Below are 72,089 nucleotides of genomic sequence, written 5' to 3' on the forward strand. Positions count from 1 at the left end.
ACGATATGAACCAGAAAGGGTGCAAATTTGCACCTGAATTTTTGTTCACCCTATGGGGTGCAGAAAGGGAACCCAATGGAGGGGTGCAAATATGCACCCCAAAAAATAGAACCCTAAATGGAGCCGCTGGTGTTACAACGATATGAACCCCATTGGGTGCAGAAAGGGAACCCAATGGAGGGGTGCAAATATGCACCATATATGGTGTTAAATTTAGGGTGCTAAATAAGCACCCCCAAAAATAGAACCCTAAATGGAGCCGCTGGTGTTACAACGATATGCACCCTCTAGGGTGCAAATTAGAACCGTAATTTCTCTGTGTGTGTGATACAATACTCAAGTCTGTGACTTACAGACCTTGGAATTAACTAGGTGTTATATAATAACTGCGGAGCAGTAGTGAAACGTGGGCAGAGAAAAAAAAACACACAGATAATTAAAATTATCAGTGAAGACGATTTATATCCCTGTCCCGAGTGTTGCTTTAGAGTAGGTGATATCATGAGGGCAATGACGTTAATACCAAATACACCGAATTTAACCTTCATACCTTAAATGGTCTATTTAAATACATAGGTGAGTGGTTACCATGGCAACACATTTTCCTTATACTAACACATTGGTGTCTTGCAAAACTACACTTCTAAATCAAAATACATGCTAAATTTGACTTGAATTGCTTGAATGCTGTAGGTGACACATTATACAGACAGTCATCCTGCTGTATTTACGTATTCAATGTCATGCCTTATGATGAAGAGTAGCAATATACATGTACAATATGATGACATACGAATTGGCTTTAGCTTGTACGATGGATGTGAAACAATACTTTTCAATTATTCATAACTCTCATTAGGCAGTTAATTAAAGAGGGTGGAGAAGATAAAGAACCCAGTTGGTTACCTGCATTTCGCCTCAAACTATCTGAATCACAGAAATTAACTGAGTGATGTATATTATCTGCAATATTGGAATGTGGGTAGAAAGTTAAAAAAAGCAACTATCTCTACACACAGACACCGGTAAATAAAGGTACTGTAGCTGTAACTGCGGAATGCCATCTTGGAGGAAGTATAGTTCAATCACAAGCATTTGGAGTAATAAAAAATGAAAATAAAAAAATCGGTTATAGCCCTAACAATATAACAAGCTCACAGGTATGAAACAAATAGGCCTAATGTTTATACGATGTGCTTTAAAAAGACAGTTCCTAGGGAAATTGTCGCAGTGACAGTGCGCCAGGAAAGAAGACTACCCAGTGAATCAGTCAATCAGATTATTTCGGTATAATACCAAAATACCAAAACATGAATTAGCAAGGAAAACACAACAACAAAAGAAAAGTAACTGTCCTTTATACCACAAGGTGTAAAAGAGGATAACATTGGGCGATGTAGTACAGGTCATAGATGAAAACAAGACGACATTTAAAACCTTAAAGACTTGCACGGAAAAAAAGATGTCCAATTTACGAATGGTGATGTTCGATCGATGCATAAGCTGATCGTCGGGCATATAAGAGAAAAACACGTGGTACAAATGTAGTGCATATCCCCTCAAGCTGGCCGGTATGGCAGGGGAATACACCGAATAATGAAAAAAAAATCTGATATTCGACACGTTGTTCGAAACTGTTATTGCGATGCAGATGAAATTTGGAAACAACTCGTATGGTTTTAGCATTTGTTTCCGTATGTACATCAGTGGTAAATAAAGAGTTGTTCATAATAATTGCAGCTGCACTAATTACTGTCTAAGAAATGGATCGACTCAGGAAACGAATTACAGACAGGTGCTTACTGAAGATCTACATGCATGCATATTGTATGTCTACACGCATACAATATGATATGTAACAGAAAGCATGCATCCGTGTTATCAATCCAAATTTCACAGCTTCAAATTTTATGTCAAAATATAATCAGGAAAAACTTTACTTCCAAATAAAACATTATATCCTGAACTTCATACTCAGGCGATCGATTACAGTGTGGTCAAATTATGCCATAGAAAAAAAAACGATTGTGTTAATGTATGATGTTCCAGAACGCGTGAGCATGAATGTACAGTCAACAGCGTTCAAGTACTTTGCTTTGGATGGTGGTACTGCAGCCAGAAATGAAATTGCTCGTGACATTCACCTGGGGGGCGTTTCATCAACGAGTTCGTCGGAGTTTTCACCGACAAATTTGCTATCAGCCAATCAGACCAAGGATTTCATTAGCTTTTGACAGTTGTCAGTATAAATCCTTGCGTCTGATTGGCTGATAGCAAATTCGTCGGTGAAAACTCCGACGAACTCGTTGATGAAACGCCCCCCTGGTGTTTACCGCATAGGGTGGTTAAAAAAAAAAAACAAACAAACAAAATAGCGAAACCCAGGTGGATACCTGCATGCCGACTTGTTGTAAACAGTAATCATGGGCCAGTCGATCAATACCAATGCGTTAAAATTAAACAATAGAAAAAAGAAAAAGAAAAAGTGCTTGCGTTCGTGTAGAATTTCACGGAGCTTCATACTAGGAATGTACAAGATACAGAGTCATAGAATGCAATTGTACTCTTAGGCATGGTGGTATTACAGCCAGCAATGCATTTGTTCGTGACATTCACCTGGTGTTTGCTGCATAGGGTCGAAAGAAAGAAGAAGAAGAAGACGAAAAAAAACAAAACAAAAACGAATCCATGACTTGTGGTTACATACAATTTTACATATCATCTCAAACTCTCTGAACTGAGATCTGTGTGATTTTTAACTGTCACAAAGCAATCATTACACTGCAATGGCATGCGGGTTCGAAAGAAAAACGACTGAAGTGATTTTTTTTTTTCGTGTGTGTACGTGTGTAGGTCAATCACAGCAATAAGGGCATATTGCTCACCAAAGCACCCCCTCGATACAGTATTTAACATTATTATGCCGGTTCTTAAAAACCGGGAGACGCCATAAGTATATAATAAGCTCAGAAGATCAATATGGGTAGGGGAAAAGAGTATATCTCCGAGTAGTAAACACTACAGTCCGTACTATCTTCTGATTAGTTCACATAGTTGGAAAAACTGATAAAAGCTGTACCATTTTTCAAAGAAACAAAGAAAAAGAAAAAGCGCCCCCTCGATACAATAATTAACATTATCATGCTGGTTGTTAAATACCGGGAGACGCCATGTGTATAATAAGCTCAAAAGATCAATATGGGTAGGGAAAAAAGAGCATAAATATCTTTTTTGAGCAGTAAACATACAGTCATTACTGTCTTCAGATTAGTTCACATGGTTGGAAAAATTGATAAAAGCTGTACCATTCATCCAAAGAAAGAAAAGGAATTCAAAAACGGTCATCGTTGTTCATACATCTGTTTATCAAATAAATGATAAAAAGGAAATTTGTGTTATAAGGTAGGCGTGTTTATCAACAAACTATTTGTTGAATATCTGGAAACTACTGTAAAAAAAAAATAGGTTAGAAAAAAAAAGTTTATTTTCAAGAGTAAAAACTCTTATTGGCTGTGACGGAGACTTGAAACAAACAGAATAGACGTTAATTACCTGAATTACATTCATATCATTATGATAACTCATATCAAACAGGGTTTTGTGTAGGTACTGGAGAAGCCAACAGGCTGGATAGGTGACGCACCAGGTATAGGCCTCATAGCTCTATAATTTTCACTGTGAAATGACGGACACATAAACAGCGTGTGGGTTGCACCATTAAATCCAAGTAGTCCAGAGTGAACGTCCTAAACTCATTAAATCGTAATTGTTTCTTATACAATGAATCAAGTCATAACAATCCAACAAATGAACATTTGGTACATAACACTTCAATTAAACATGTCTTTTGACCTGTATACTGTATAGGACATAAGGTCAATCGTCAAAATGACATCCGAACAATCTGCCAGATTACAACCAGGATCACTATGGCCCACAAAAACCAAACAAAAAAAAGTAAGTACTAGGTGTTTCAAAAAACATTTCCCACTTTTGATTCTTGATAATTCATAAACAATATATCAGATAACACTGACATTGATATGAGTGATAGCTGAATACTGTACAATTTGGTTGAAGGTGGTTTAAATATGAAAGCATAAATCAGTTTCATGAAATCTATGATTAATTTCACAGTTAGGTTCCAGATTTTGCTCAATTTTCAACCCTCTGTACAAAATTTCACTTTGCACAGGAGTCAATGGGTGTGTATGGGAGTGTGTGGTTAACACCCTGACAATGGTCCTGAACAATGGCCAGGGTTTGAATGCTTCATTATTTATTCATGAGAAATTCCACTGTCACAACTAGTCTTTATTCAGCCTCTGGCAGTATCTGTGTAAAGTCAAACACCTGCCGATACTGTCTTTGAGTCGTGACTTTGACAGTGCTCTCCCTAATTCTGAAAAACGAAATTACAATGAATACCTTCTGTTCTATCGTAAACATGGTGACAGGAAGCAAAGAAAATCAATTAGAGTATACACTTGTGTATATGGAGCCTTAAACAAATCGTCCCAATGATAAATGCTGCTGACCTCTTTATCAAGAATGATCTCTTTTTATCGAAAAAGCGAAAATTTGTCAGACTATTTAATTAGTAGACAGTTGTATAAAAATGAGGAACTTTAGATCATTTATGCTTAATTATATCCCAAATTTAGTGACATGTGAAGCAAAATTTGAAAATGATTGCCAGCTGGAATGAAATGTGGTGTTTGCAAGCACGTGGAAACATGTGCTTACTTTTTCCATGTGCATGCATTTTACCCTTTACCGTGCATGAATTCAGACTAGCAGTGCCCAGGGCAATCAACATGAATTATTGATTAAGCATTCATGTGCCAGGGAGCGCGAGACTGACGCCTAGTGAACAGGTGGTTCAGGCATGTCCATTGTTCAGGGCCATTGTCAGCACACACTCACATACACATCATTGGTTTCTGTGTAAAGTTCATTTTTGTACAGAGGGTTAAAATTTGACCAAAATCTGAAACCTTACTTCAAAATCAATCTTAGATTCAATGAAATTGATTTATGCTTTCACATTTAAATTACCTTCAACAAAATTGTACATTAATCAGCTATTACTCATATCAATGACAGTTTTATCGAATGAACATTTTCAGAATTATTAATGATCAAAAGTGGGAAATGTTTTTTGAAACACCTAGTACATAAATTATACACAGTCTAAGACTATTTTATTCTTCTTCTTCTTTTTTTTTGTAGTTTCCGTTGTGTTATGGGATGAAATTTCAACATAACAGTATGGTTATAGGGCCTAGTCCTCATCAAAGCTCACCATTCATTCTTTGTATGGTTGCCACTCTGTAGCACTCTTTGCTTTGGAGAATAACAGGACCCTGGTACCAACGACAACGATCTTGGTGGAGAGATTTTGTTCCTTCCTGAGCTTATAGGCGACGGCAGCAAGGTTGCCACGCTCAGCCTTGAGAGCTGGAGGAAGGTCGGTGCGCACACTGATTCTGAGCGGCCTGGGCTGAACGATTCCAGGTTGAGCGGGAACGGGATGTCGTGGTCGTTTTTCGAAGGCGGAGAGCACTCGATTCCGTTGGGACATGTACACGAACTTCGCGATGATCGGTTGGGGAGCCTTATTTGCGTCGTTACGCCTCGGAAGTCGGTGAGCGTTGACTAGGGCAACTGACTGGGCTTCTTCGTCGCTCAAGCCGAGACACACAAAAGCTTCTCGGAGCACGTTTTCCACATTTTCTTCTGATTTTTTCTCCAAGCCGTAGAACAGGAGATTCGACTTTCGTTGGTAAATCTCCGATAGCACCAGCTTCTCTTTCAGGGATTCAATCTCCTTCTGGAGTTTCTCCTCCAATACGGGTGACTTAGGGCGTGGGCACTGTGCACTGGTACTGGTGGAACGCTGAGATTGACCAGGCATGGTTTTGCGCCTTAAGTCATAGGTTTTCCTCATTGAGAAAGAAGCAAAAAGCAGTAACAAATTGTTCTACAGGTGCGAAAATGTAATTTTACCCCTTTTGCAGCGTCAATAGTTACCTCCAGGCATTGAAAATAGTATTGTTTCTTGAGGAGAGGACGGAGTTCAAAGATGGCGCGTCTACTCCATTCGGCTGCGCATGCGTTCTCAATAGATTGATGTGTGATAAGAGACGCCTTTTTCAACATGTGATTGTGCTGAGGATTTTCAGTGGCAAGGCAGTCTTCCTGAGTATTTGGATATAAGTTGTTTTTTTTTTTAGGACAGTCAATAAAAAGACAAGGATAGAAGGAACCCTGCTTTGGAATATCATCGTTAATACAGGGACTATGATGTTCTTTTCCTGTGCCTTTATTGTTGTTTTGGGGTCTCAGATGGTGGCAGGAGATGGGGAGGAACACTTTATATTTATCTCCCTCAGAGCGGGATAACTCTCCGAAATCATTTGATGGAGAGAGTACCCGAAACTTCTCGGATGAGGTGTGTGATGATGTGCTCTGTACGACCAGATTGTCTGTCGATCAACTATTACTCAGCCGATGAGATTTGTGACATCAACTCGGCCACCTTCAACCAGTACCCTTCGGACTTTGTGAGCGATGACGAGGTCCTGGGACAGTATTTCTACTCTCCGGACAAAAAAGTCAAAGTAAGGCAACTATCGTGCAATCAAGGCTTCAAATGTTGTATCGTTTGTGGATTCCTATTACATACAATATAAGTCATCAATTTTTAAATGAGTAATTAGTGATTTACTTTGAGTTCTCAACACAACAGCGCATTATAACTTCTTCATCCATTGTTTTCTTTGAAAAATAGCATCTAATCTTCAAACTTTCACAATTCGAGGTAACTACATTAAGAGCTGATATGTGACGTAAAGTTATGCGTTCTAACGACAACAGGCCCTCTCTCCTCTCCCTCTTTGCTCATATTCATCGCCTGAAATCATTAGTGTTATCATTTCCACATGCAGAGCGTTACAGCAATTCCAACAACTCTACAACCACAAGCTGAAACCACACACTCCACAACATCCAGGATGTCATCTCGAGGAACAGCAGGATCCTCATCAATTAGCGATGCTTACATGGTGATGGCAACCCCATCAATAGCAACAACAACTGTTCCTACGACAAGTCCTACAACTGTAACAACACAACCTATCACATCAGAAGGAACATCAAAACCAACATACAGGCTGATATCGACAACAGTTTCTGCAACCACAAATTTAGCAACATCGTCAACTTCTGTGGTGTCCGAACAATCGACCGCCACCCCAACACAAACTCTTTCGGCTGTTGCGACCAATACAAAGCAAATAATTATCACACCACTCACTTCAACTTCTCAGTTGGCCACAACTGCAACCAGCAATGCAGCATCAACGCCACCTTCAACGCGAGAAAGAACTGTAACAACAGCTTCTCCTTCGACGCAACTACCCGCAACATTGTTCAAAGCTACAACTGCAGTAATAAGATCTGCTTCTTCTCAGCCACCCACGGCATCGGCCACATTTAGTGAGGGAACAACAACATCGCCATCTTATGACTCCGACGTTGTGAGTGTTTGACTAACGATGACATATATCTATAAGTACCAATTTTAGTCTTGCATTGCGTTCTGATAAGTAATCACAAACCATCCAAACACTTCTTTCCTTATTAAGCAAGACACGTTTCTCCATCGAAGACGGTGTAATGTGACAGTGTGGCTTGATTTAGCATAACTATGCCTTCCAACACATAAACTGTAATCCTTTGTTATGTAATTGTGATTATCATTAGTTACGATCAGATGGTGATCCTTAACTTCAAGGATAAGCTAATTTCGAGGGTAAGCTCGTAGGTAAGAATGGGCCGTCAAGTATCTGTTTCATTGACAAAATTGTCGTTTCGTCGAGGAAATTACCGACTTTGAGACGGAAGAGACCATGCTACACTTGGTGCCCCATACTTAGTATCCTCGAAGTTCAATAAGGATTACCGTCTGAACGTAACTAATGATATAATCTTGTTATCGTGTTTTTAGTTCATTCATATAAGTATCTAAACATATTTATATATGTCCGATATATATCCAATTGTATGTGGATATCTTGCCAGATAATGCAAAGGCGGTCAAACGGAAAAGTGTCGTTCTACCGAGACTGGGACGACTACGCAAAGGGATTCGTCGACAACGATGCCGGCGAAATGTGGATCGGACTTGACTTTGTGAACAAGATGACGACCGCGGTCAGCTGCGGCCTGCTCGTCGAGATGATGGACGTCGACGGAAGGTCGCTTGTCGCTGAGTACACGAACTTCCAGGTCGGCAGCGAGGCGGCGGCGTTTCCGCTTACGGTCAGCGGGTACTCGGGCACGGCCGGTAATAATTCTGGGAGTGTTGTTATGTTACACACTCGTCAAGTTGTCGTCGAAACCTCTATTTACACGTGTTTTTTTTTCTCAGCCCAGTTTTTTTCAGTATAAAGCACTCCATCTTCAGTTCTGACTCTTTTGTGTGCCAATAATAGTCTGCAGCACGTTTTCGAAGTGGCATGTTTTGCACAGGAAAGGCGGGGACATCCTCACGAAATAGCGATTCTTGTAGTAGTCCTGGAGCAGCGGAGGTGATGATCCTTCAACAACAACAACAACAACAACAACAACAATGATAATTATAATAATAATAAGAAGAATAATAACAATAACAACAATAACAATAACAATAATGACAAACATGCTGACTATAGGCTAGACGTGACACCCAGAAAATGGTGTGACTATGGCAGAGGGTTCCATGACATTTGCTCCTGCGAGAGCAGGGGCGGATCCAGGAATTCCATAAAGAGGGGGCTCCTTTACAAATTTAAAGGGGGTACGCACGCACCCCTCTCCATTTTTTTTTTATTCTTGTTGAATTCATTCCAAAGTATATTTTGGCCAACATTTGTGTGCAGGCAAAAAGGTCAATGAGGAGCAAAAAAAGTAATTACTTCATTCATGCCACATGTACTTTTTGGGCTCTGGTGGGAGAAACTTCAAAAATCTGTAAATCTTGTTTTTTCGAACATTTTAATCTTAATGAAATGTTCACTGTTTTATTTGGTTTTGCTCTATCTGTCAAAATCAGCTAGAGAGTGGCAAATGTTTACAACCGGACTAAATATCGCATCGATGATGATCGTCGTAAAACTCGTCCAAGGTGAACACAATTTCTAAAGTCTAAAGTTTGCTTCAAATATAATATAAGAAGCATGTCATCAGTAACCTGACAAAGTGCATACATGTACTAGGTAATCTTGGACTGAGTCGCTTCTGATTTCGCATGATCTTTGTTGTATAATTTAAATATCATATTATTAACTAAATACAAGACACAAGATGTCAAAATCAGAGAGCACAGTGATTCATGTGGCTTTTATCTCTCACTCTCCCATTAATTCACTTCACCCCTTTCCTTCCCATCCTGTCGTCATTGGAAACAGGCGATTCATTGGGTCCTCTCTCCGGCAACCTCTTCTCCACGAGGGACAGGGACAACAACCCAACCTCTGATGCTAATGACGCTGTCACTCTGGAAGGGGCTTGGTGGTTTGACGGCAACCCCATCTCCAACCTCAACGGCGTGTACCAGGATTCGGGCAGCCCTCCCGACCAAGGCGCAGGCCTCTACTGGCAGACCGCAGGGGAGAAGTCGATGCTCTCTACACGAATGACCATAAAACGCCGATCTGTAACCAGCGTCGAGCCGACTACGGTGTTGCCGACCAGGGAGAGGGAGGCCGACAATGGCGACGCTGACGCCGCGACAGCGGCCGTCACTCAGCAATCTTTATTCTCTTTGACCGTTCAACTTCCTCTCATAGACATCGATCCCATTTTGACTATCTGATCATGACCTGATGAACAAAGCGGATTGGGTGTCTGAGCAAAATGTATTCACCAATAAATCTTCATTCGTTAATAATATTGTTTTGATAACGAACTATCTAATGCATTTTCTTTGTCGTTCTACGGGAACAATGACACCTATCCTCCTCAAGCAAAGAGACTTACTTATCTGCTTATCATCACCCTTGTGGCATGTTCTCATTTCTATATTCATGATGTTCTCGTTTCAAATGAAATCAACGCTTTGATCAACTCCGGTGAGTTAGCTCAGTCAGTAGCGCGTCTGCCTTACGATCCAAAGGACCTCAGTTCGATTCCCGGGTCTCACTGAGCAATGTTGTGTGTAAGCATACCGTCCCCTTTGATAAGAGGCAAAACACTCTGTCCCTCAAATACTATGTAGGACATAAAGAAGAGGTTCCGTGTGAGAGAGTCACAACTCATGCACGTAAAAGATCCCGCTTCATTCATTTATCGCAAAGAGCAGGGTGTTTAATCCGATGAAGTGGTCCCGCCTTACATCCAACTGGACCCCATGAAAGACCAGCTATTGCCTACCCAGCCATCTTCTCAGATGGAAATTAAAAAAAAACCAAACAAACCATAATTAAACAGTTTACTCTACCGACACAACAATAAATAATGCAGTAATTTAGTTTATTATCTTGGTCGCTTGAACATGGTGGTGAAAATGGAAAATTCATATCCATTTCCATCAATGCGCACTAAAAACACAAATTAGAAATTTCCCAACATTTTCTAGCACTAGTTGTAAAGAATGCGCCATAGAAGTATGACCACATCATTATGCATTATGAGGAATCGTAAGAGACAGTCTCCGGTAGAGATGTGTTGTGAATTACTCATACACGAACGGAGAACTTTGTACAGGGAAATATCGTTTTGTAAATTATTGTTTGGCCTATCAGTGTTATGATAAGCTTTATCGTAATATTCGTTTTCATGCATGGATAATAATCATTGTCGATTGAAACCGGATATTCAAAACTGATGAACTTTCCACAGTACTGGAGGTGTAATTAACAATACATAAACTGCGCACTGTTCTGATGATACATATATCTCCTTCATCTCATCAACCTTTCATTATACGATATCTTCGACCTTGTTTCAATGATCCCTGAATTAACCTTTAACAGTAGTTGTTCTCGTGTGCTCGCGCTGATCAAACTGTACAAAGTTGACAGGGCCGTTTTATGTAGTGAAAACGTGAGAACACTTATTACTCCGCAGCAAACTGCGATGGGGAGGGGGAGTATTAACAGCATAATTTTATTGACTGGTTCTACACCGTCAATAGGCAATCGAATTTATTGTCTCCTCGCAGTGACTATACCGTTCGATAGGCATTTCTGCGGTGTTGGTGGCGTCAAAACACTACAATCGCAATCGAGAGCATTTTCTAGAAACTCCTCATCCACGAAAGTGCTATTGGTAGCTGCAGGCAGGTCCCTGGTAGCAGCTATATCATATTTGTTTGTTTGATTGATTGATTTATCTCTGTTTTCCCTTTTGATATATAACTGTATCACATAGTCAATGGAACAAATTTGATGAATTGTTCCATGTATTTGAATCGAAAAATTGGACAGTACTTGTGATGATTGACTTTAATGTGCACAATATTTCATGATAATACAAAATGAAGACGACCAGATGCTATACACATGCATAGTCAAACGGTTCAAGAGACATATCATGCAAGCATCATACAAGGATAATACAAGTTATGCAATACGACAAAGTACCCCCACAACACCCACGAGTCATACAACCCACGAGTCATACTAGCTCACGAGTCATACAACCCATCGATCAGTTCGACACTATAAGCTAACAAGGCCCACGAGATCGACACATTAAGCCCTGGTGTCGAACTCATGGTCTTCATTTGCCTAGTGTCGAACTCATGGGCTGTATGTCTCGTGAGTTGGTATGACTCATGGACTTGTTTTCAATGTCGAACTCGTGAGTTATGTGACTCGTGGGCGTCGGTCTAGTGAGATGACCCCGTCACCACTCACTGAGTGGGAAATAAAGTGCGGTAGTGCATGATGCAGAAGTCTCCAGAGCTTCTGTGGCGATTACTTGTGTGTATGTGGTATAGTGAATGTGTGCTTTTTTATACAGGTATGTTAATTCTATACGTTGAAGATTTGACATTGTTTAAGATTGTCGGGTAAATTATTTTACACATTTGGCAATGTTTGGACCATGATGCTTTGAATGTTTCCATACCTACTTTTTTGTTATCCTTCAAAGCATACATATGTATTCTTGGTAATACTACCTACAAGTGTATATCACATTTCATTATCATATTATGGGTGTAACTTTTCATTTTGTATTTCTTTTTTCCTTGAATAAAATTAATCAAATAATTTGATTGTTTTAGGCATGTTTTGTATTATAACATACTTTGTTTCACTCCTTGCTGGATGGAAAATAAACTGAACTGAACTTGTATTTGTAAAGGAAAGTTTTACGAACTGTGGTATCAAGGGCCAATAAGGTGTCCTTTTTGTAGCAGCTGTATTTTTGTAACAACTGTAAACTGCGAAATTAAAACCAAACTTTAATTGATCAAGAGTGTTGCAAACTGTAAAAAAAAACCACATATTTTATACAAAATCTTCTATTTCTTTTTTTTTTTTGTAACGAAGAGGGCAATAATGAAATAGTATATTTGTAACCTCTGTTTTATAACTTTTTTTTTTGTATATTCGTATTACTTATGCAATCCTCAGCAAGTTTCAGCACATTCCGCAGAATAGAGAAAAAAGAGAGGTGTATTTAAATGAATCATCAATTTGAAGTAACTTCATAATGCATTCATTACTATATTATATCCACTTGAAGTCTTAGGTTGAAATGATTTAACAATCTCAACAATTTCACTTTGTGCTGTGGTAAAGTAAAACGTTTTAGTTGATAAACGTGTATAAGCATATCCCTGATCAGAGGGATCTAATAACACGATCGTTACGATAAATTTTTGTGTAATTAATTCTATTTTTGCAATTTTACTTTATTCCTTATTTCGTTACTTTCCATGTTGAATATCCCGCACTTTTTACAATGCTTGTGAGTGATACATTATCTTAGATTTACAATATTTTATTGATTCTTTTGAATTTTTGTTTATATTTATGATGTAATTCATTAAGTTTACACATATGATTCGTATAACCTATTTGAATTGATTTGATATTCGAAATCTGAAGTTTCGTCAAGATTATCTTTTAATATATATGAAGCTATCATATAGACGTCAGTATAAAGCTCCAACTGCGACAGTTTGGACAAAACCATTCTTTATTTCCGTATTTCATTGTCAGGAATACTGAATTGTATTAGGGGAACTTGCGTGAAAAAAAAGAGAAAAAGTTTCAGACATTCCAATTACGGGAAAGTTATAAAGCTTCTTGAAATCATCTGATGTTTTTTTTTCTCTCTCTATCAAAGAGAGGGATGATAAAAATCCTTGGATAAATTCATGTTGGCTGTTTAAGGAGTCGTAAGTCACCTAAGTTTGTGTTCATTTGAAAAGTTAACACTTCTTCCAAGTTTCCATTCGCAGAGAATATGGACGAGAAAGGGGAGAGTGCACAAAGGGGTAAATGATGCAGAGGGGGTAAACAAACAATCAACATGGTAGGTAACTACAAAAAATACTTCGCAAAATAGCAATTGAGTTTTTGTGGTCTCTAATTAAATACTATGGTTTTTTATTTTAAATGACACAGGAGATATAACTATTTTTATTTGCAACAAACATTCTGTAGAAGCTTAGAAGTCATAATGTAATGTAAATGTAGAATAAGACATCAGTCAAGGCGGCTATAGAAGCATTCAGTTCATTGTTAGGACATTATAAGGACACATATAAAAGCTGAGCTTTACATGCACATAGCTGCATACATACAAAAACATTTGCATGGATTTGCATAAAACATAATTTGACATCGAATCAATCACATTTCATGGTAGAGATAGTGTAAAAAACACTTTGCAAACTTCCATCTCGCAATCATCGAAATGGCTGGCAGTTCTAGAATTCAGTCCGGAGTTCAGTCTCCGGACTGAAGTATGTTGCCGTGCTTAAATAAATGAATGAAATGAAATGAAATGAAATACATTTTTGATGATTTGTTACGTACAAACAACCAAACAAACAAGCGCTCAAACAAGCACTTCCTTAAAAAAAACCCTAAATATCGAGCACTGAAATAAACACTATTACAGAATAATTTTCTCCTCAATCACAAATGTGTTTGAAATATATTAATGTTGAAGAAGAAAACATCCTGCCAGGAACACTTGCTGCTAGAAAATTAAAAATGGGTACAGGTGTATACTTGTTGCCCCCCCCCCCAAAAAAAAAAAAAAAAAACCAAAAACAACAAAAACAACAACAACAACAACAACAAACCAACAAACCAACAACCAACCAACCAACCAAACAAAAAAAAAAAAAAATAAATTTGGTTTCAGGAAAATCATGTATTTTTTCCACAAAAAACCCTCAAAACACACACACACACACCGCACACATACGCACACACACACACACGCAAACACACTTACACACAACAGTAAGCCATATATTCATTCACACCAGTATATCTCCACTTCTCGTCAGACACGATTCTATACTTTTGCACCGTAGTTGTAATGAATTAATGTACTGAATACAAACCAAATACACACGGACAAATTCGTTAAATTCGAAACACCCATATTATGACATTTTGAAATTTGTCTCTTATTTGTCTCTAATGAAACAGAAACATCAGTCGTCATCACATGATAAAAGTTTATGAAAATTAGAAAAAGTGACGATGTCATTGCCTCACAAATATCACATTGGCTTGAATACAAATCTATATACTACAGTCTCTGAAACGAAATCTGAAGAAATTGCATGCTTCGCATCAATAACCGGACTTACAGTGACATATCAAGAACAATCATGACTTGATGAGAATCCACGATTTGTTTTACCATCAATCAAAAAACGAATGTATAAATTTCTATGAACAAATCCATGACAGAGTTAATAGGATATAACACTTACTTTACACAAGTAACTGTGACCGATTTCATTGTTTGGAGTAGCACTCGATTATGAAAAAGGAAACACACACAACACACACACACACACACACACACACAAACACACTTTAACTCTTTCTACCCAAATTTTCTGTTGTATGAATTTTACTCCATTTTACTCTTTATATTGATTCCAACATGAAATGAACTTTTTACTTCAATGCCAAAAATTGCATCTTTGCCTTGGAATTTCCTGTTGGAGGAAATATCCTGATAAGGATAACAACAAAAAAGTTTGAAGTATGCAAAACATTTTGAAAGGTGAAAACTTAATTTTAACCTTACCAAAAGAAATACGAACAAGGCAAAATGAGGTAAGAACGATTATTTACAAAAGCACATATTTTACAAATGTTATACAGTTGGGCCTACTGCCCTGTATTCAAATATCTTCTATACTTATTTACTTTGAATGATCTTTTTTTTTCTAAAACCACACATCAAGGTAATTTGAAAAAGAGTTGGTATTTGAAAAAATGCATACCTTAAGTACTTTAGTGTATTCAGATATCAAAAAGGTATGTTCAGAAAGATTTAAGACCCGGACACATCGGTCAATATGCAAGCACATTCATAATGGGATATTCTTCGACACACCCAATTTGTTGAAAAGTGAAAATGGCAATATACACGAATCTATCCATTTTCTTCAACAACAACAACAACAAAAAAATCAACTTTGAATAATTTTTCGTCTTGCCTTGTCAAGGTTGCAGACAAACATCTAAAACTACAGCATTCATATATTGTTGGAAACTGCTGTACTTGTTGAAATTATCGGTATCTTACACAGTAAGCCTATATTTTACGAGAACGATTTAAACGAGAACGTGGAAACATTCTCAATTTCCACTACTAGTATTTGCAACGAAGATATCCCAAAGTTAAAAGATAGAATTCAATATTTGCATTATATGACTCTTTTTTTTTTCTTCAAGAAGGCACCAAAATCATGTCTAATGCACCAAAGTTTGAAAGCGAACGTCAAGCGCCTATGATTAAAACCACTGGTAAATACCAAATAGTGAAAGTGAAGTTAAAAAAGTCTTCAGCAAGAACGCAAGAACAAATCTGCCGATCAGAACTTGTTAAGATGCATCTCGTTAAGGTAGGTTCACTCCTCCTTTCTGCGGAACTGCTCCCTACTCAGTCGTCCGGGGATGCCGCTTAAATCGATGGAGGTATATAACGTTTGACTAATATACCTGATCTGATGGGGCGGGCGACACGCGCACCTTGCGCATGTTCAGCGTGGATGACTTTGTTCGTTTCTCCTAAGAAAAGAATGTGACATTAGAAATAATGTCAAGAGTAGATAGAAATATTTCAAAATGTCAATATATATGTATTTATATATATACGAGTATATATATATATATATATATATATATATATATATATAATAAATATTGTATATGTTCATTCATTTATTCGCTATGTTTACATTGATTACATTTTTTTTGGGGGGGGACAAACTATGTGCATTTTTTTCCTTTGCCTTTAATTCACATGCTTGCGACGTTCGTGTCATGCTATGGAACTACAAAAACTACAAAGAATAACAAGTAAGTAATATTAGCAATTACATCTGTTTATGTGCAAATAACAGTACTTCATCTGATAAATAAAACTGAATTTTCAATTCACCACGCCGAAGTAGCAATAGCAAAGGCGATAATAATGGTTTACAGACTTACTTCAGACGACGAAAAAGTAGCTGCCTGGCTGTCACGTTTCTTGCGGATCCTCTGCTGAATAACACCGCGAACCTGCACACAAGAGTTCACAAACTTTTCTTTAGCAAAAAAAGAAAAAAATGAATAATTAAAAATAAATAAATGATTATAACAGAAATATGGGAAAGGAAACACAATTATATTTTCATGTCGAAAACGCAAAACACTTGACACCATGACACTTGTTTTTACTTTGGAAAGGGAATGAGGTTTAAGAAGGAAACCCAGTGCAATGTAAAAATAGCATATATATATGTATATATGTATATATATATATACAGTATACATATATATGTCTATATATAATATATATATACATATATATACATATATGTGTGTGTATATATATATATATACAGTATACAATGGTATATGTATATGTGCGTACGTGTGTGTGTGTGTGTGTGTGTGCGTGTGTGTGTTTGTGTGTCTGTGTGTGTGTGTGTGATGTAGGGAACATGTTGATTTTATATGATAAGAGCGGATAGGAACAAAAGGATTTCTACTAACTCACCTCCGAATTCATGAAGCAGTAGAACAAGGCGATGAAGAATCCCTGCAAGAGTGCATAAATTTTAAAACGAAGAAAGTAAATAATTACGTGGAAGCTGAAACTGTTGTTTGTTTGTTTGTTTGTTTGTTTTTTATCTTAGAATATGAACAAGCGCGTTTGACAAAGTTTGCCATATTGATTGAGGTCAATCTGATGCGAGGAGCGGCGATGGAGACAACGGAAATAAACATTGATCACTCCTCTTGACCTTTACTATATAAGGATAGGTCGCAAGCCATGTGTGACAAACGACGACAGCTGTCTAAATTGACTCTTTAGATGTATTTTGGGGGAATATGATGCGAAGAAAACGTGTCATCTTAGAAATGCCTATATATCAGAAGATGAATTTTTCACTGACACCAATCAAAAAAAAAATGAAACTACGAAGAAACGGTTAATAAGTTATAGATAGCAAGATCTTTATCCGCAAAAGGCGTTAAACTTAATAATAATATTTGATTTATAAATGCATTGATTATGGTTATACGTTATGTTGGACTGTACCTTATATCATCCATTTTTATATAATTTATCAAAACACATTTAAATGTCATTTGTTTTAAGATAAACAAAATTAATTTATAAAATCAGGATAAGGAGAAAAAAATTTGTGCACCTGCAGTGTACCAAGGACGCTGAAGAGGATTTCAAAGGCGGGACCAAGGGCCACGAACGGTCCGACCAGCCACGGGACACCAAGCAGTGGCATGAGGAGCATAGAGCTCCGCACGCCAGCCCTGAAGGAGGAAAACATCATGATGAGAGCCATTGTTAAGCTTCTCGCTCTGTTGCCATGGAAACACTTGTGTGTGTATGGAACACATTGGGAAGACGATTACGTACATTCCAAACATACTTTAAAACTTAACCTACATGCAATATACTTTGGCTTTCTCCACAGACTTAATCTGGACACATTTCTAACTGTTCCTCATAGAGTGTCATGATGGCTCTTAGTTTGATTATTCTCAAATCATTTCTTTAAATTCTGACTCAGTTTCTCATTAACATAGGTATACACAGATAACAAAGTTCATAAAAACTGTCCAGACTTGGGAAAATTACGATTGTTACTCAATCGTCTCCAATATATCACGTTAATCAAGAATTGTTTCCTTTCATCTCCTTTCGTATCCTTCCATTATTTTCTATGCACGAAAAAACAACAATAGTGTGCCCATTACAATTGAATGCATTCTCATACCCTAGGGATAATAGCCTACGAAGTTTGGTGACATATCTTACCGTGTTTTACAGAAAAAGACGAAAATGTTAAAATTTCGTCCCAACTGGATTTCGAATACTGATGATAATGACAGTATAATAGTGGACTCCGAGAGAGCAGCAAAAGTAAAATGTAGCGGGAAAATGTATTCGGGATAATTCTGACTGAATAGACTAACATCAGCGAGTCAAATGCTTTGACACTGATGTTGAGTGAAAAACTAGATCATGCACTTAATCAATTAGACTTACTTTATGAGGTTGATTTTGCCCATCTCCTTTTGTTTCTGAGAGGCTACGATGACGGTCTTGATCACAAGGATCAAAATTACCACGTTTGTCTGCATGAGAGACCAAAATAAAAATTACGTTTACGTCTTACGACAAACGCAAACGAGGGTTGTGATATGTTGTGCGTTGTTTCATGTCATATCTTGTTAACTCTGAATGAGTTATCACATTATATTTGTTGAACTATATGACGCAGGTATGAATTGAAAAACATAGTTTTGACGGTTAATATACCTGATATGCTGTACCCATTACATTTTGTATGTGATGTTTCATCAGCAAAAGCAATTCTTTGTCTTATTCGTGTATACGAACCGCAAAATATATTTCATACGGGACAAAATGAGGATAGCTTGGAATAACAAGACGTGCGAAATCTCGCGATGCAATTCAGATTCTAAAATTACATGTCATTCATGCCCTTACCAAGAGAATCGGAATAGCAGGTGCAACGAACGCCCAGATAGAGCCGTCTTCTACGGACAACCAGCACCTACGGGAGGGAAAAGAAATGATCGAACAAGACCAGTGATGAAGACATAAGTCTGAAGCGTATATTGCTTATCTCCTCCTTTAACTACTACACGACTTGTCGTATTATAAACTGCTTTTTGAAAGCATTAGTGAAAATTGTTTCCATCCTATTTTACAGACAGGTACCTAATAAGAAAGTTTATTGTGCTAAGAATGGAATTTCAATAGTGTTTCATAAAACATAAAACTAAGATTCCTATTCATTTTTTTTTCTGTTTTTCAACACATGTGGGATAGAGTAGGTTGTATAAAGACAAACGGACACGTCAAACCTGATTGCTTTAAAAATATTTTTGTCGTTATAGGGAATTTATTGAACTTATTTTTTTTTTCTGAAAGAGATCCTGAAAATAATGTTATCTGGTGCCTAGAGATGCAACGATAATAAAAATGACTTACGCAGTCCCCACACCGTAGCTTTGAAACCGGAGACTACCAGTAATCCCTACAAGAAAGGCAGGTATACCTGTTGGCCAAAGATATGGGGAGAGTTAATAACTTTAAGCAAAATAGAAAAGTAAATTGAGTTCCGTTGTCAATATTCTCTCGTAGTGTCGTTTCATAACATGAGTTCTGTACTGTATCAAGCGCGTTGGATGTCTTCACAAGTCATGACACGCCTTCATTTCGACAGTATTTATTTGGCTCTTTTCTTCTTCTCCTTCTTTCGCTCCTGCTGCTCCTCCTCCTCGTCCATGTCGTCCTTTGGCGCACATACTCAGATATTTCTGTTATGTAGTTTACACTATCATGCATACGGAAATTCGTGTCCTTTATACAATCGCGCAATTCATCGTCTGCTGCGGTGATGAGATATAACTCAAGTGAAATCTTGATGTCAGTTTAACCCTACCATTACTACTGTATACAGTTTGTGTAGAGTTTCCATACACTGTTCAGATGGTGATCCCGAGAGGCTTACCCCAGCCCACGACGAAGTAGAGCCACGTTCTTGGTCGCTCAGATTCAAAGACCTTGATGATCTGCCGGTAGAGATGCACCCCCTCAACGAGCATCCAACAGACAACCGCAGTGTAGAAAAATTGTAACAGGAATGCCACAGCTTTGCACGCAGCCTGAAGGATATGCGCAGAATGTAGACAAGGGTAAACGAAAAAGCAATAAGGCACGAATATACTTTGTTAGATTTTAAAAGTTATTGTTAAAAGCCACGACTGAATGAAGATACGTCTAATATAACAAACAAGATGATTTTCAGAGAAAAAAAAAACAATTTATAGGCAAAGTCAAAGTGAAGAACATATATAGGCCTAATGGTACGGTATATTAACCTTTTTCGCTTGACTCATGGCATCTCTCTCTCAAAGGCCCAGTCACACAATAGCGTATAGAGTAAACTTGTAGAGATTTTTCTCAAAATGTGACAAAGTCCATATACACAATCAAATTCGTTCATATTCTGTCACATTACGAAGTCCTGGTGCATATAAGACAAGTGCCCAGCGTATGGGGGAATGAATGCTTTACATATTTATAATATGATGAAGAAACTCACATACAACATGCGAAATATTCACACACAGAATTGTCAGCGTTTATCGTATTGATCAGTGCCTGTCACACGATATGACACTTGGGCATAACAGGGGCGTCACCAGCTTTTTTTCAAGGGGGGTGCGTTTTGACACTAAATGTTTACGATATTTTTTGGACAGACATTTGGAATATAGGAAGCTCTCAATCCCTAGACTTTTACTGTTTTTTGAGGGAAACCAAGCGGGGAAAGGGCACCGGCGTAGCTAGGATTTCATCTTGGGGGGGGGGGGGGGGGGGGGGTTAGTATGCGAAGGAGCGAGCAAGGGTGGGGGGAGGGTGTGGAAGTGCCGGAGGGGGTTGTATACCCCTATAAATGGATTATGGAATGACGGTGTGAAACGACAAATTACTGGCAGCGATATCAGGAGAATGGCATAACGACTACATGCGAGCGAGGGGAGCGAGCGAGCTTGAAAATTTTGACATTTTACAGTCCAAAAACTGCCGTTTGTAGCCATATTCTTTTGCTTTGTAAATTAAGGGTGGCGCACCGGGCGCAACTGCTGGCAATTACTGGCAGCAACATCAGGTGAACTGCATAGTAATTAAATGCGAGCGAGCAAAGAGAGCGAGTTCTGAAATTTTGACATTTTACAGTCCCAAAACTGCCATTTGGAGCCATATTTTTTCGCTTTGGAAATAAAGGAGGCGTGGGGGGCGCAACTGCCGGTAATTACTGGTAGCAACATCAGGAGAATTGCATAACAATTAAATGCGATCGAGCGAGCGAGCGAGCGAGCTTGAAAATTTTGACATTTTACAGTCCAAAAACTGCCGTTTGTAGCCATATCTATTTGCTTTGGAAATTAAGGGGGGGGGGGGGGGGGGCGCACCGGGCGCAACTGGTGGCAATTACTGGCAGCAACATTAGGTGAATGGCATAGCAATTAAATGCGAGCGAGCGAAGAGAGCGAGCTTGAATATTTTTGACATTTTACAGTCCAAAAACTGCCATTTGGAGCCACATTTTTTCGCTTTGGAAATAAAGGAGGGGTTGGGGCGCAACGGGGCGCAACTGTCGGTAATTACTGGCAGCAACATCAGGAGAATTGCATAACAATTAAATGCGAGCGAGCGAGCGAGCTTGAAAATTTTGACATTTTACAGTCCAAAAACTGCCATTTGTAGCCATATTTTTTTTTTTGCTTTGGAAATCAAGGGGGGGGGGGGGCGCACCGGGCGCAACTGCTGGCAATTTTACTGGCAGCAACATCAGGTGAATGGCATAACAATTAAATGCGAGCGAGCGAAGAGAGCGAGCTTGAAAATTCAGTCCAAAAACTGCCATTTTGAGCCATATTTTTTCGCTTTGGAAATAAAGGAGGGGGGGGGGGGGGGGGTGGCGCACCGGGCGCAACTGCCGGCAATTACTGGCAGCAACATCAGGAGAATTGCGTAACAATTAAAATAATGCGAGCGAGCGAGCGAGCGAGCTTGAAAATGTTGACATTTTACAGTAAAAAACAAACAAACTGCCGCTTGTAGCTATATTTCTTCGCTTTAGAATTTAAGGGGGCGCATCGGGCGCAATTGCTGGCAAATACTGGCAGCAATATCAAGAGAGCATAATGATTACATTCGAGCGAGCGGAATGAGCGAGCTTGAAAATTTTGCATTTTACAGTCCAAAAACTGCCGTTCTTAGCCATATTTTTCGCTTTGGAAATTAAGGGGGGGGGGAGGTGCAATGGGCGCAACTGCTGGCAATTACTGGCAGCAACATCAGAAGAATGGCATAAAGATTAAATGCGAGCGAGCGAAGAGAGCGAGCTTGAACATTTTACATTTTACAGTCCAAAAACTGCCGTTCTTAGCCATATTTTTTCGCTTTGGAAATTAAGGGGGGGGGGGGGGGGCGCACCGGGCGCAACTGCAGGCAATTACTGGCAGCAACATCAGAAGAATGACATAAAGATCAAATGCGAGCGAACGGAGCGAGCGAGCTTGAAAATTTTGACATTTTACAGTCCCCAAACTGCCGTTTGTAGCTATATTTTTTCGCTTTGGAAATTGAGTATACATTATGAATATAAGAACGACCCAAGTCCAATTTTTGGCCAAATTCAGTTTGACATGGAAAATTGTAGCTTATGCATGGACTCATCTTGTGTATAAATGATAAATCCTAATTACCCCCAGAAGTGCCTGAAATGAATGAGTTAAATCTTATATTAATGTAAGAATGAAGGACTTGGGTCATTCTTACATTCATATAATAGCGCCCTCTCTCATCCTTCTCCCATCTCTATAGCAGAATATCATGTATATGAATCAAAGAACGACCCAAGTCCATATGAATCAAAGAACGACCCAAGTCCACCACACAAAATGGCCTCTCCACATTTAATGTAAAATGTTAATTGTCCTAATAATATATGTTCTAATTTGTATTACAATGTTGCCTTCCCATCACAGTTAAATAGAATATTATTGGACAAATAAAAAAGATATGAAGTTTTTTTTTAGTTTACTCGAAATGATCTTCCATGGACTTGGGTCGTTCTTATATTCATATACTCAATTAAGGGGGGGGGGGGCGCACCAGGCGCAACTGCCGGCAATTACTGGCAGCAACATCAGAAGAATGGCATAAAGATTAAATGCGAGCGAACGGAGCGAGCGAGCTTGAAAATTTTGACATTTTACAGTCCCCAAACTGCCGTTTGTAGCTACAAGTATATTTTTTCGCTTTGGGTACACTGCGCACATCCTGCTTATATGCAGAATGCCAACCAGGAATCACACTCTTTTGTCGGGTCCGGGCTTTTTGAACAATGTTTCACACTATATACCTGTTTAATTATGGTTAAAAGAAATCATAGAAAGATATCTTATTTCTGGATCACCCTTTCATTCAAAAGCAGTTTACTAACACTTGAACTACTATTTCGGGAAATCCTTCTTTTTTTTAACCAGCGGATTGGGAGGGGGCGCACCCCCCCCCCTCTCCGTAGTTACGCCATTGCTTTTGGGTGAGATAATTGGACAGATTTCTTGAATTCTAACAAAAAAACAAGAAAATCTTTTCATCGCGGGAATTATGATTATGTGGGGTGGGGCAAATGGTGCGCTTGCCTTCCAATATTTTCATGGGGGCAACATTTTTGTTTTCTTTCAAAAGCAAGAAAATCTTCTCATTTCGGGAATTATTAATTACGGGGGGGGGGGCAATTAATATGCTTGCCCCTCCATTTTTGTTCTTTTTTTTTTAATGAGGCTAAGGCTCGCTCTTGGGCTGGCAATATGGATTGGTCAGAAGTAACGTACATAGACCCTACATACTTGTAAGTAGCACACGTACATGCAAACGTGTATAAGTGCTCCGTATCGTACGGATGTACAGTACGGTCGATAAATAGTAAACACTGTAGAATACTAATAGATATGTATAAAATCAGTGCTGCCAGAACCAGGGGTGCGAATTGTTTTTGCCAACGAGTTGTGTGTGTGTGTGTGTGTGTGTGTGTGTGTGTGTGTGTGTGTGTGTGTGTGTGTGTGTGTGTGTGTGTGTGTGTGTGTGTGTGTGTCCCTGGTGCAAAATATATTTAAAACTAGAGAGGGGCCGTCAAAGGCGGCAGACCCACGCCTAAGTACAAAGTCGGGGTAAACATAATGTGCATTCGGTCATCTACCAGAATTCGGCCACTTAATTGCCAGTGTGCTTTATCACCAGCCAGTGAGTTCTACCAAAGATCGTACACTGAAGTGTACGATCTTTGGTTCTACAGTCACATCACACGCAAATCACATCATTACACATACGGTATTAACACTCATTCACGTACAGGAAAGTCCTTAAGTCTCCTCCAAAAATCCATCGAAAATCCCAAATTCCACCGTCAAAAGTGCAGAATCGGAACTTTTCCAAGCGCGCGCGAATTAAGTCCAGTTTTAAGAGTATTGTCTACGCGACGGGTCGCGGAAAAAGCGCTAAAAATCGAGAAATACGCCGTTTTCTTGCGGGATATTTTGATTATAGCAAGCCGAGAGTGTGATGATATCAAAGGTCGTATGAGTGTACGATCTTTGATGGTATCCACAAAAGCAAAAAAGAAAAACAAAATTTACGTACCCCCTAGGCAAGCTTAGGCAATTACCCCTATGATTAGTGTCTACGGGAATTATTCAATGCAAGGGTTGAATGCAAATGTCTACTGCACCAGTATTCGGCCACCAACGAGCGCCGCAACGTCGCCGGTGCAATTTTGCACCAACAGTGTAGAGCGCGATGCATTTTCAGCGGCCCTGCACACGCATTGACATTGAGCACGCATATCGTGCAGTGTGACTGCGACCGAGCAAAATGCTCCTCCAACGAAAAAAACAATCAATGTTAATTTGAAAAATCATCAAAATACGGGCCAGTTTGTGATGACGGAGAACGAACTTTCATAAATCTAGAAGGACATAGTCCCTCAAATAGGCCTAAACGTAAATTTCGGAATTCTTACGAACATTTGAGCAGCGAAGTCGGATTGTTGGGGAGTTTATGTGTTCGTATGGTAGCGGAAAATCGCAAAGTGAGAAACGGGAAATTTTCGGAATGGTCACTATACCATGGGGTCAAAACTTCAAGGTCACACAGAATTTGCAAGGGTCAACCGATTATCACCAAAATCTAATCGATTCTTTCCTGTCATTATCCAAACATTCCCTGAACATTTCGTGCAAATCCGTTTACCCGTTCTCTTGTTATCTTGCACACAAACAAACAAACAAACAAACAAACAAACAAACATACAAACAAACAAACAAACAAAAAAACAAAAAAACAACAAACAAACAAACAAACAAACAAACAAACAAACATACGGAACCCTTTACATAACCCCCTGCCGATTTTCATCGGCGTGGGTAATAAAAAAGTAGAAAAGAATAATTATTTAGCGTCCGGCGTTGAGGTCGCTCGCAGACTGATTTTTTTTTTTTTTTTTTTCTTCTTTTTAAGGATCTGAAGGGGGGTGCGTTCGCACCCAACGCACCCCCCCTGGTGACGCCCATGCATAATCAATGAAAAAGGGGGCCCTACCCAGCCTAATGATACGCACATTATGCGAACGTTGACGTACCACAAATATAATGAATGGAACGCAAGTCAAACACGGATATCACAAAAGAAAACTTTAGACACCCACATTTTCAAAAACCTACTGGCTCTATAGCTAGGCCTATATTGTGCGAAAGGATCGTTATCTTTATGGAGTGAAACAGGACATTATCTGACGATTATCAAATCTAAAGCACTAATCGCCAACCAACTATTGCATACTATTTGAAATTAAAAGAAATGCGCTGAAAATACATGAATTCATCGTCAACTGACTACGGGAGGGGATTATTCTAGAATCTGCGGTATATCAGTATCAGTAATGCCCTGTAAGCCACAACTACCACGATGACACAAAATGTACAACTGACCGCGTTGCTGGTCTGGTCTATTCCGGCCAGGAAGATGATGTCCGCAATCAGGATGGCCACCATAAGATTGGCGTGGACAATGATGCGGTCAGCAGTCAGGGAGAGCCTTAGGAAATCAACATCAAAGGGGTAACATTATCTGGAAGTTTCCTTTTCTTTTCTTTTTTTTTGTGTGGAGGAGGGATGAGGTTGCAAATGCCACTTGAAGAAACTTCTCGTACTGCATGATGATACGCAGGCGTGTGAATACACGATAAAGAAAATGTTCATATTCGACTCTGATCGTACGAACTCCAAGTAATTCGTGAGGGCATCATATGCCATCGTACAATACCCCGATGGACTTTCTCAGGATGAGGTAGCAACTTAGTGAGCGCCGTCAAAATCTTTGGCAAGCCAAAAAAAAAAAAAAAAAAAAAGCTCGAAAAACATGCGAAGGTTCTTTATACGTATATTAAAGATTCACATCTTCGTGTAGCTTTGAAGTGTGGTATGCGTGTCATTCTGTAGGCATCGGCTGTTGGTTGGCTTTTGACCAAATTTGGAGACAACTTCGTAAGAAGTTGAAAATTTGTATTCGTATGACTTCTTGTGTCAATAATTTTGGGACAGTGTAACGCCACCCTATACACAACGATTTCGATAAGCACGAATGCTGGTGCACACAACTTCTTATTTTTGGATCTACAGTGTGAAAATACAATGTCGAAAGAATCCGTCTCAGTACAGTCCGAATCTATCAAATTATACAACAAATAAGTAAACAAATAAGCACCGAAGTTTCTTTCTGTTGTTTGTTGCTACGACAGTTATGTATAGTGCATTGATTAATATTCTATTAAGAACGAACGACAAGAAACACAAAACAAAAGTTTGTTATCATTCTAAGTCTTGTTATCATTTTGTACTATCAATATTAACTTTCAAAACTTGTTACTCTTCATTATTGTCACAATATTTTACAATATATAGCATTATAAATGTGTGTGCTCTATTCATCTGGTCTAAGTATCTAACTTACTTACGTCTGTGCTAAATCATTCGGTAGAAAGGATTACCAGCTCATGAATATTGATTATTTTGACAGATCTCAAAAACATTCGCGCTCGGCTCTGCTTACTCACGAATGTCAGGTCATATAATAGTATACCAACAGCCGGAGACAAGCCCAAAGTGTGAGGTTCGATTCTCTTTGCTCGCGAATTTCAGCGCTAATAGCAGTGAGAGCGCCTTTGAATAAAGCAATAGGGAAAGATATAAACTTTTTTTTTTTGGGGGGGGGGGGGGGGGGGGAGGGGGGCTGAACACCTCTGCGAGACGTTTGGCGTACCTGAGGAAGAAGAAGATGACCAGGCTGATGCTGAGCGTGGCGATGGATAGTGCGAGACCAACTTTGGTCAGTATGTCACCGATTGGGTCTTCCTTCTAAAAAAATGATAGTAATAATGATCATGATATACCATCAGTAAAAAAAAACAAAAAAAACCACCAAAAAACAAAACCCCCAAAACACACACACAGTCACACACACACACACACACACACACACACACACACACACACACACACACACACACACACACACACACACACACACAACAAACTCGAATCGAAACGAGCAGTTTCCCGGAAAGAATTGGATTGTAACGGATCAATTTTGAATTGTACTGATTGTGTAATGCCAAGTGAATAGTGACATCGCATAATACACAGCTATGACTGGCACAGGACGGACGGAAACTGTATAAACGCTCGCATTACACATTAGGGCCTGCGCGTGTAGGCCTAGTTTACACCCTTGGTGTTCACTAAAGGGAAATATTGATATCATGAACAAAAACGAACTAATTTTGGAGCAGATTATATTAGATTATACACTTTTCATTTATGACAGTGGCGTGATAAAGTGCCTTAACTATGGCCACTTTCTGAACCATTGAGAAATTATGAAAAAAAAAACCCAAAACAATACAAAATCTCCTCGAACGAAAAAAAAAGTTGACATAAATAGTGAACGTCGTAAAACTGCAAACAAGTCAAAATATCTGATGTAGAACCAGTCGGCTTCTGTAAGATTGACCATGCTATTTCGTTCTCTTCATATGACCACTGCGAACATTTATCATACCTTTTCCTTATGTGCTAAAGAAACTGCACATCTTTTAAATGTGAAAATTTTCATTAACAATCACAAAATCATATTATTTTTTGTCTCCATAATCATTTCCTTTCTCACAGGCGAGAGTCGTATGTTTGAGTGAGTGATATGACCTTGAGCTTCCCCTTGGAGTATTATACACTGATTACACATATCTATGCGAATTTACCCCGTCATCAGGAGTGACCCTCATGAGAACAGCAAAGCTGGTCATGTGACTGCATTCACACGTCGTGGCGGTGGTGGCGCTCGACTCTTTCGTCACGCAGCCCAGCGAGTTCCAGCTCCTAATTACAAAAGTGAACCAATATCAACAAATCCAAAATTTTCCTCATAAACAACAATAACAAGATCATTGTTTGGTATAAATGACTGAATTTGAATGATACAAATCTTAGAATCATTAGATTAATTTCGTAAGAATGAAAGATAGCATTGAATTATGAACGTTAGCAACGCTGGCGGTAATCAAAGGTGACATGTGTAAGTATAGTGACGGTGGATATTTGACATGGAATCAAAAAGCCATGACACGAATCATTCTGTCATGAAAATCTCGAACTGTGCCTATACTTGCAAATTAGTGAAACTTGATACAAAAGATAACCTTTCAAAACAATGTTGCTGTGTTTTCGACACAATTTTTTTTTCTCTCTCTAGAGGTACAATAGGTATATGTATAATGTATACAAGGAACAGAAATGAAACTCGACAATGTGCAGCACATAGTTGTGCATTTCACGATTTGCCTTCGATCACATTTTGTATTGCTAGATAATGTCATTTCTCGCATCGTAACGATCAAAAGAGCGGTTGTTCTCACAATCTCATTAAAGTCGCCCTTTACAGAGATTTTTTTTTTTTGCTTGCTGCAAGATAGTTTACACGAGGCGCAATATTGAAAGACTATATCTGTCAAAGCTAAAATAATTTTGAAATGCTTTACCTGTTTCTGACATCCCAGAACTTGCAAGATGGATCCAAATACGACTCAAGATCGGGCTAAGCAGAAAAGCAACCAAACAAAGAAACCCTGACTTAAATGAAAGCAAGTATTATCGAGCAGACGGCTGAAGATATGGGATATGATTTTCTTCTATTTGTTTCCTTCTACACAGTTCATCGTGTCACTGTTACCAAACAAGGATAGCCTGGTGGTAGTGTCGCTGCCCGGAAAGCAGTAGATGGCAGGTTCAATTCCCGCTGAATCTTTTTTTTCCCGACATGTTTCTTAAAAATGTAGATCAGCAGTTGATCACTAGTAGTTATTTGTTTTTCTAATGTAAATTAAATCGTATCAATCTTAACGCATTATTCCTATCACACAGAAGGGCAAAAACGAACGAGAAAGAGAGAGAGGGAGAGAGAAAGAAGGAGAGAATTTTTTTGGGGAAAACAGACTCATCTCGACATACTATCTTCAGTTCGACATCGAAGGAGAAATCTGTCGACACCGACTCGTTGCCAACGAACACGGAAACGGAAATGACGTCACTGGCCACTCTCCGTCCATCATCGTTCAGTTGTCTGTCCCTTTTGAGGTCGTTGACGATTGTGCTCAGTGTGGTGTACGTCCAAACCCCGACAGTGACCGATGCGTTAAAAGCACCTGTAAATTATGATCAAAATCATGTATGGTTATACAATGATGAAACGTTTGTTTGTTGGTATAAACGAAGGCAAAATTGTCCATCCTTTCGCGGTGTGTTCAACGAAGTTATTGTATTTTGTATATTCGATTGTAGCTCTTTTTGAAAATTAATACTCCTATATATCTATAAAAGGAACGAACAATACATTCTGACACAAAGTACGGTAATCTATTCCCTGTATCATAGCTCATCCGTTTCTACTTATGGTATTAAAATGTGAATGATAATCGCGAATCCTCTCTCAAGCATATCCACCTGTCTACAGGTCTATAGGCCTATGTCTATCACTCCACGGATCAACTCAACTGACAGATTACGAAGCAATGTTTGTTTCTTTCTCTCTTTTCGTTTTTCCATCTGAGAAGGTGGCCGGATAGCCCATATTCAGCTACAATAAGCTGGTCTTCCATGGGGTCCAGTTGGATGTGAGGCAGGACTACTTCACCGGGTTAAATACCCTGCCCTTTGCGATGAATGAATGAAGCGGGATCTTTTACGTGCATGAGTTGTGACTCTCTCACAAACGGGACCTACATTTTTTTTTCATATCCGAGGGACACAGTGTTTTGCCTCTTACTATATTACAGGGGATGGTATGATAACGCACAACATAGTTCAATGGGACCCGAATCCGGGTCCTTTGGATCTGAGGCAGACGCACTGTACCGACTCACCGCCCTAGACAGTGTGTAGGCTACAACGCTTCGGGTTTTCAGCATTCAGCACTCAAAGCACACAAGAGGGTAAATTCAGAGTCAGGAGCATCAACTCCTTCATCACTGTGATTCAACGAAATTTGATGTGACATGATTTCATTGCTCACTGCCATGCATAAGGTAGGAAAAAAAAAGAGACTGCCTAATAGCAAGGAATGCGAGACCGTTGTGAAACTCCAAACACACATGAATTAAAACATTTATGACTTGTCGCACTAAACGGCGCAAAAAGCAAACACAGAGGAAGGTAGCAGCTCAAGCGAGGCTTAATGTGCATGCAACTTCAAAGACAAATGTACCACGATATGAATACTAAGTACTACATCATTTCGTGAAGAGGTAGCTAGTACTTACTATGATTGCCGATCTTGTCGCATAATGTTTCTGCCGGTATGGTGTAGGTATTCGAACGGAGCCTATAGGACCAACCGTACGCGCACGCCTCATCTGCGGAGATCTTGTCAATCTCGAGATCTTTATGTGTTTTTGTTTAAAGAAAAGGTGAATAATGTATATAAGAAATGATATTGACAATAATATCCGAATCTAGCGTGAGAATACTTGCGTTCCATATTGTAGCTCCAGGAGTCTTAACAGTGTATAATTATTTTTCAATTTCAATTTCAATTTTATTTTCGTATTTCTCGATGGAAAATATCTGGTATATAACAAAATATAATAATACAGAATGTCCAGCTTGGATACATGAAGAAATAGGAATACAAAAAATAATACATAACGGTCGATGTGTCATTTTCAATCAAAGTAAAGGATGCAAAGAGAAATACGATGGAACCTACTAAAAAACAAAGCTTGTTGAGTGTAGGTCCCAACAAAAGCCTAGTGAGGGGAACAGGATGAGGAGCACGGGTACAATTAAGACCAAAAGTAAGGATAAACAAAAGAGAATGACTGTTAATACTCGGGGCACAGAAGATTCTTCTCACATGTATTTATGTGTGTGATAAAATGAGAACAAGTATAAAAACCACATGCTGCACACTATAGCAGTTGCTCTAATAGCAATTTTGACATGGGAGTGATAATGACGTGAATACTAAGTACTACATAATTTTAGGGTTTAAACATTCCGGCTTCCATAGACACGGGGAAAGATTTGAAAAATGGAAAACATGAATCAATTGCAATTCCTATATGTGATATACCAGCCAACTGCAATGACGCATAAAAGAAAGGAAAGAAAGAAAGAAGGGGAAGCTATGACGCTATGCGACACGACCAAGGTCTTACTAAAAGTGGAAGGAAAAACACCAATGGGCAGGAATTTGAAAGAGCATGCAACTAAAATGTATATGCATGAGTCTGTTCACATGGCAACAACCGAGTAGTATAAGAGAGCAGCCATGAGCATAACAAAAAGGAATGTTAGTGCACTTGTGTGTTGTAGCTATTCAATACATGCTGTCTGAGTTTACGCTTAAAGAATGATAATGACAAACAGCTTTTAACCTCTGTTGGGAGATCATTCCAATATTTAGGACCTGTATACATAATTGTGTTTTTAGCGAAAACTGTTCGAGTTCGTGGAAGGTGATAAGCGTCACTCTGGCGAGTTGGATAGTGGTGGACGGAATTGTTTCTTATGAACATCTGTAAAAAAACATCAGGAAGATCTTTTGAGGAAAATTTATACATAAAAATACCTAAGTTATTACCAAACAAATCTATCAGTATTAAAATCTTATTTTTCTGAAATAAGGCGTTTGTGTGAGATAAATACCCAGCATGGTTAATAGTTCTAATCGCTCGCTTTTGAAGAAGAAAAAGCGAATCCAGCAAGTATTTAGATGCGTTACCCCATGCAAGAATTCCATAGTTAAGATATGGGGAAATCATGGTTGAATATACAATCTGCAAAATATGGTTGGGCAAAAAATGTTTCAGTTTGTTTAGGATTCCTGTGTTTCGTGACAAAATTTTGCTTATAAAATTATAGTGAGTTTTCCAGGAGAGGTCGCTATCGATGTAAAGTCCTAAAAACTTGATACTATCTACTCGGGTTAGGTTGATATCATTAATCTTAACATCATCAGGAATAACTTGCAAGGAATTGCTAAATAACATGTAATGTGTTTTATCAACATGTAATGATAACTTGTTAGCGTAAATCCAGGACTGAACAGATTTCAATTCATTATTCATTATACTTAACAAGGGTATTGGGATTGCGGTGAGACAGAAATAGATTTGTATCATCAGCAAAACAAATAAAAGAAAGAATCTGTGACGAATTTTGGAGATTGTTGATGTACAGGATGAATAAAAGTGGGCCAAGAAGATAACCCTAGGGGACACCGCGAGAAGTTGACGTCATACCTGACTCATAACCATTTATTTAAACAAATTGTTTTCTGTTTGTGAGATAGTCTCTAAACCACTCTAAAGCCCTCCCACGGATACCGTAATGGCTTAACTTATAATGCAAAATATGATGGTCAATGGTATCAAAAGCCTTCAAAAAATCGAGAAAAACACCGATGGTGTGGGAAGCATCATCTAAAGAATGAGCTACTTTATCAATGAAGGCTAATAATGCGTGGGTTGTGCTATGCTGTTTTCTGAATCCAAATTGGAAATTGGAAAGAATATTGCAATTAACAAGAAAAAATAACAAGAAAAAAAATTATGCCGAATTAAGTAGGCCTGCGTATATCAAGTGTTCAAACTCTGAAGAACTTCATATTGTGCATTCAATTCATATGGAATTGATGAAGATTCCCCAAGTATACGATTCTGAATATAACTACTCTTTTCTATTGCTCTTCACTATCTTTTTTTTAAACGGAAATCATGCATGAAAATAACAATACGTGTATCTGACAACAAAATAAAAAGCAGTACATTCGTAGTACGATAATCACGACAATCTTTAGAGTTTGGACGCTATGAGATCAAAGGAATCGACGATACATTAATGTTTCCAGGTAAAGAGAAAACAAAATGGAGGAGCCTGCCATCTATAAGGAAGTGTTTGATGGTGATGGCATCCTCAAAAAACAAGGCAAAACATAATAATACATATACAAAAATGGGCAATGTGCCATTGAATTGTCTTGTGCTACTGTCCCTGCATACTAGGCTGATACTATCTAACCGTAAGGCAATAAGGTTGTAAAAGCCAAAACATCGATGACATTGACCGGAGGGTCTTCACTAAGCCAACTGACGGGAAGTACTATAGTGCTACTATACGTGCTACTATACGTGCCAAAATTTCGTTATTTCGAACTATTTGGTGAACACTTTGACTGGCTCTACTTGTGGAAGTGTTAATATTTGTCTTGATTTAGCTTGTTGGTCAATATTGCAGAGGAATAAGTGGTCGGTATTGAAGTGAAATAGGAAGGAAACATCAGCAAGGGAAAGTGGAAGTAGACCTTACGGAACTCTGCCACTGAACCCCTGGGATCTCTCCGGCGTAGTACGCGAAGCGATTATGGTGCGTACTAGAGGTGCTCCCTCGAGTGTGAACTTCGCCAGCAATGACGACGAGAACAATGAAACAATCAAGCTTGACCCAAATCACGCCATTCAACTCCAAGAGCAGATAAAGGATGTGATCTGCTCAAAGCCTATTCTTGATAGACTCGTTGCGCTAATCGCCGACGCCATCTTGGACAAGGTTTCTCAACACGTATACGCCGCCATAAACCAAGACCTGGAAACAAAAAACAAGGAAATCAAGATGATGGAGACGAAGCTGCAGAAGCTAGAGAGAGAACTGGCACACGTGAGAGACACTCAGGAGGAGCAGGAGCAATATTCGCGGAGGAGCTGTCTCCTCATACACGGGGTGCCGGAACAGACAGGAGAAAATACTGATGACGTAGCCTTGAACCTGTTCAAGTCCAAACTGGAACTCGACATCAAAGAAGCCGACATCGACAGAACCCATCGCCTCAACTCCAAGAAACAGTCTTCTGGCGACGCCACGACTTCGCAGCCCAGAGCTCTGATAGTGAAGTTCTCGAGATATAACGCCAGGCAGAAGGTGTATGCCGCAAAGTCCAAGCTGAAAAAGACCAAGATCTTCATTCGCGAACAACTGACACCTGCTAGACAAGAGCTCATGAGAGAAACCCTGAAATGCACAGCAGTGGCAAAGGCCTGGACGAACGATGGAAGAATTCGAGCCCTGACCACCAACAACAAAGTCGTGCCGATCCGAAGTCTGAAAGATCTTGACAAACTTTGAGGCATCTGACACCGTAAGATATATACATTATATATTGTAATGCTTTCTAATGACTATTCCGTGTATTTTATGTAGGGAGACTGTTAAATCAAACCAGAATGCTATTTTGTGCATTTCGTGTGATAAATGGGCCCATTTATCGTGTTCATCTGCTTCAAATGAGTTGTTTTTGTCAGAAAAGGATTGGATTTGTGATATTTGTCTTTTGAATGAGCTTCCTAACGAAATTGATGTATCAATTACTTGTGATACCCCATCCCAAACGTTACCAAAATATGATCGTCCTGACTGCAATTTACCGAAATACAATGAACCTGACGACATTTTTAAGCAGGCAAGGACTTTTGGTTGTATACGCATTGCACACTTAAATGTATCATCTGTACTGAAAAATATAGATGAAATAAGATGTCTGCTGAATGATGACATAATTCATGTGTTGGGATTCTCCGAAACAAGACTTGATGATTCCGTGCGTGATAATGAAATTCGTGCAGACGGTTATAATATTATTAGATTAGATAGGAAGAGAAGCGGCGGAGGAATTGCACTATATGTTCATGAATCTATTCACTTCGTAACCCATGATTTTGCAGTGGAAAATTTAGAATTGTTATGTCTAGAAATCAAGATTCCAAAACAGAAATCTTTTATGCTCATATACTGGTATCGACCGCCAGATTCGCCCAGTGATCTATTCGACAAATTTGAAAGTGTAATTGAACAAGTGGAATCAATGTCGATAGACTATGTACTAATGGGTGATTATAATTGTGATCTGCTCAAGATGTACCCATCTAGCCAGACAAAAAGATTAAATCGCATAGTCGAAGATTTTGATCTGAAACAGTATGTTTCCAAGCCAACGAGAATTACGCCATCTACGGCAACATTGATTGATGTCCTGTTTTCTTCCAACCACGACAAGATACCATTCTGCGATGTTGTTCCCATTGGTCTCAGTGATCACTACATGATTATAGCTGCGTGGGGAAAATCCCGACCACCTCCGGTTAATCATAAGTACATTATCAGTCGAAACGTCAAAAAGATTGACATCAATGAATTTAAGAAAGATCTTAGCAATGTGTCATGGGATTACGTTATTTCTCAAAGCGATGTCGAAACTGCATATCAAATCTTTGAAGCCAAATTCAATAGTGTGCTTGATAAACATGCCCCGCTACGAAAGAAACGGGTGCGAAATAAAGATACGCCTTGGATGAATTCATCCATATTACAAAAAATGCGTGAAAGAGATACAATGAAAAAACAGGCAAAATCATCAGGCGATGAAGCTCAGTGGGAACAATATCGTAAACTGAGAAACCGTGTAACGGCGATGATTAGAGCTGCAAAACGGTCATATGTTAACGAAATTATTGTTAAAAACCGCGGTGATTCAGCCGCAATGTGGAAAGCACTTCGCTATATCATACCAAGCAAGAAAAAGTCAGCCTTTATTAACAAGCTTGTATTTTTAGGTAATGAGGTAGTCGGTTATAAAAATATTGCCTCCAGTTTAAATGATTTTTTTGCAAATGTATCTACTCGCAGAAAGGGCAATGTACGATTTGGAAATGATATGAAGAAATACTTAATGCGTTCGACATCATCCTTTAAATTTAGGAATGTATCATTCACAGATGTGTTGAATTGTGTTATGTCAATATCATCAAATAAGGCTACCGGTCTCGACCAAATCCCTGCATGTATCATAAAAGATTCAGCAGGTGTTATTTTAGCTCCACTATTTCACATAATAAACCTCTCATTAGCTACGGGTAGAATACCTCAACAATGGAAAATAGGGCGAGTTACACCCCTTCACAAAGGAGGTAGTCAAACGGATCCATCAAACTATAGACCAATCTGCGTGCTCCCGGTTTTTTCGAAGGTGCTAGAAAAACTAGTATTTAAACAAGTTTACACATATCTGTCGGACAATGATCTTCTCACTAAATACCAACATGGTTTTCGTCCTAAGCATTCTACATCCACTGCATTGATAAATGTGTTAGAAGATTTTCATGTCTCAGTTGACAATGGGGATGTTGTTGCAATGGTGACCCTAGACTTGGAAAAAGCTTTTGATTTAATGCCGCAAGATATTCTTATAGAAAAGTTAAAATACCTGGGATTTGATGATTTGGCAACCGAGTGGTTTACAGAATATTTCGGAATGCGGAAGCAAGTGACAACAGTAAATGGTAATAGTTCGCCAATGACTGCAGTGGAAAGTGGTGTTCCGCAAGGGAGTATTCTGGGGCCATTACTGTTTATCTTAACACTCAATGATCTCCCACAGGCTATCAAACAATGTAAAGTTTCTTTGTATGCAGACGACACCTGTTTATATTTTTCTGCCAAGGATCCAACAGTCTTAGAAGAAACAATAAATACCGAACTTTCTTTGCTTAGTGAATGGTTTTTTCATAACCATCTACTTCTCAATGTGAATAAGTGCAATTTTATGTTAATTGGAACAAAGGCTAAGTTACGTCATTTTGAATGTGTTGACATAAACGTGAATGGCACCAAACTACGAAGAGTAACAGAATGCAAATACCTTGGGGTGACACTTGATGAAAACCTTTCTTGGAAGGCTCACATTAATCACGTCAAACAAAAGAGTATAAGGGGTCTTCAACTGTTGAAACGATCTAGACGTTTTGTAGACGAAAAGTCAGCTCTTTTATTGTACAAAACGGTCATTCAACCACACTTTGATTACTGTTCCCTCACGTGGATGAATGGAAATGTGTGCGACCTGCAAAGGCTCCAGATTTTACAGAATAGAGCTTTGCGCATTGTGCTAGGAGTAGATGCTCGGTTTAGCAGGGAGACACTATATAACACCCTGAAAATTGATTGTTTAAATGAGCGCTGGAAAAAGCACGCAGTAACTGAAATATATAAAGCCGTTCATAATTTATTACCGCAGAGTTTATGTTCACGTATTACATTAAGAGAATATTATTATAATGTACGCAATAATAATAGAATTGTATTTTTACCCATACCAAGAACGAATTGTTTAAAGCGAAGTCCGTTTTATTATGCATCTAAATTATTTAACAGTTTACCTCAAAATATTCGAAATATTGATAGTTTAAGCTTTTTTACACAAGCAATTCAGAAAGTAAATTTCCAGATATTATGTTAATTTTTTACCATTCAATTGTTGCAAATCTTTGTGATATTTTTATTTTTATTTTTTTTAATGACGCATATCATTTTCGTCACAGTTTGATTTTGTTGTCATCGAAATGCCTTCTCCATGTGTAAGCCATTTTATATTTGTATCTATATTTGTTCCAATTCTAGTTTTATTCACTGTATGCTATCTATGTTGTGTGTTTTGTCATTTTTTCTTTCAAATTATTATTGTGCCTGTTCCTTTGTTTTTGTTTCAGTTTTGTAAATCCTTATGCACGGCCTTGCTGAAAAGCAGCTTCAAAGCTGATAGCAGGCTTTTTACCGTGTTGAAATAAATAAATCAAATCAAATCAAAATCAAATCAAAGGCGCAACCCTGTACTTCGGCACAGGAGTAGGCAGGTGGGATCTGTTTTTCCTTATACCTATCCACTTTATTTCTTGAAACCACTCGGTTTTTAAACAATACATTTAGATATTGATGATAGTGAGTTGATAAATGAGCTATTTATATAAATAGGCCTACATTGTATAGTTCATTGAAAACATCTGAAGTAATCAACGGTATTTTTTTTTCTTGAGCAAATTGCCCACAAGGCAGAGCTCCATCAAAACTACAACAACAAGGAAAAGTAGAAATTACGCGGTGCGTAATATATGTCCCCGCCGGAAGTAGCATTTAGTAGCAAAATGTACAATATAGGTAAAAAGATGAAGGTCAAAGGTCAAAGAAGTCAAAGGTCAAAATTCTATGTAGAAGTTTTGAAGCCCTCACCTAGTGCCATCACATAAAGCAAACGGAATCGAAATCGGGTTAGAAATGGCGAAGGAGTAGCATTTTGTAGCCAATGTACAATATAGGTAAAAAAATCAAGGTCAAAGGTCAAAGAAGTCAAAGGTCAAAATTCTGTGTAGAAGTTTTGAAGCCCTCACCTAGTGCCATCACTTAAAGCAAACGGAATTGAAATCGGGTTACAAATCGCAAAGGAGTAGCATTTTGTAGCAAAATGTACAATATAGGTCAAAAATCAAGGTCAAAGGTCAAAGAAGTCAAAGGTCAAAATTCTGTGTAGAAGTTTTGAAGCCCTCACCTAGTGCCATCATATAAAGCAAACGGAATCAAAATCGGGTTAGAAATGGCGAAGGAGTAGCATTTTGAAGCAAAATGTACAATATAGGTCAAAGGTCAAGGTCAAAGGTCACAATTGAAATTCTGTATAGAAGTTTCAAAGCTCCCATGTAGTGCTATCATATAAAGCAAACAGAATCAAAATCGGGTTAGAAATGGCGAAGGAGTAGCATTTTGAACATTTTGATCACACACGGACGCACACACGGACGGACGGACGGACGCACGCACGGACGGACACACGGACACACACACGTACGGAGCCCGTTTCATAGTCCCCTGCTCGAACTCGTTCGGCGGGGACAACAATAACAATAATAATAGTAGTAGTAATAGTAGTAATAGTAGTAGTAGTAGTAGTAGTAGTAATGATGATGATAATAATAACAACACCACCACCAACAACAACCTCTCCAGACCTATACACTAAAGCACAAGGAAGGTCCCCCACCCCATCCCCACCTCACTGCTATTACCACATTCACTGCTAGCAGACGTGTGTGTGAAAATACACCCCTCTCAGTTGGCGCTTACCAAAATGTTCGTATTCATAGGTGACGGACGCCCCGTCGGTGAGATTCCGTGCAACGCGCAGGACGTATGTCTCGAGGAACACGGTGAGATCCAAGGGATGGTAGTCATTCTGTAATGGGGAGGAGAATGAAAAAATGACACGAGTTACTCATTTAGAATTTAAGGACAGGTCCACCTTCATAGATATGCAATGTGCATTGAGTGAAAACAGCAATATTAGTAGAGCACATCAGTGAGATTTTGGGGGAAATCGGACAATCCGTTCAAAAGTTCTGAATTTTTTAAGTTACTGCTCAGCCACTACTGGATGAGGAGACTACTACAGCTTGTGATATCACACGTGTAGAACGATATAAAGAAAATATGAAGAAAATTCAACATATTTTCATTTTTTTCTCATAATAAAAGAACACTGGACTTGCCTCTTTCAAAAGGCAGGGGGAATAATATTACCCTTAACATACGTCAGTTACAAGTCGAGGAAATGTACGCTTTCCCCCCAAAAATAACATTTTGTGAAATTCTCTTTATATCTTCCTTATATCATTCTACGCAAGTGACATCATACACTGTAGTAGTCTTTTCATCCAGCATTGACTGCACAGATATCTTAAAAATTCATAACTTTTGAACCGATTGTCCGATTTCCCCCAAACGTTCACTGATGTGTTCTACTAATGTTGCTTCATTCACTCAATTCACATGTACATTAAGGTGGACTTGTCCTTTAACATTCCGAAGTCTTGAAGATTGTATACGCAGTCCGATATCGACTGTATATTCCACGGATTTGTATGTGAAATTTGCGCATGCATATCTCAAGGAAACCGTACTCATCAGCTATACATTTTCTAAAGCCAAATATTATATACATACACATTTACATACAAGCATACATACACACATGCAGCGTATAATACATACATACACACATATCCTCTATACTATTATATCTTCTATTCATATATCTTTTCTTTCTAAGAGAAAAGTGCTTGTTTATGGGCATTTAGTGCAATGATGCTCACTGCAATGGCCATATGATTGCTTAGTTTACCAGCTCTATAAGGCTCCTCTCGTATACCATTGATTAACATGGCTTATTTTGCAATATTTCATGATAGCAATAGATAAGTTAAAATAGTAGGTCAAAACAATCAAATAAAGGACATTGATTCATCTCTTATGATAATAAAGCAATGTCTAACGTCTAGAAATATATCAAAGGAGGAGCAAGGCGTCTGCATCTTGAAAGCATTTCCTTAGCATTCCCATTTAGCATTTAACATAACTTAAAGTTTTCCTAACATTTGACATCCGGGTCCTTAGGCATGTTAGGTTATTTCATACAACCATTCCACCTACAGAATTCTTTCAATCACATCAATCACGTGTAATCTCACCTCTAAAGAGTAATTCCAGTTGTTTGCCTCACGTCCAATGACCGTCAGCAGCTCATCAGCAGCTTCCAGGGCGTCCTCCTTTGAGTAAATCGAGTGTTTGTCTTAGAAGAGTATAATATCATGAACACTACAGTGCGTATAAAAAAAAGGGTAATCCAACTTTGGACGGCTACCATTTCATAATTGTGGGCCATGGAGAGCACAATATTACTTGTGAGGAAAGAAGAATTCTTCCTCTTTCCATTGATACGTAATTGTGTTGACAAATGTCACGTATGACTGAGCATATGAACTTTAAAGACAACAATGACAAATTGCACTTTTTCCAAGTTTGAGTGTCATAATAAAATGAAGGAACAATGAATGTCTCACTGAATGGATGAGATCTGTCAATGAAAGTGGCTAAATAAACAGACCAGCCTGTACGAATGCAGGTTTGTGTTTAGGTTTTGTGTTTAGGGTTTCTTCTAACATTTTATGGTCCTTAAACTTTAACATGGCCGCCTGTTCAATAACGTGGTCACTCCAACTAATGCTTTTTTTTTCTTTTCTTTTTTGACACGCTCTGTGGAGGGCCGACTACCAGAAATTCCCGTTTCGTCATGTACAGGCATGGGTGCCACAAGGAAACGGTCGAAATTGCTAACAGATAAGACATCCGTGTTAAACCCATGGAAGCTCCCGCATTTGGAAATGATGTTTCTGGCAAAATGTTCAGTTTTGTTTTCTAATATGACGATTTTTTCCCCTCAGACCCAGCATTTATGACAGCAAGGGAAACACAACTTCTTTCAAAATAATGTGAGCAGGGTCTACAATGACACTGATAGAAAAAGAATGACTATTTCAATTTTGAAGTTAATTAATGAAGTACAGTATTTTGCACGACGCCAAAAACTCGCGGAAGTAGTTCAGGGCCCCATTTCATAAAAGATGTTAGAATGGCAACTCTTGCTTGATGACAATTTCTAATGGCAACAGCCAATTAGGAAGCTGGATTCTTGTCCTTACTATGACCATTACCATTCCAGCAAGAGTTGCTATCATATCAACTTTTTTTATGAAATGGGGCCCAAGTGGTTCTTTTAATATTCTGATGGAGAATCTGATGGACATAACCCTCATACCAGTCATAACATATTGATGACGGTGACAGAAAAAAAAAACAAATACATGTAGCATTCTGTGACATAGAGTTAGTACAGTACAATAAACTGTTTCTTTCTTGAAATTACGTCAACATCATATCGTATAACTTCATCGTTCGAAAGCCGACCGCACACGACACGATCCAAACGGTCGCACGACTCTGGAGGTAAGCCGGGTCGCACGACCAGTCGCACGACTCGACACTGCACGCTTTCAAATTGCAATCAACTGGCATTAGTACATAACACCGAAGCATGATTGGCTGAAAGTCCACGACCCGATAACGACCGCTTGTGAAAATTCGACATGTCAAGTCGCTACAACTAGCAGTGCGACCTAGTCGCACGACTAGAAAGTGGCAAGGCTGGTGACGTCATACTTCCCGTCTTAAGGTCGAACGACCAATAAATCGTGGTAAAGTCGTATGGTGGCTTTAAGAAATACACAGTAGGCCCTACATGTATAGTATGCGAATTCATTATCGAATTCCCCTGTTGAATTTGCACCCGTAGACGGAGAACATGAAAGAAGAAAGTCACCTGATGGCCTTTCACTTGTTCCCAGAGGTCTTCGTTTTGTTGCAGTACAAGAGGCAGGGTACTGGACTCCACCGTTGATTTAAACGTCGTCGTAGGGGCCGGTGTTTCTATGACAGTGATTCGTCCTCCGACGAGGTAAAGGCTCTCAGGTTCGAGCACGATAACCCTGACCGTCGTAGTCGTGACCGAGTAGCCGAACAGTGTAACGATCTTGGTGTTGATGCGTGCTCCAGACGTGAAGTTCTAGTGATGCGAAAGACATTGACTGACAGTTCTATTTCTTCATTTCTACAGCCATTTCGCAGCTTTGCATCCATGGATGATATGCAGGGTCCACAATAATATGCGTGTGCAAATGTGTGTGTATTTTTCATGAATTAATAGTTTTTGGTAAGTTGTTATGTGTGGAGAAGGGGAGAGAAGTTATTTAGAGACTTGGTTGAAATTTGATCATTATATGGTAATTCTTCATCCGTTTTATTCGCTTGTTTGAAAAACTTATTATGCTTTTCTGTCTACATGTCTTGCTGTTGAAATTCCCGTTTCAATTCATGTCTGTCTTTTTAGTGGGTCCCAACATCTTTCGAAGTATTGTTATTGTCTTTACCACTTCAGTTCTCATGACAACGTATTATTACTACGTGTACAAGGTTCCACAATTATTTTAAACTCTTCTCAGTTTAATTTGTTTTGCTTATGTAACCTTATTCTCTGTTACCAAGGAAAGTGAAATGTCTGTTATTTTCGAAAAATGAAATAAAATTTGAATTGAATTGAATTGAATTGAATTAGATTAAATTTTTCGAACTTCATCAGCATTATACACTACCCCACTTTAACAATGAATGCTTTCGTTGACCTTCAGAGTTTTTTTTTTTCCGGATTGTCTAATCTTATGGCAATTATAGATGACACTCAGCACTGGTGATTGATATGAAAATGATATTGGTAATAATATTTGACTGATAACGCTCTTAGCAATAAACGGCTAATAAGATTCTCGTTTGGTGTTTTTCCCCTCCACACCTGTCATTTACCTTTGGCTCACCAAACGCGTGGCCATCCACAGTGATGTATGTGTCGTGTCCGCGATCGACGACCACAACTTGGAATTTGTCGATCCTTCTGTTGACATTTGCGGCCATTCCCTGCGTCACGAGTCCAATAACTGTTTTTGGCTCCATCAACGTGATCTACGGAAGAGAATATGAACTCTGCAAAAAGTCCGGTGTTAAATATGAAACACCGAGCTGGTGTTCAATTTTCGGTGCTCATCTATGGTGTTAGATTACCACCTCCGGGTGTCATTTCAAAATACAAAATTGTTTTTTTGAAGAGTTTCTTAGTAACTGCACTCCTTGTTGATTTTGAACTTCAACAAGACGATCAAGAATTTTCCGATAAAGTACTTGATTTTTGAAAAAAAAGGTGTAAACACATTTGCACCACAGTAACACCAGTTGGCGTGGTCTCCTATTGAAGCTGGACGGGTGTTATACCATTGACATTAACACCAGCAATATGAAATCAACACCATGCGGTGTCATTATTGAATTAACACCAGCACAGTGTCAAAAATACCACCAGATACAATGTCAAATTAACACCACGAAGTGCCAGGTGAACACTTTTCAACACCATCACAATATATTTTCCACACCTGTGGGTGTGGTCCTCTATTAACACTTGATCGGTGTTAGATTTAACACCCTTGATGTTAAATCTAACACCGATGTTTTTACAGTGAAGAGACATCCGAGTGTCGATATCGATTTGATTTAATTTACTCTCTCTGTGCCACTTTCTGTACAATTAGATGGCGGCGACGGTTGAGAATAATACATAATTCCAACAATAACAATAATTATAATAAATTATTATCGTTACATATAATCGCAATTATGCATTCACTGTCATATTTTATAAAGTGATACATCTTTGTGATACCATTGTTGATTGTTGTTGTTGTTGTTGTTGTTGACGCTAATACATGTGGGAGCCGTCCTTAAAAGCATTTTGGGATTGGAGAAAGATAGATGAGTTCCATGCAAGTTCTCTGCTTGAATACTTTCTCTTGGTATTTTCTCACCTTCTTCACTTTATATTAATTTTTAGTTCATTTTAAGCACAAGGACACAATTTCACTATTTTCCACTCATTAATTCTCTTGCAATCTCAACTGTCATTCCACGGACTACTGTCACATGTATTAGACGACCCATATGTAATGCAAATGCATATTTTATTATTGACTTGCATTGATTTATAGTACCTTGATCATCAGTTTTGTGGTCACCAAAACAACTCTATGTATAATAGACAATTTCTCTCTATATAAGTATATAGTAGTAATAATAATGGTAATAATAATAATGATAACAAAAATGATAATAATTATAATTATCACTACGTTTATTTATTTACTAATATATTAAGTTACTTTATAGTAAATATGATAAATCCTTATATCAGACATGTCATTGTATGCTTTAACTGAGAGAAATCAGTTTATGATTACCATCATAAATCTCTGCCTGTTAAAAAAAAAGATATCGAAGTTACCATGCACCTTAGTCGTCATTTACAAATATTATATGTAGTCATATAAACATCCTATCAACAGCATCAGCACCTATTTAACAACAGCGACGCAAATAAGGTGTTATCGGTATTTTCTGTGAAAACAGAAAGGAAGATAACAAGTACAAACAGTACACATACCCTCACTCAACTATTCATTATAGTTGACCTCGCAAGGTCTCTTCGTTTTAATTAGTTCGTCACTCGGTAAAAAGACTGCAAAGACTGTCGATCTCAATAATATTGTGGGTAAAGATGAGGAGAGGAGTTTGGGAGTATCAAAGTAATTAATTGCCAATTCAAGTCAGATCCGCCATGAGAGCAACCTAATCAGGACAATTGAGGTAGCCTATTCATTGATCGCAGACTTAGTGATTGTAAATTCAAAGAAAAAAAAATTAAGGGGAGTAGGGGAGTCCTTCACAATAGACAGCGTTGAACAATGCACTCATCAAAAACTGCAATCTTTTAATAACCTATCGACCTTCATTATCCCATATATCGTTGACGCATCCATATACCCTCAAATGTCACTCATAAGATATAGGTTCACGAATCAGGTGTCATCTCGTTAATTGAGATATTCACAATAGTTGTTGTAATTTCGTGTCAATGTACACATCATCAATACTCGGTATCAATTTGCAATTTCCTGTGCATGTTCTTAAGCTGCTGCTTAAGATGGCTGTGTCCTGCATTTCATTCCAAATAATTTGACTGAATAATCAACGATTTTCCAGTTATTAGTGTATCACTACAATTTACGCATATTACATTTTATGATTGGTATATGCAATGTATACATTCATGTTTGTCCAATGTATGATTAATGCATGATTGCAAAATTGTTCGTTACGTTATATATACTTTGTGGCAAAATGCAGAAATCAGATAAAATCAAATCGATGCTGAATGGTCTACTTAGGTCATTTCGTTATTGACGAGCTAGAGGGACCAGAGCAGCGCACGCACCTCCAGTGTGGGTTCGGGGTCGTAGAGATCCGGGGCCCACCCTCCCTCGAGGCCCAGCTCCCACCTGTCTAGCTGCGCGTACTCATCGCGGTAGCTGTCGGTCAGGTTGGACGAGGTGCTGATGGTGCAGGTTGTCCACCCGTTTGTGCTACACCAGTCATAATGATCTGTGGCGTACAGGCCAGGATAAATGATTTAACAATTGGCAAATATTGACACGTAACGCCAGCAACGAAAAATATGTAAAGTTTGCTTCGGTAATATTTCTAATCCGTGTATTTATTTAGCTCACTATAATGAGCATGATGCCAACTACCAGACTTCAGGCTAAGAATTGATTTCATGCTTCATTTTCCCATTTTGCATTTGACAACGTTTGATGATAAGAATGTTATTGAAAGCAGCGTTTCAGCCGAAACTTTTTTTTTCTTCCGTAAATTGGGTCAGTACTTTCAGCAATATTTCAATTCAATTCAGTTCATTCAATTCAATTCTATTCAATTACATTCAGTTCAATTCAATTCAATTCAATTCAATTCAATTCAATTCAATTCAACTCAATTCAATTATACTTTATTTACATCAAATAAAAGCAATAGGTATGAAATACTCATTTGACAATTCATATTCTTTAATCATTTGTTAGAAGCACAAGCCATTGATTATAATAAACATATATACATGTACGAATGAAATTACAGAGAAAAACAATGCATACTTTGCAATGATGACTAACGGTAAAGATAACAACGGAAACAACGGGCCTGTACGACGTGAATCACTGGAAATATAATATGCCATTAACGTATGTGTGCAAAATTCATACATGCACAGTTGAAGCATTAGATAACTGTCGGGTTTTTTGCCGTTGCAAGAAAATAAAATTCACGAAATGATTAGGATTATCAACCAAGAGATTATTGAGAATAAAACCTCACAGGGGCCACACTTCATGAACCAAGCTAGACCTTCCATCAGTTAATTATGACTTATCGCTATACGTACCGAATAGTGCCGTCAAGTCTTGATATGAATTGAAAAATGAATAGTTAAAAGTGCGGCGACGACTGCACCGAAATCTAATCTACTTAAGTGGTGGCCCAGCAGTAAACATCGTGAACAAGAGATTAAACCTTTATGTGCCGAGGACTTGAGACAGTATGTAAAATGCTATGGCATTTCCTGTGCCAATCGGCAATCAAAGCGCACAGAATGTTAATGCGAATTATATACATAGATGTGATAGGTATATATAGGTATATATAGGTATATATATATATATATATATATATATATATATATATATATAAGTAGTATATCTATGTACCCGTTCGACCCACGGTGGAGCCGGTGGAGCCGGTGGAGCTCCACCTTGACGTCATAATTAAATATGCATAAGATGGCGTCATACATGAATATGTATGATGTTATTATTTGCTGGTAGGATAAGATAGCGTTAATAAGGGGGAAATGAGCCCATCCTTTAGATAAGATTATGAATGGTTGATGGTGTTGTGGAGCTGTCAGGGCCTGTCTTTGTGAATATGTACGAGGTTAATGATGTCGTGATAATTATGAAAGCTTGACGGTGTTGTGGAGCTGTCAGAATTTTTTCTTTTTTGTGTGTGAATATGTACGAGGTCGATGATGTCGTATGTTGATTAATTCTCGACTATGTAAATCAGCTTGCCACGAATGTGAATCTAAGCGTGGAGCCTTGCGTATGGCGAACGATGTGACATTTTTTTTTTCTAAAGGAAAGTGAGTGTGGAGCCTTCAGGGCTGTGACTATAATATGTGGGTGGCTACATTTGCTTTTTTTGTTTTGTTTGTTTGCTTGTTTTAGGAAGGTAAGTGTGGAGCCTTCAGGGCTGTGACGTGGAGCGCTACATTTGCTTTTGTTTTGTTTAAAGTTTGTTTTAGGAAGGTAAGTGCGGAGCCTTGAGTGCTGTGACTATAATGTGGAACGTTACATTTATTTCGTTTCTTAGAGGAAAGGATGGGAGTTCAAGCTGTGGAGCCGATGCATATGCATGAGGCCATGATATTGCCGATGATTTACCAGTGAATATGTAAATTAACTTATCATGAATGCAAACCCATCGTTCGTGGAACTTTTACAAGCAGTGCGACTAGTGTGACGTGGAGCGCTACATTTGCTTTTTGTTTGTTTGCTTACTTGTTTATTTAGGAATTTAAGTGTGGAGCCTTATGAGTGCTGTGACCATGACGTGTGGAGCGTTACATTTATTTCGTTTCTTAGAGGAAGGATGGGAGTTCAAGCTGTGGAGCCTGATGCGTATGCATTAGGCCATAATATTGCCGATGATTTACCAGTGAATATGTAAATTAACTTATCATGAATGCAAACCCATCGTTCGTGGAGCCTTTACAAGCAGTGAGACTCGTGTGATGTGGAGCTCTACACTGCTTTCTGTTTGCTTGCTTGCTTGCTTGCTTGCTTGTTTAGGAAGGTGAGCGTGGAGCCTTGAGAGCTGTGATTGCGACATGTGGAGCGTTACATTTATGTCGTTTCTTAGAGGGAGGGTGGGAGTTCTAGTTGTGGGGCCTGATATATTGTATTTAATGTATCGAAGCAATAGTTTTGTCGATGATTTATCGTTGAATATGCAAATTAACCTACGATGAATGCAAATCCATCGTTCGTGGAGCCCTTACAAGAGCTCTATCACATGTGGAGCGCTACCTTTGTGATTGTTGTCTTTGTTTTGTAAAGGTGAGCACTATGTGGAGCCTTATGAGAATGCATGAAGCCGTATTATCACCGATGACGTATTCGTAAAAAATATGCAAATCAGCGTGCCACGAACCTGAATATTTGTTGCGTGGAGCCTTTGCAAGCGCCGTGACCATAAGATGTGGAGCGCTCCGTTGTAGTTGTGTTTATCTTGGAATGTGAGTGTGTATGAATTTTGACAAGGTGTCGGAGATGTGGAGGGCTGTTTGTTGTTGTCTTTCTTTTTAGGAAGGTGAGGGTGGAATCTTTTACAATCGCCATGACAGGATGCGGAGCGCGACATTTGTTGTTGTTTTTGTTGTGTGTGTACTTTGTTTTTTTGTTTTTGTTTTTGTTTGTTTTTGTTTTTTTTTTGTTTTGTTTTTTTTTAGAAAGGGTAAGCGCTCTGCGGAGCTAAACGAATGAGCTGTAGTGACGATTTTATTCGTGAACGTGTCACTCAGCTTTCAACGAAATTGTAGCGTGGAGCCTCGTATATGAGGTATCGTGCAGCAAAATGATCTTCATTATTGCCCGTTCATATTGTAGAATGGATAGGATACGTCGCATATATACATTTTTGAAGTTTATGAGGGGATAACGGGTCATGATGTAGCCTAAATGAATAACAATATACTCGGAAGTTTTAAATGCCTCGAATCTTTTGCGTTAGAATTAGGCAGGCTACATACACGAAGAAAGATAGAAAAAAAAAAATGATAATCGTGTCAACCGATTCATAGACGTACGCGGTATACATGTATAGCTATTCAAAGTAGAAACCACGTGTTTACAAACGAACCTAGTTGTTGTTTTATAATGATATAAACTACTTTGGTAAGCAAAAATTATATACAGTTTACTCTATGAACAACAGGAATGAAACTCCTCAACGCATGCGATTTACATAATATTCAAATTACAAACCAATTATCTATACAAACGGATCCATTTGTTGTTGTTATTGTTGTTAAAATAATATGACTCGCTTTGGTAAGCAAAAATTATAAACACATTACTCTATTTGCAACACAAACAAAATCTTAGCTCATGAGCGCATCACTTAAATCGAAGAATATATTCAGTATGTTTACATAGTTCGCATGTTGTTGGATGTGAATCCATGACTTTATCCAGTATTTCACTCGATTATGCGTGACAATGACATACCAATTGAACGCGAACACCACGCGTGAAGTAGACTACCAGTAATTTTTGATAGTGATGCGTGTTTTGATCAACCTTTGATTGTGCAAGCTTGTGTAACCAATAAAGGCGAAGGTTTGAAAGTGCCCTGTGCGCATTAAACGCAGTAGTACATGTATCTTTGGTACAGTGGCCAGTTAAGTCGATGGTATTACGTAACCCGTAGGAAATGACTGGTCTCTATGGAGTGGGGCGGGAAATTTAAAACTTCCTTTACTCGACTTCAGGTTCATTCGGCCTTTACATGGGTGTTGAGTGTATCGCTCACATTTCCCATAGATATTCACAGTAAGCAAGCAAGCTGGTGCCAGAAACCATCTCCATGAAGTGGGGCGGGAGATTTGAATTTCCTTTACTCGAGTTCACGTTCACTCGGCTTTTGGTGGCTGGAGCATATCACTTGCAATATCGACATATTCAGAGCGAGCAATTTTTACTGCGACGTTGTAATTGAATTTTCCTCTGAACTTCAATACAATAAAAACAAAAACAAAACAAAACAAAACAAAACAAAATAGAGCAAAACAGAACAAAACGCTATAGAGCTTGAGGGAATTCATCATTGTATCGTACCAAGCTGAATAAACAGTAGAGATGATTATACATGTCTGTTATTATCGAGTTATGATATCAGATAGATAACTCTCGTTGTATTCCCCGACAAAAGCATGGGATTGACGCATTTATTCGTAGTCGAGATTTTTGTTAAGAAGTGGTTATTTTCGTTTCGTGGTTTGTTTTTTGTAGTTTGGTCGGTTTGATATACTACACCGAAAACGAAGAAGTTTTTTTTTTTTTTTCTTGAAACATTAGCCCGTTTTCTTCATTTAATTTTGCGGACGTTTACATCGTGCACGATAATATGAAGAATGATTTTGTTCGCGAATGAGAATGTATTTGCATTTCTCGCATTCATTTGTGTGTTATGTGTAAGCAATTTAGTTGCTACCTGTGCGTTGCGATACATGTTCTGAGAGGTTTCCTTTTTCACTTTTTTTTCTGCTAAGTTGTGTTTTTCCTGCGATAAATCTTTAACAAGTTTTGAGCTTATGATAGGTTTGTTTACCGACCAACATAAAACTTGTCCTAACTTGTGCTTGTGAAAGTAGATGTTATGTGTCGCCACATGTCCCGTGAAGTTCCCCCATTTCATTGTACATTCTTGATGAATGTACATTTTCTTTGTATCTGTTGCTTGCGTTTTTATTGCTTAGAAGAATATTGTGTATAGATATTGATTGTTTTTTCGTAATAAAATTCCTGTACTCATGTCATTGAACAATGTCATTCACCAACACTCACACACATGCCGGATGTATCGAACATATCACTGGTTCCAGGAAGGATTAGGGAAAAGACTGCAACATTTGGTATTTAGATAGATACAATTCTTTTCTTTTTTTATTAGGGTACATCACTTTGAAAAATACATGCGCTTCTTGTTCTTGTAATGCAGAAACATCGATTCAAATTTCATACACAGATTAACCTTCTTTTTTTCGGCACAGATCACATATATTCACAAGTAATATGCTTTCAGACATTATACACGAAATTATGTTTATGTACAGCTAATATGAACAAAGTTACTGTAAACCTGTACGAACAATCGATACAACAAACGATATAAAATCATGCTTCTGTTATATTATCCGTATGGAATACTTTGCGGTTGTGTTTTGGTTGACATTTTCATGCATTTGTGCACTATAGGAGATTACTCGTTTTCAAAACATTTTGTCTGACAACTGCAAAAAAAAAAAATTTAAAATAGAAACGAACACGTTATCATTTCTTAGCATAGAAAAAATATTGAGCCAAAAACAATGCAGTACATTGTCACGATGACAATTAACAACTGAACTAAAAGTCAGCCGTCTTGAGAATGAATACAGTCAAAAACACTTTTGTACAAAATACAAATGATCTGTTTCCTCATGAAATATTGAATGTATTTACATCTATTCGTCTGATGAGATACTTTGCCATTTGCATTTCCTGTGCTTTGCCCGAAGGAACGCTTCCAAGCTTGATGCGTCTCAAGTATATAAGAATATAAACATTTTTGCAAATATATAGACGATGAATGTTGTAAAACCCTTCTCTGCTAATTCACGGCAATAAAAATAAGTGACTGTAAATTCGTATTAACAGTCGACGAACCACCTATATATGCAAAACCAAACTTAAGCCGTTGTTATGCAAACATTACTTCGGCGTTGTGTTTATTTACGTTACTATGCATGATCGTTGATTATTGACTTACGGTTACAAAAGTTATGAAAATACAAACGCAAGAATAATAGGTTTGTTTCTGACAAGTACAAAAAGACAGTTTATATTCCTGTAGTGATAACAATACAGTTCATAAAATCAAAAGACTAATGACAAATTGACAATTGTAGGACAAATTAGAGTTAACACTCCACACTTTTTGAGAATGGAGTATGATCGAAAAAAGCGTTGGCATGAAATACGAGCTAAAGTTATAAATATATCATACAAATAACAAAAAAAAATGTGGCTGAAACATAGAAAAAGACTACAAACAAGTTTTTTCTTGACATAGATTAATTGTGTTAGCTTGCATACTTGTATATTACGATGATTAAACTAAAGAATACATGCGTGCAAGTGTCCATTGACTCTTGCGTGCACCAGATATACATCTATTAATCATTATTTACAACAATTCTGTCCAGTATCTTGTATAGCCTGCATTTCGAAGAAAAACTAATACATGTACAGCACACCTCACTCTATCAAAGACATAAATGAGACTTATACAACAGTACATCAGCACCTGTGATAATAATCACACGAATGAACACAAAACATATCTTTACACTGCAGAATTACTAGTAAAAGACGGGCCATGTTTTAATCAGTTTTATGTCGTAGAACAGTTCTATGTAATGTACCACTTGGGAAGTCAGTTTTGACATGCGGGTCTGATTGACTGACGGTATAACCATCGGTTTTAATGGTTTGCCATACTGCGTGTACGTGAGTAAAAAATATGCAATATACAGGACAAATACACTCGTAAAAATGAAACAGAATATTATCACTTAGAGAGAGAGAGAGAGAGAAAAGAAAGGTCAAAAGCATTTCACATATAAAGCTTAGGTTATCAACGACTAACCGATGACACTGCGATGTGACAACTATATGATACAGTTCCTTTCATTATTGAGAGCGTGCATTGATACTATCCAATGTCAAAACAAGCAAACAAAGATAACAAAATGTATATAGAGAGAATGATCTAATGACAACAGCTTCACTTTATCTTAAATGTCCAAATAGGTATTGGAAGACAACGTTTCAACTACCTATTTGGACATTTAAGATAAAGTGAAGCTGTTGTCATTAGATCATTCTCTCTATATACATTTTGTTATCTTTGTTTGCTTGTTTTGACATTGGATAGTATCAATGCACGCTCTCAATAATGAAAGGAACTGTATCATATAGTTGTCACATCGCAGTGTCATCGGTTAGTCGTTGATAACCTAAGCTTTATATGTGAAATGCTTTTGACCTTTCTTTTCTCTCTCTCTCTCTCTCTAAGTGATAATATTCTGTTTCATTTTTACGAGTGTATTTGTCCTGTATATTGCATATTTTTTACTCACGTACACGCAGTATGGCAAACCATTAAAACCGATGGTTATACCGTCAGTCAATCAGACCCGCATGTCAAAACTGACTTCCCAAGTGGTACATTACATAGAACTGTTCTACGACATAAAACTGATTAAAACATGGCCCGTCTTTTACTAGTAATTCTGCAGTGTAAAGATATGTTTTGTGTTCATTCGTGTGATTATTATCACAGGTGCTGATGTACTGTTGTATAAGTCTCATTTATGTCTTTGATAGAGTGAGGTGTGCTGTACATGTATTAGTTTTTCTTCGAAATGCAGGCTATACAAGATACTGGACAGAATTGTTGTAAATAATGATTAATAGATGTATAATACTGGTGCACGCAAGAGTCAATGGACACTTGCACGCATGTATTCTTTAGTTTAATCATCGTAATATACAAGTATGCAAGCTAACACAATTAATCTATGTCAAGAAAAAACTTGTTTGTAGTCTTTTTCTATGTTTCAGCCACATTTTTTTTTTGTTATTTGTATGATATATTTATAACTTTAGCTCGTATTTCATGCCAACGCTTTTTTCGATCATACTCCATTCTCAAAAAGTGTGGAGTGTTAACTCTAATTTGTCCTACAATTGTCAATTTGTCATTAGTCTTTTGATTTTATGAACTGTATTGTTATCACTACAGGAATATAAACTGTCTTTTTGTACTTGTCAGAAACAAACCTATTATTCTTGCGTTTGTATTTTCATAACTTTTGTAACCGTAAGTCAATAATCAACGATCATGCATAGTAACGTAAATAAACACAACGCCGAAGTAATGTTTGCATAACAACGGCTTAAGTTTGGTTTTGCATATATAGGTGGTTCGTCGACTGTTAATACGAATTTACAGTCACTTATTTTTATTGCCGTGAATTAGCAGAGAAGGGTTTTACAACATTCATCGTCTATATATTTGCAAAAATGTTTATATTCTTATATACTTGAGACGCATCAAGCTTGGAAGCGTTCCTTCGGGCAAAGCACAGGAAATGCAAATGGCAAAGTATCTCATCAGACGAATAGATGTAAATACATTCAATATTTCATGAGGAAACAGATCATTTGTATTTTGTACAAAAGTGTTTTTGACTGTATTCATTCTCAAGACGGCTGACTTTTAGTTCAGTTGTTAATTGTCATCGTGACAATGTACTGCATTGTTTTTGGCTCAATATTTTTTCTATGCTAAGAAATGATAACGTGTTCGTTTCTATTTTAAATTTTTTTTTTTTTTGCAGTTGTCAGACAAAATGTTTTGAAAACGAGTAATCTCCTATACAGGGGCGTCACCAGCTTTTTTTCAAGGGGGGTGCGTTTTGACACTAAATGTTTACGATATTTTTTGGACAGACATTTGGAATATAGGAAGCTCTCAATCCCTAGACTTTTACTGTTTTTTGAGGGAAACCAAGCGGGGAAAGGGCACCGGCGTAGCTAGGATTTCATCTTGGGGGGGGGGGGGGGGGGGGGGGTTAGTATGCGAAGGAGCGAGCAAGGGTGGGGGGAGGGTGTGGAAGTGCCGGAGGGGGTTGTATACCCCTATAAATGGATTATGGAATGACGGTGTGAAACGACAAATTACTGGCAGCGATATCAGGAGAATGGCATAACGACTACATGCGAGCGAGGGGAGCGAGCGAGCTTGAAAATTTTGACATTTTACAGTCCAAAAACTGCCGTTTGTAGCCATATTCTTTTGCTTTGTAAATTAAGGGTGGCGCACCGGGCGCAACTGCTGGCAATTACTGGCAGCAACATCAGGTGAACTGCATAGTAATTAAATGCGAGCGAGCAAAGAGAGCGAGTTCTGAAATTTTGACATTTTACAGTCCCAAAACTGCCATTTGGAGCCATATTTTTTCGCTTTGGAAATAAAGGAGGCGTGGGGGGCGCAACTGCCGGTAATTACTGGTAGCAACATCAGGAGAATTGCATAACAATTAAATGCGATCGAGCGAGCGAGCGAGCGAGCTTGAAAATTTTGACATTTTACAGTCCAAAAACTGCCGTTTGTAGCCATATCTATTTGCTTTGGAAATTAAGGGGGGGGGGGGGGGCGCACCGGGCGCAACTGGTGGCAATTACTGGCAGCAACATTAGGTGAATGGCATAGCAATTAAATGCGAGCGAGCGAAGAGAGCGAGCTTGAATATTTTTGACATTTTACAGTCCAAAAACTGCCATTTGGAGCCACATTTTTTCGCTTTGGAAATAAAGGAGGGGTTGGGGCGCAACGGGGCGCAACTGTCGGTAATTACTGGCAGCAACATCAGGAGAATTGCATAACAATTAAATGCGAGCGAGCGAGCGAGCTTGAAAATTTTGACATTTTACAGTCCAAAAACTGCCATTTGTAGCCATATTTTTTTTTTTGCTTTGGAAATCAAGGGGGGGGGGGGGCGCACCGGGCGCAACTGCTGGCAATTTTACTGGCAGCAACATCAGGTGAATGGCATAACAATTAAATGCGAGCGAGCGAAGAGAGCGAGCTTGAAAATTCAGTCCAAAAACTGCCATTTTGAGCCATATTTTTTCGCTTTGGAAATAAAGGAGGGGGGGGGGGGGGGTGGCGCACCGGGCGCAACTGCCGGCAATTACTGGCAGCAACATCAGGAGAATTGCGTAACAATTAAAATAATGCGAGCGAGCGAGCGAGCGAGCTTGAAAATGTTGACATTTTACAGTAAAAAACAAACAAACTGCCGCTTGTAGCTATATTTCTTCGCTTTAGAATTTAAGGGGGCGCATCGGGCGCAATTGCTGGCAAATACTGGCAGCAATATCAAGAGAGCATAATGATTACATTCGAGCGAGCGGAATGAGCGAGCTTGAAAATTTTGCATTTTACAGTCCAAAAACTGCCGTTCTTAGCCATATTTTTCGCTTTGGAAATTAAGGGGGGGGGGAGGTGCAATGGGCGCAACTGCTGGCAATTACTGGCAGCAACATCAGAAGAATGGCATAAAGATTAAATGCGAGCGAGCGAAGAGAGCGAGCTTGAACATTTTACATTTTACAGTCCAAAAACTGCCGTTCTTAGCCATATTTTTTCGCTTTGGAAATTAAGGGGGGGGGGGGGGGGCGCACCGGGCGCAACTGCAGGCAATTACTGGCAGCAACATCAGAAGAATGACATAAAGATCAAATGCGAGCGAACGGAGCGAGCGAGCTTGAAAATTTTGACATTTTACAGTCCCCAAACTGCCGTTTGTAGCTATATTTTTTCGCTTTGGAAATTGAGTATACATTATGAATATAAGAACGACCCAAGTCCAATTTTTGGCCAAATTCAGTTTGACATGGAAAATTGTAGCTTATGCATGGACTCATCTTGTGTATAAATGATAAATCCTAATTACCCCCAGAAGTGCCTGAAATGAATGAGTTAAATCTTATATTAATGTAAGAATGAAGGACTTGGGTCATTCTTACATTCATATAATAGCGCCCTCTCTCATCCTTCTCCCATCTCTATAGCAGAATATCATGTATATGAATCAAAGAACGACCCAAGTCCATATGAATCAAAGAACGACCCAAGTCCACCACACAAAATGGCCTCTCCACATTTAATGTAAAATGTTAATTGTCCTAATAATATATGTTCTAATTTGTATTACAATGTTGCCTTCCCATCACAGTTAAATAGAATATTATTGGACAAATAAAAAAGATATGAAGTTTTTTTTTAGTTTACTCGAAATGATCTTCCATGGACTTGGGTCGTTCTTATATTCATATACTCAATTAAGGGGGGGGGGGGGCGCACCAGGCGCAACTGCCGGCAATTACTGGCAGCAACATCAGAAGAATGGCATAAAGATTAAATGCGAGCGAACGGAGCGAGCGAGCTTGAAAATTTTGACATTTTACAGTCCCCAAACTGCCGTTTGTAGCTACAAGTATATTTTTTCGCTTTGGGTACACTGCGCACATCCTGCTTATATGCAGAATGCCAACCAGGAATCACACTCTTTTGTCGGGTCCGGGCTTTTTGAACAATGTTTCACACTATATACCTGTTTAATTATGGTTAAAAGAAATCATAGAAAGATATCTTATTTCTGGATCACCCTTTCATTCAAAAGCAGTTTACTAACACTTGAACTACTATTTCGGGAAATCCTTCTTTTTTTTAACCAGCGGATTGGGAGGGGGCGCACCCCCCCCCCTCTCCGTAGTTACGCCATTGCTTTTGGGTGAGATAATTGGACAGATTTCTTGAATTCTAACAAAAAAACAAGAAAATCTTTTCATCGCGGGAATTATGATTATGTGGGGTGGGGCAAATGGTGCGCTTGCCTTCCAATATTTTCATGGGGGCAACATTTTTGTTTTCTTTCAAAAGCAAGAAAATCTTCTCATTTCGGGAATTATTAATTACGGGGGGGGGGGCAATTAATATGCTTGCCCCTCCATTTTTGTTCTTTTTTTTTTAATGAGGCTAAGGCTCGCTCTTGGGCTGGCAATATGGATTGGTCAGAAGTAACGTACATAGACCCTACATACTTGTAAGTAGCACACGTACATGCAAACGTGTATAAGTGCTCCGTATCGTACGGATGTACAGTACGGTCGATAAATAGTAAACACTGTAGAATACTAATAGATATGTATAAAATCAGTGCTGCCAGAACCAGGGGTGCGAATTGTTTTTGCCAACGAGTTGTGTGTGTGTGTGTGTGTGTGTGTGTGTGTGTGTGTGTGTGTGTGTGTGTGTGTGTGTGTGTGTGTGTGTGTGTGTGTGTGTGTGTCCCTGGTGCAAAATATATTTAAAACTAGAGAGGGGCCGTCAAAGGCGGCAGACCCACGCCTAAGTACAAAGTCGGGGTAAACATAATGTGCATTCGGTCATCTACCAGAATTCGGCCACTTAATTGCCAGTGTGCTTTATCACCAGCCAGTGAGTTCTACCAAAGATCGTACACTGAAGTGTACGATCTTTGGTTCTACAGTCACATCACACGCAAATCACATCATTACACATACGGTATTAACACTCATTCACGTACAGGAAAGTCCTTAAGTCTCCTCCAAAAATCCATCGAAAATCCCAAATTCCACCGTCAAAAGTGCAGAATCGGAACTTTTCCAAGCGCGCGCGAATTAAGTCCAGTTTTAAGAGTATTGTCTACGCGACGGGTCGCGGAAAAAGCGCTAAAAATCGAGAAATACGCCGTTTTCTTGCGGGATATTTTGATTATAGCAAGCCGAGAGTGTGATGATATCAAAGGTCGTATGAGTGTACGATCTTTGATGGTATCCACAAAAGCAAAAAAGAAAAACAAAATTTACGTACCCCCTAGGCAAGCTTAGGCAATTACCCCTATGATTAGTGTCTACGGGAATTATTCAATGCAAGGGTTGAATGCAAATGTCTACTGCACCAGTATTCGGCCACCAACGAGCGCCGCAACGTCGCCGGTGCAATTTTGCACCAACAGTGTAGAGCGCGATGCATTTTCAGCGGCCCTGCACACGCATTGACATTGAGCACGCATATCGTGCAGTGTGACTGCGACCGAGCAAAATGCTCCTCCAACGAAAAAAACAATCAATGTTAATTTGAAAAATCATCAAAATACGGGCCAGTTTGTGATGACGGAGAACGAACTTTCATAAATCTAGAAGGACATAGTCCCTCAAATAGGCCTAAACGTAAATTTCGGAATTCTTACGAACATTTGAGCAGCGAAGTCGGATTGTTGGGGAGTTTATGTGTTCGTATGGTAGCGGAAAATCGCAAAGTGAGAAACGGGAAATTTTCGGAATGGTCACTATACCATGGGGTCAAAACTTCAAGGTCACACAGAATTTGCAAGGGTCAACCGATTATCACCAAAATCTAATCGATTCTTTCCTGTCATTATCCAAACATTCCCTGAACATTTCGTGCAAATCCGTTTACCCGTTCTCTTGTTATCTTGCACACAAACAAACAAACAAACAAACAAACAAACAAACATACAAACAAACAAACAAACAAAAAAACAAAAAAACAACAAACAAACAAACAAACAAACAAACAAACAAACATACGGAACCCTTTACATAACCCCCTGCCGATTTTCATCGGCGTGGGTAATAAAAAAGTAGAAAAGAATAATTATTTAGCGTCCGGCGTTGAGGTCGCTCGCAGACTGATTTTTTTTTTTTTTTTTTTCTTCTTTTTAAGGATCTGAAGGGGGGTGCGTTCGCACCCAACGCACCCCCCCTGGTGACGCCCATGCTATAGTGCACAAATGCATGAAAATGTCAACCAAAACACAACCGCAAAGTATTCCATACGGATAATATAACAGAAGCATGATTTTATATCGTTTGTTGTATCGATTGTTCGTACAGGTTTACAGTAACTTTGTTCATATTAGCTGTACATAAACATAATTTCGTGTATAATGTCTGAAAGCATATTACTTGTGAATATATGTGATCTGTGCCGAAAAAAAGAAGGTTAATCTGTGTATGAAATTTGAATCGATGTTTCTGCATTACAAGAACAAGAAGCGCATGTATTTTTCAAAGTGATGTACCCTAATAAAAAAAGAAAAGAATTGTATCTATCTAAATACCAAATGTTGCAGTCTTTTCCCTAATCCTTCCTGGAACCAGTGATATGTTCGATACATCCGGCATGTGTGTGAGTGTTGGTGAATGACATTGTTCAATGACATGAGTACAGGAATTTTATTACGAAAAAACAATCAATATCTATACACAATATTCTTCTAAGCAATAAAAACGCAAGCAACAGATACAAAGAAAATGTACATTCATCAAGAATGTACAATGAAATGGGGGAACTTCACGGGACATGTGGCGACACATAACATCTACTTTCACAAGCACAAGTTAGGACAAGTTTTATGTTGGTCGGTAAACAAACCTATCATAAGCTCAAAACTTGTTAAAGATTTATCGCAGGAAAAACACAACTTAGCAGAAAAAAAAGTGAAAAAGGAAACCTCTCAGAACATGTATCGCAACGCACAGGTAGCAACTAAATTGCTTACACATAACACACAAATGAATGCGAGAAATGCAAATACATTCTCATTCGCGAACAAAATCATTCTTCATATTATCGTGCACGATGTAAACGTCCGCAAAATTAAATGAAGAAAACGGGCTAATGTTTCAAGAAAAAAAAAAAAAACTTCTTCGTTTTCGGTGTAGTATATCAAACCGACCAAACTACAAAAAACAAACCACGAAACGAAAATAACCACTTCTTAACAAAAATCTCGACTACGAATAAATGCGTCAATCCCATGCTTTTGTCGGGGAATACAACGAGAGTTATCTATCTGATATCATAACTCGATAATAACAGACATGTATAATCATCTCTACTGTTTATTCAGCTTGGTACGATACAATGATGAATTCCCTCAAGCTCTATAGCGTTTTGTTCTGTTTTGCTCTATTTTGTTTTGTTTTGTTTTGTTTTGTTTTTGTTTTTATTGTATTGAAGTTCAGAGGAAAATTCAATTACAACGTCGCAGTAAAAATTGCTCGCTCTGAATATGTCGATATTGCAAGTGATATGCTCCAGCCACCAAAAGCCGAGTGAACGTGAACTCGAGTAAAGGAAATTCAAATCTCCCGCCCCACTTCATGGAGATGGTTTCTGGCACCAGCTTGCTTGCTTACTGTGAATATCTATGGGAAATGTGAGCGATACACTCAACACCCATGTAAAGGCCGAATGAACCTGAAGTCGAGTAAAGGAAGTTTTAAATTTCCCGCCCCACTCCATAGAGACCAGTCATTTCCTACGGGTTACGTAATACCATCGACTTAACTGGCCACTGTACCAAAGATACATGTACTACTGCGTTTAATGCGCACAGGGCACTTTCAAACCTTCGCCTTTATTGGTTACACAAGCTTGCACAATCAAAGGTTGATCAAAACACGCATCACTATCAAAAATTACTGGTAGTCTACTTCACGCGTGGTGTTCGCGTTCAATTGGTATGTCATTGTCACGCATAATCGAGTGAAATACTGGATAAAGTCATGGATTCACATCCAACAACATGCGAACTATGTAAACATACTGAATATATTCTTCGATTTAAGTGATGCGCTCATGAGCTAAGATTTTGTTTGTGTTGCAAATAGAGTAATGTGTTTATAATTTTTGCTTACCAAAGCGAGTCATATTATTTTAACAACAATAACAACAACAAATGGATCCGTTTGTATAGATAATTGGTTTGTAATTTGAATATTATGTAAATCGCATGCGTTGAGGAGTTTCATTCCTGTTGTTCATAGAGTAAACTGTATATAATTTTTGCTTACCAAAGTAGTTTATATCATTATAAAACAACAACTAGGTTCGTTTGTAAACACGTGGTTTCTACTTTGAATAGCTATACATGTATACCGCGTACGTCTATGAATCGGTTGACACGATTATCATTTTTTTTTCTATCTTTCTTCGTGTATGTAGCCTGCCTAATTCTAACGCAAAAGATTCGAGGCATTTAAAACTTCCGAGTATATTGTTATTCATTTAGGCTACATCATGACCCGTTATCCCCTCATAAACTTCAAAAATGTATATATGCGACGTATCCTATCCATTCTACAATATGAACGGGCAATAATGAAGATCATTTTGCTGCACGATACCTCATATACGAGGCTCCACGCTACAATTTCGTTGAAAGCTGAGTGACACGTTCACGAATAAAATCGTCACTACAGCTCATTCGTTTAGCTCCGCAGAGCGCTTACCCTTTCTAAAAAAAAACAAAACAAAAAAAAAAACAAAAACAAACAAAAACAAAAACAAAAAAACAAAGTACACACACAACAAAAACAACAACAAATGTCGCGCTCCGCATCCTGTCATGGCGATTGTAAAAGATTCCACCCTCACCTTCCTAAAAAGAAAGACAACAACAAACAGCCCTCCACATCTCCGACACCTTGTCAAAATTCATACACACTCACATTCCAAGATAAACACAACTACAACGGAGCGCTCCACATCTTATGGTCACGGCGCTTGCAAAGGCTCCACGCAACAAATATTCAGGTTCGTGGCACGCTGATTTGCATATTTTTTACGAATACGTCATCGGTGATAATACGGCTTCATGCATTCTCATAAGGCTCCACATAGTGCTCACCTTTACAAAACAAAGACAACAATCACAAAGGTAGCGCTCCACATGTGATAGAGCTCTTGTAAGGGCTCCACGAACGATGGATTTGCATTCATCGTAGGTTAATTTGCATATTCAACGATAAATCATCGACAAAACTATTGCTTCGATACATTAAATACAATATATCAGGCCCCACAACTAGAACTCCCACCCTCCCTCTAAGAAACGACATAAATGTAACGCTCCACATGTCGCAATCACAGCTCTCAAGGCTCCACGCTCACCTTCCTAAACAAGCAAGCAAGCAAGCAAGCAAGCAAACAGAAAGCAGTGTAGAGCTCCACATCACACGAGTCTCACTGCTTGTAAAGGCTCCACGAACGATGGGTTTGCATTCATGATAAGTTAATTTACATATTCACTGGTAAATCATCGGCAATATTATGGCCTAATGCATACGCATCAGGCTCCACAGCTTGAACTCCCATCCTTCCTCTAAGAAACGAAATAAATGTAACGCTCCACACGTCATGGTCACAGCACTCATAAGGCTCCACACTTAAATTCCTAAATAAACAAGTAAGCAAACAAACAAAAAGCAAATGTAGCGCTCCACGTCACACTAGTCGCACTGCTTGTAAAAGTTCCACGAACGATGGGTTTGCATTCATGATAAGTTAATTTACATATTCACTGGTAAATCATCGGCAATATCATGGCCTCATGCATATGCATCGGCTCCACAGCTTGAACTCCCATCCTTTCCTCTAAGAAACGAAATAAATGTAACGTTCCACATTATAGTCACAGCACTCAAGGCTCCGCACTTACCTTCCTAAAACAAACTTTAAACAAAACAAAAGCAAATGTAGCGCTCCACGTCACAGCCCTGAAGGCTCCACACTTACCTTCCTAAAACAAGCAAACAAACAAAACAAAAAAAGCAAATGTAGCCACCCACATATTATAGTCACAGCCCTGAAGGCTCCACACTCACTTTCCTTTAGAAAAAAAAAATGTCACATCGTTCGCCATACGCAAGGCTCCACGCTTAGATTCACATTCGTGGCAAGCTGATTTACATAGTCGAGAATTAATCAACATACGACATCATCGACCTCGTACATATTCACACACAAAAAAGAAAAAATTCTGACAGCTCCACAACACCGTCAAGCTTTCATAATTATCACGACATCATTAACCTCGTACATATTCACAAAGACAGGCCCTGACAGCTCCACAACACCATCAACCATTCATAATCTTATCTAAAGGATGGGCTCATTTCCCCCTTATTAACGCTATCTTATCCTACCAGCAAATAATAACATCATACATATTCATGTATGACGCCATCTTATGCATATTTAATTATGACGTCAAGGTGGAGCTCCACCGGCTCCACCGGCTCCACCGTGGGTCGAACGGGTACATAGATATACTACTTATATATATATACATATATATATATTTAGGTATGGTATGGTATATTTAGGTTAGGTACACGCAGACACACGCACACCATATATATATAATATATAGATCTTGATCCAGCTTTCGCGTAGACAAGCATTGTCAGCATGCAGTACAACATGTGATTGAATGGGATATAAATCTATACAGTATATTCATTTCCATACATTTTAACATATTTTCGAATGGGCTTGCATTCAAAAAGATTTTCATGATATTCTTCCATGAAGTCAGCAGCCCGTATGCAGAGGAAATAAACTTTATAGTCTGTGACTTTTCTGGACAATTATTGCAAAGATTTTAAATACCAGAGCCAGTTTTCGATGCTGAATATAGGCTGTGTCAAAGGCTATTGGCTCTATCTCTGTTAAGGATTCTAAGCTGAAACTACAAGTATCAGGTGTTCACCTTTAAAGAGACATTGACGCGCGGATTTTTAAAATCATCGTTTAGCCTGACTCATAACGTTTAGAACAATTGATATACATAGCATGTCAATGCGGTTTAATATATTCCGCTTCATACCGTCCCTCGACACACATGATGATTTTTTTTTTTGTCAGCTATCCGTAAAGATAAAGCTTTCCAATAAAGCAATTACCAGAATTACCTGATGGGTCGAAATTGATAACCGCTGCGATCGGCTGGGTCGTGTAGGCACAATATCCAGAATTGCAACGCCAGTCCATGTTGCCATGGCAACTGGTGGTCTCCGAAGCTGTGTGCGCAATAGTACGTGTACAAAGAGATCGGCGACATTAGGATGTTTGGCGAGGTGAAATAAAGCTTTGGCTATCCAAACCTTCGTTTACAGGACGAGGGAAGCATGACGGAATACTAAGTACACTATAGCTTGTGGGTGATGATGAGCTCAGTGCAATTCATTCGATGATAGGCAAACAAGATTTTTGTGGCCTTCAAAAATCTACACCGATTCCAATAAAAATGAATAATTGAATGCCTCTCACAGCTTTTGTCCCTTTCCATAATGTGAATTGGAGAACCTCTTCTTAAAAAATGTATTCACAATTTTTTATCCTTTCTTTTGATTTCATCCAATGCACGACTATTGCATAATGTAAGCATTGACTTAAATGTGCATTGATTTGGTATACTGAATTGGAAGTACAATCAGGATCATTGACCGAGAAATTTACATGCCTCATAATGCAAAGATAATTTCCAAAGAATGAAATCAGCAATCAGAATTCAGTCTGTTCTTCCCCGCCACCCCCACCAGTACTGTCCATTCTTACCCCATACACATATTATACACAGTCTAAACTATACCCACTGTGTTATACCCTCTCCACACCGTCAACTACATTCGCTCTTGCGTCCGTTTTGTACGCTTTACATGATTACCAAAGTGAAAATAGAAGTGAGGATCATATTGAAAGATAATTGTCGCTGGTTTTGATCTTTTTCTTTAACGATCCAAATTCTTAGTTCATTGTAGCTTATATTTTCCCAAATTGTGGAAAATAAGGAGGGGGGGGGGGGAGAGAACAAAATCGAACAACCTTTACACTTTGCTATTTCAGTATGTGCTATCCTATTTTACCACCTTCAATATTTTGTTTCCCCCTTTCCAATATTTCAAACACTATGTACTCTAACGACTGTAGAACAAACCCTCCTGATGATAAAGAAAGTGTTTAACCATAAATACAATTGAATTACAGCATCTAGTTCAGTTTCCCGGTATGGCCAACGTGAATAGCCTACATCCTCAAATTTCTAGTTACGGTATTATGATTTGTGTATAATTATATTGTTGCCATTTCATCTCTACACAGCCCCCATATAAACGTTGTTAAATATATGTTTCCAATATTGCTCACGTAAAGAGCAATGATTACATGTGACCATGAGACCATGCAGGTCCATGGTGTGACAAAGCAAAATTTCAAGAGGTGCTCCTTTGCACAGGTATCTTCATATAGCATATTGAACTTGAAATTGTCTAAGCTTTCTAATAAGAGCCGTACATCTTGGCCTCGTGGAAAAGAAAATCTAAATTGCACATTTGCAGCAAAAAAGAGGACTGAAGTAACCTTCTTGTACTTGTAGTGTGTACGTTTTTATTATTATTACCATTTTGCCCGCGAGTCCCTTTATAGTAAAATGGCTGAAAAAACACACAAAACAAAACAAAGTAAAACAATTTTAGGTTTCATAAAAGATGAGTCGTATCTTTTGTTAGAACCTCTTTATTTTTGGATGTCTCAGACATTTCAAAATCAATTTTCATCAAATAAACCTTGAATTCCTCTTAAAGCTGTATCCTCTTGCATATTTCACAAGAGGTCTCTCATTATTTCACAGAAAAGTTGAAAACCTGAAGCCCCATCTCGACCAAAACTATGCCATCCCTTTAAAATTTCCCTCCTGTTACAAAGGACTTACCAAAACCGTCTGAGGGGTAGACGGTGTTCCCGTCTGTGTCCAGCTCCCAGTCTTTGTACGGGGGCCACTCCACGTGATTAACATCGTTTTCGCACACGCCCTGGGGTTGGACGATTTGAATGGCCTGAAAGATGCCGTTCTGCAGACAGTCTTTGGAGGCGATGATAACTGTTGATACGTGGATCTGTTTGTTTGGGTCACACCAACATTAGAAATTGAAAGAAAGCAAGTAACAACATCTGATAAGAAAAAAAAAACAAAAAACAATATTATATCTTAAATATTTTTATCAACTTAAGAGATTTTAGATTCACGCTGCTGAAAAAAAGAAATAATCAAATCAAATGTAATTATTTCAATGATATTTATTAAAAGTTTTTTTTTTTGTTCATGTTACGAATGCAGTATCATTGACAGGATTCAATTTTTCTCTACTAGTATTTGATGATTACCTTAAAAAATGAAGAAAAAAATCTAACTCTTCATATTATATCTCGGCATATGCAAAAAGATCGTCATCGTCAAAACACTTGTTGATCGGATTTGTATTATATTTTCTGGCCTGGACTCTGAGGCAGGAGTGAAATGGCTTATAAATCTTGCTTTACCTCCACGGACATTCGTTTCAGAATACCATAGCCCTTTTGATCCGTGCGCATGATTTGAGTAGATACATAATCAACACCAATTTGGTTGTTGTGTCTCTAGTCAGCGTTATCAACACTTACGTAGACGCCGGATTTCAGCAAAAAGACTTCCGATTTTGACTGAAGATATCCCCCATCCAAATCAGAGAGTCGAGTACGGATGAAAAGCTGTTGCTCACTCTTCGAAATTATGTAAATATACGACAGCGAAAGGAGTGTTGTAATGTTGAGATACACGTAATTTGCACGAATGGTTAGTGGATAGCAACACATACATCTATGCTTACAGTCCATTCTCCTGGACAAAAATAGAACATGAATTCCCAAGAATGCATCATTGCCTTGGCGGAAAGAAAAAAGGAATGAGAAAATGATTTCAAACGTATCTATTGATTTGAATGTAACATTTTGGAGGGAAAAATGGTGGCTGCATCATCTTTGAAGGTATGAACACTGACTGTCGATTATTGTGCTGGTAGTAGAGACATGGGCATACTGTGAAAGATTAGATATCCAGAATCCCACACATACACACACACACACACACACACACACACACACACACACACACACACACACACACATACACAAACCTCCACTCACTCCCACATATTGCAAGGAAACATACAGCAAAATCAGCAAATGGACACTAATAATACTTCAGTTGTCAAAATATGAATATCAGGTGTGCTGTATATTACACTTCCTCTGGGACTTTTTTTTTTGGCAATACCATTTTCTTCCACTTCATATGGGTAACAGTTGAATAAAAAATGAAAATATAGAATAAAATTGTACAAATTAGTCAATTATTTGAGATTTGTTTACCTCTTGCTGTAGGATACAATACGGCATGAAATCACAACAACACGGCGAAGACAGGAGTGAAGTCAGATTACAGTCTGGGGACAAATATTGACATCGAGATAACAGTGACGCCAAGAGTGCGAATTTATGAGTTCGGAAACTATATCAAACTGGTATGATGATCAAGGTGTGAAGAGATATATCAATAATATTATTGATAATATTATTACATGTATCTACACACAGCTCAAGAAAAATACAGAGAGACTGACGGAGCATAAATTTCAGCTAATGCAAGAAAACATCGAGAAAGAGCTTACATGATAAGAATAAAGGCAACAAAAAGATTCAGAGAGAAAGAGAGAGAGAGAGAGAGAGAGAGAGAGAGATCTTTTTACTTATTTTTATCAAGCAGGAATGACTTATCGAAAGTTTGGTCTAATCTTGTATGCTCTTGATCAAGCAGTATATTCTAAATTGGGAGTCCTGTGCCATGCGTGTTTTTTGCTGTGAAAGCCTTACTTCACTTCCAAAAAGAAAAACCTAAAACTCACGAAAATATACCATTGTCATGGTATCTTAGTTCAGGCTGGCATCTGTTCTATTTCCTAATCATACAATACCACAATGTCACAGAATATCTTACTTAAATTAAAGTCAGGCCTTGACACTAACTTTTTTCTCTGGTGATCCGTTCGGGCCACTAAAATCTTTCAAATTGAAATTTTGGTGACCAGAATTAAAGGTAAACATAATCTGATAACAATGCTTTTTGAAACATAGTTGCCAGAATGGGCCATCAAAAGATAATCTTTTCGGAAATTTGGTGGCCCGACATCAATTTCTAGTGGCCCAGGGCCACTGCTGATGTCGAGCCCTGCTTTAGTGTCCTTTCCGACAACCATCCAGTATAATATACTCAGCTATTTAATTCTTTTTGGAATAAAGTGTATTTTGATTTCCAATTCTTTTGATTATATCGGTCTCAAAAGTATCTTTAGTGAATGGGTGATAATAATATCCTGTATGATGTTTATAGCTTGCTTTTATCAAAGCTTTTTCGTTCCTGCTGAAATCATCTTTCCCATTAGAAAGGATTATTATGTTGCACAGTATTTAGTTAAGATACGATACAAATCACAGCGTCTGAAAAACAGTAGATTTTCTTCGGATCATTTCACTACATGGACTAGATATCAATGATACGAATGGCACAGTAGTGTAATAATATTGACAAATAGACTGTGAATATGATAGTGAAAATATAACTTATAGCGACTTTACGCATACATTCATTAGCCCTTTATTCTATCTGTCTGTGGACAATATTCTAGTCTCCGCTACAGCAGAAAATAATGTTCATGTGAATTCAGTGTAGCGATTACGTCATTATATTCTGAAGGCTTCTATAACATCTCATCTACAAAATATGATATTTTGAAAATAAATGAAGGTTATCTCTGACCGTACGAGATGGGTTATGAATGACTTTTAAATCAATAACATAACAGAAAGAACAACGAAGCAGCACATGGAAATTATGAGCGCTGTACAATCATGATGATAATGTACACCAACAGTCTGATCATACTTTCTGTTCACCGCTATGTCGTATTTCGTATATATGACATGCATTTACATACATAAGTAACAAGAAATTAAATTGATTGGCCGTATTTTTCACAACATTATCATATATGAAAAAACACAAACAATATAGTCAAATCTAGCCAAATGAATAGAGGGTAGAGTAACTGAGATACAAAGTGTTGTGGTTCACATACGTTTCCTAGAATTGAGATGGGTGTGCGCTTGGTTCATGTCAACGCACTGTACATGTAGAGCAAGTAGTCCTGATTCTGCTTCATATTTTCTCACCACCTCTCTACCAAATTATGAAATGCAATATAACATCACACCTTGAATTTTTATTTACTTCAATTTCAGAAGCGGTTCTGTACGCAGCGTCCTGTCTGCCATGTGTTGATTCATTAGCTTCATCATTGGGTCCAAAGTCAATTTACACAACTGTAGCAGCTCTAAGCATTTTTGCTGGAAATAAAATCAAAACGTGGGCTCCTGTTGTTCTTTAAATCTTTCCTTGCCGTTTCTACCTTTTCAGCCTCAGGTACAGCTTGGTAACAAGGAAGCTATGGAATGTATTACACTTTTGGTGGGATAATACTTCAGTTTTTTCAGCCCATTTTAATACTTTCATATTCCTGTCTCAATTACTCTTCAAGGCATATGAACACGATTACATAGAAGTGACGAATTTTCTGTCTTCATTCTATATAAGAAAAAAAAATCGTTGCTTACACAGACTACTTCCTTACGCCCAAAGAGAACTAACGAATCACAGCCTGCGTTTTATGAGTACAATGCGTCGTCTAATTTAAAGGTAGCAAGTCTTGTTATAGTATCAGAACTCAAAATTCTACCAGTAACAGGACGTGCGAGTGTAGACATGATAATAATACTGTTGTCTATTTTGTCTTGCATGCTTGTCTTGAGGATGATTAAAGCATGCACGAGAATTTTCCTTTAGCAATGTTTGGTGTCCTTTGCCAAGTAGAACGATATTAGATTGACGATTGTTTAAAGCACGATGCTTTGATATGACGATGATTTTTGTAGCATTTAGCACATACACAAAAATGCAATCAATGTATAATACACACACACACACACACACACACACACACACACACACACACATATATATATATATATATATATATATATATATATATATAATTTTGAAACTTATGAATAGTATGCGATGGCCTAATCGTATATTAGCGCATTGCCATAAGTCTGATGGGCTGTGTCAAGTTATCCAATCAATTCATTAATTCCGGGTTTTTCACCGAATCTGAACAATTGTCATGGTCATTTTATTGACGTCTGCATTTGACCTATGACATTTGTGGGAGATTGTCAGGGTAATTTTGAAGTAATCATCAGTACTCAATTGTTAATTATAATCAATTACTCTACAATCATATCTGTACTTTTTCCCATACATGAAAGAAAGGTATGCCTCTTGTCTGATATTGGCGTTGTATATAAATATTTGTTGTTGGAGATTGGAAAGACATATGAAAATCTTTTGTTGAGTTAGCGTGATGGTGTCCGCATGTCCTGTCTCAATTTGAAGTATGCCAACGGACCTGACGTTTTATTTCACAGCCTCGTAGATCTTGTCAATATTGTACAAGAGTGTCTACAACAGTTAAGATGGGTATCACATCCACGGCAATTTAATCACACAATGTTCAAATTTGTTTCACTTCGGGTAACTCATAAAACATGCAGTTATGAGGTGATAATGATCTCTATGTCTGCGTCCTCCTGAATTTGTCAAATACAAATAAATTGATATTTGCCATTGATGAGTTTGCACGTTTAATTAGAGTATTGGATTCATCTTCTCTTTTTATTCTTTTCACGCCCTGTATTCAAGAGAGTCATCACGTCCAGCTAACTCCATCATGTGACACCGGG

General features: G+C 38.3%; 2 protein-coding genes across 2 annotated transcripts; both read right to left on the bottom strand.

The window, feature by feature from the left end:
* Positions 1–5,308: 5,308 nt before the first annotated feature.
* On the bottom strand, positions 5,309–5,917 carry LOC139735306 (uncharacterized). Its single transcript, XM_071646063.1, has one exon. The coding sequence runs from the start codon at positions 5,915–5,917 to the stop codon at positions 5,309–5,311; it is 609 nt and encodes a 202-aa protein (XP_071502164.1).
* A 10,273-nt stretch (positions 5,918–16,190) lies between these two features.
* Positions 16,191–30,952, bottom strand: LOC139735307 (latrophilin-like protein LAT-2). The gene is made up of 14 exons (XM_071646064.1): positions 30,943–30,952; positions 29,883–30,076; positions 29,414–29,469; positions 28,637–28,754; positions 27,640–27,734; positions 26,310–26,415; positions 20,258–20,411; positions 19,735–19,801; positions 19,228–19,294; positions 18,763–18,851; positions 17,903–18,023; positions 17,245–17,286; positions 16,692–16,763; positions 16,191–16,268 (listed from the first exon to the last, which is right to left on the bottom strand). Exons 1-14 carry the CDS (start codon positions 30,950–30,952, stop codon positions 16,191–16,193), a joined length of 1,269 nt encoding a protein of 422 aa, XP_071502165.1.
* Positions 30,953–72,089: the final 41,137 nt, after the last annotated feature.

This window comes from Diadema antillarum, unplaced genomic scaffold (assembly GCF_040938485.1).
Source record: "Diadema antillarum isolate AM-2024a unplaced genomic scaffold, OU_Dant_1.0 seq00000569_RagTag, whole genome shotgun sequence".
NCBI lineage: Eukaryota > Metazoa > Echinodermata > Echinoidea > Diadematoida > Diadematidae > Diadema > Diadema antillarum.

What these genes read in the sequence shown, in the direction of transcription:
- LOC139735306 (XM_071646063.1), bottom strand. Translation starts at nt 5,917, where the DNA reads ATGCCTGGTCAATCTCAGCGTTCCACCAGTACCAGTGCACAGTGCCCA.
- LOC139735307 (XM_071646064.1), bottom strand. An exon ending in TTCTGGGATGTCAGAAACAG is followed by an intron (nt 28,755 to 29,413) that starts GTAAAGCATTTC and finishes TTTTGTAATTAG; the next exon opens with GAGCTGGAACTCGCTGGGCT. An exon ending in GGGTCACTCCTGATGACGGG is followed by an intron (nt 27,735 to 28,636) that starts GTAAATTCGCAT and finishes TCATTTTTTTAG; the next exon opens with AAGGAAGACCCAATCGGTGA.